The sequence below is a fragment of the Brassica napus genome, unplaced genomic scaffold (assembly GCF_020379485.1).
Source record: "Brassica napus cultivar Da-Ae unplaced genomic scaffold, Da-Ae ScsIHWf_960;HRSCAF=1356, whole genome shotgun sequence".
Classification (NCBI taxonomy): domain Eukaryota; kingdom Viridiplantae; phylum Streptophyta; class Magnoliopsida; order Brassicales; family Brassicaceae; genus Brassica; species Brassica napus.
Window position 1 is genome coordinate 1 of NW_026016994.1, and position 57665 is coordinate 57665.

At 31.2% G+C, this 57665-nt stretch overlaps 3 protein-coding genes, 1 long non-coding RNA gene and 2 pseudogenes across 4 annotated transcripts; 4 read left to right on the forward strand and 2 right to left on the reverse strand.

The window, feature by feature from the left end:
- The first annotated feature begins 16166 nt into the window (after positions 1-16166).
- Positions 16167-20459, forward strand: LOC125606749 (9-cis-epoxycarotenoid dioxygenase NCED9, chloroplastic-like). Its single transcript, XM_048775654.1, has 2 exons — positions 16167-17429; positions 18649-20459. The coding sequence occupies exons 1-2, from the start codon at positions 16327-16329 to the stop codon at positions 19307-19309; spliced, it is 1764 nt and encodes a 587-aa protein (XP_048631611.1). The 5' UTR covers positions 16167-16326; the 3' UTR covers positions 19310-20459.
- Positions 20460-26160: 5701 nt separating this feature from the next.
- LOC125606748 (glutathione S-transferase U19-like) lies at positions 26161-27363 on the forward strand. The gene is made up of 2 exons (XM_048775653.1): positions 26161-26580; positions 26815-27363. The coding sequence occupies exons 1-2, from the start codon at positions 26266-26268 to the stop codon at positions 27157-27159; spliced, it is 660 nt and encodes a 219-aa protein (XP_048631610.1). The 5' UTR covers positions 26161-26265; the 3' UTR covers positions 27160-27363.
- Positions 27364-33206: 5843 nt separating this feature from the next.
- On the forward strand, positions 33207-34405 carry LOC125606745 (annotated as a pseudogene).
- Positions 34406-34745: 340 nt separating this feature from the next.
- Positions 34746-36573, reverse strand: LOC125606746 (annotated as a pseudogene).
- A 2472-nt stretch (positions 36574-39045) lies between these two features.
- Positions 39046-40923, reverse strand: LOC125606744. Its single transcript, XR_007337996.1, has 2 exons — positions 39365-40923; positions 39046-39291 (listed from the first exon to the last, which is right to left on the reverse strand). It is a non-coding gene; the product is annotated as an uncharacterized LOC125606744 (long non-coding RNA).
- Positions 40924-41659: 736 nt separating this feature from the next.
- LOC125606747 (UDP-glycosyltransferase 85A4-like) lies at positions 41660-45421 on the forward strand. The gene is made up of 2 exons (XM_048775652.1): positions 41660-42281; positions 44378-45421. The coding sequence occupies exons 1-2, from the start codon at positions 41765-41767 to the stop codon at positions 45283-45285; spliced, it is 1425 nt and encodes a 474-aa protein (XP_048631609.1). The 5' UTR covers positions 41660-41764; the 3' UTR covers positions 45286-45421.
- Positions 45422-57665: the final 12244 nt, after the last annotated feature.

Genomic DNA, 57665 nt, shown 5'->3' on the forward strand with positions numbered 1-57665 from the left:
ATCACAAAATCTCAATTCTGGTGACAGTGAGCTATGTCGGAAGGCCACCCACAGTCTGCTATATCTATGAAGTTTTAATCATTACAACCAGATCCAAATCTATACATTTTACACCTAAAAGCCGCTACTGCCCAAAAATCAATCATCCAAGGCCAAACAACAACCAACCTCAAATATGATACAATGTTTATGTTGGGTTCAATCAATATTTAATACATGGGATATTTTCCACTATTTATATTATATGTTGAGAGCATTACATTATGGGTTACTTTTTTTGGATCTATAACATGTTGAGGTACTTCCAGCTGGAGGTGTATTTTGGAACTACCTTTTTGATTTTCTGTTCCCAAAGTACCCTTGATAGAAACGAGACTTTGGTCTTGAAAAGTAAATACTAGTTGGTCTCTTTTTGTTACAATTAATGGTAAATTATTGAATAGTGTGCTTTATGGGAACCGTTAGATTAAAGTGTGATAAACTCTCTAACGACAGGTGCAAAAGAAAGTACAAATCAGATAAATATGTATGGTCAGATATGATGTGGTCAATCTTTTCAAATTGAAATATATGACTACTTATTTGCTATTATGTGAAACCACCACATGGTGGTTGTTGTCTTTTGTGGTTGGAAGAAGTGTGGTTGAGTGAAGGATGGTTGGCTGATATGTTGTCTGGTGAAGCGGCTTGGTGAAACGTGGTTGTTGGTAGAGATGTGGTTAGGGTCAGAATCAGGGTTATTGTTTATGGTCAGAATCAGGGTCAGTGGTCGGATTAATGTTCATGTGGTCAAAATTCTGTGTTTATGTATTCAGGGTTTTCTCAGAAAGAATTGCAGAGCGGTGGTTTCTTCGAGTGCGGTGGTGGCCGTGAAAAGAGTTGTGGTGATGGCAACGAAAAACTATTGTGGTGATAGTAATCAGTAAAAAATCAAGATGGTAGTGTTGTTTTGAAAGATTTTCAGATCTGAAAAATGTAAAAGAAAGAGAGAACGAGAAGAAGGAAGAGGAGAGGCAAATAAGAAAGAAGGACAAGAAAAAAAATGATAGATTTTTCAAGAGATATGGCGTTTGACAAAGGAGATGTGTGGGAGAAAAGAATGAGAGAGAAAACGAATTAGAGAGTTAGGACATTAAAGTTCCATCGTAAATGTAAAGGGAGATTGATTGAGTAAAGCCCCCCACTTTTCTAGTTGGTTAGAGTTCAAGGGTTTTTTAGGTATTTTGTCCAAAAAAGTATGTGACCTGCTCAAAGTATGTCTAGATGTAAGTTGGCAATAAAAAAGTATGTCTAGATGTATTTTTTTCTTATATGTTTTGGGTTTTTTACAAAATTGACCTACAACTTAAAGTCAACACAAAACTAACCTTCCTTTTTTTGAAAATTGGTTTTGCCCTATTCACCCCACAAGTTCATATAATTTACGAAAATACCATCAATTTTTTTTTTTTTTCGAAAATGACATTTTTACTCTCTCACCCTCATCATCTTCAAGTAATTACAAGATTGCCATTGTCATCAATACCACAACCACCATGACAACCAATTTGAAACTCTTAATGCTCCAAAATCGATTTACCCTTCTTCTTTTTCCATTCTTGTGAACTAAACACAAGATATCTCTCACTTTCTCTCCACAATGAGCTAAAAAAATCCAAGATTTTGATTCTAAAATTTTTATGGTTCATAGAGTCATAGAAGCTAACGATTCTAGGTGGGTGACTTTCGTTTGTGATTATGTGTGCTTGGAGAAGCCTTATGTATGCTAAGGAACTTATATCACCAATTTAAGGTATGACATCGAGTTTTTTTCCAGATCTGTTCATCAGACGACTTACTTGGGAAGTCGTCTGGCTGTAGACGACTTACCTGGAAGTTGTCTGGCTGTAGACGACTTACCTGGAAGTCGTTTGGTCAACGCAGAGGTTATTTTTGCAATTGACTTTGAAATCTGTAACCTGAGACGACTGAAAGTTAAGTCGTCTACTATTGTTTAGTTTCAAAAAAATTTCCAAAGAACCTAGACGACTTACATTTCAGTCGTCATAGATTAGTTTTGCATTTGACTGGATAATTTCAGAAGTTTGACTTCCCAAGACGACTTACATTTCAGTCGTCTGGCGAAAATTAAAATAATAATATTTTTAAAGTAAACGACTTACAATTAAGTAGTCATAGGTTAGTTTTGCAATTGAAAAAAAAACTTCAAGATTTAATTATACAGAGACGACTTATAATTCAGTCGTCCACCAGACGACTTACAAGTAAGTCGTCTAGGATTTTTTTCCGAGATTCTGGTCAAACCTCGTAAATCCTGGACGACTTACATTTCAGTCGTCTCGTGGACGACTGAATTATAAATCGTCTGTATATAATTAAATCTTGAAGTTTTTTTTTCAATTGCAAAACTAACCTATGACGACTTAACTGTAAGTCGTCTACTTTAAAAAAATATTATAATTTTAATTTTCACTAGACGACTGAAATGTAAGTCGTCCAGAAAAGTCAAACTACTGAAATAATCCAGTCAAATGCAAAACTAACCTATGACGACTGAAATGTAAGTCGTCTAGATTTTTTGGAGTTTTTTTTTAACCAAACAATAGTAGACGGAGTTTGGCAAACGAGATTTCAGATCTGAAAAAAAGGAAGCGGACAGTCAGTTTAAACTACGAAAATACTCTACGGCATGAAGGAGAAACGAGATTCGTCGTAATCGGAGAGATTATCGGTGAAGGTAACGGCGGAACACGACCACGGTAGGGTTTTCGTCTTATCGCCTTCGAAATCGCCGTTGGAGAGAAACGGCGCTAGGGTTTCGTAAAGTTGTGAAATAGTGAAAAAATAGCTTTTATATGTCCAGTAAATAATCCGGTTAGGTTAAAACGTACATTGGTAAAATTAAAGGTTCGATACGATGTGGACGACTGAAATATACGTCGTCCGAGTAAATTATTCAACAGACGACTGAAATATAAGTCGTCCACACCCTAAACATAACCCCTAAACTTAATTATCTAATTAAGCACTTCATAAAATCAAATCAAATTTGAAAAGTGTTTACTATACACAGAAATAAACACATATAGGTGAAAACTAATTTTTGAAAGAAACATTTTAGTTTTCCAAGATCTAACCCTAACAATACATACAATACTACAACATATGTTTGCCAAACTCCTAAACCAAAGAATATCATGATTCACTACTTCCACTCATCTATCTTCAAAACAAATCATTTTTATCATATCTTAATTTATATCACTTAAAACTGTTTATAATCACTGATTTTTATTTTTCACGCATCAAAATATTTTTTTACAAGATTTATAAATTATTTTTAAAATAAACTGGTACCAGGCGACTTAAACTTCAGTCGTCCAGACGACTTCCAACATCTCAGACGACTCAGACGATTTACTGGGGCAATATTCGTAAAAATAGCTTCTGTTTTTTTGTTTGGTCACAAGGGGCTGAGCTGTAGTTTTACTAGGCTTTTAAGTTAGTTTTACATTTGATTCAAGTTTGGATATAAGTTTGGGGTTAAAATCAAGTTGTAGGTTAGTTTTGGCAAAAACTCCTATATGTTTTTGGTAAGTGATCCCAACTTTGGTATCTTAGAACACCATCTAAATATTTACTCCACAACTTAAAATTAACCCTGATTTTTTCTAAAATATTTATAGCCTAACACCAGTAGTCTAAACCGATGCTAACACTAAAACCAAACCTCCTAAATTCAATTGTTTTATTTTTCGATATAGACTCGTGTTAATATTACTTCTCCTTCGCAATAAACAAAGAACAAAGTTTTTATCTGAATCCATCGCATGCTATACTAACAGCCATTCTCTTTGATTCGAATGAAAGTTTTGGCTTCTTCAATCATTTGGTGAAAGAAATCTTCGGATGTCAGCTGCAGTTGATCAAGGCCATATGTAAGTGTATCAGATATGTCTGAATCCATCTCATGCTATACCTTTCGATCCTTCAATCTTCTTTCTAGGGTTTCACTGCTTAGGTATTGAATCATGGGAAATAAAAATCTCAGCAATTTCAGATAATATGTTGGTTGCGCAGTGACGAGAAAAAAGAAACTCAAATTTTGAGAATTCATGAGATGAGAAAACGAATTGGTTCTTTGAAGAAGAAAACCATCAATGCTTCTACCAAATTCAAGCACTCTCTCAAGAAGAAAAAGTGAATTAGAAAACAAAGGCTGAGTCGGTTCTGTCTCCATTGAAGATGTTCGTGATGTCTGAGGAGTTTCAAGTAGTTGATGAGTTTAGACACTCTTTGGTCATGGACGAGATGCTATCCTCTAAACACACATGATGATGAGGTTCTCGAAGGCTAGGAAATTTGATATTGAGAAAGCAAAGCAAATGTGGGCTGATATGATCCAGGACTTTAAGGGATTACTGATGTCTCTTATACACGTCCTTTGCTGTTGCTACTGTTGTTAATGCATGGGTTCATTAGTTATTAAGTACAGATATCCCTGGTGGAAAGAGAAGGAGATAGTCTCAGAGGAGAGGAGGGAGAAATGGTTGTGTCCTCTGACGCTAAAAGAGACGGCGTCTGTTCTAAAAGCACAAGGATTCAATAAAAGTTGATATACATTGCAGTTGGTGAGATTTATGGGTGCGAGCATACACTGTCTGTCCTAAAAGAAGCATTCCCGAATTGTCAGTCTACCAGTACCAGTCCTGGTTTCCCTACCGAGTGGTCGATCGCGTCTCTCATTATATGTGCAATTGGTTCTTCTCTTTTTACTCTCACATGTGACTATAGCTAATGAAATGCTATTGGAGTAGGCAGAGTTGCAACAGTTTCAGAACCATTCGTCTCAAATGACTGGTCTAAATTTTATTGTGTTTGTGGCTAGCAACACTTTTATTCCCATTTATGATGGAAACATGGCAAAAATAGTGGAAGGCCATCAGATGTGTAATATTAAAACTGAATCCATTTAATTTTTATGAAAACCGACAAAGTAGTGCTAGGAAAAACATATATGTGATTGTTGAGTTACTAGATTGAGTTCGAAGGTATCTTGGGTTTAGGAAAACAGTCCTGCTTGACCGCAAGAGACTCTTGCTGCTACTGGACTTACATCACAACAAGCACGAGGGATCAGTTTGCAATAGCTGTCAAGGAAGCCCGTGAGAGAAGAACAGGAGCACCAACACGTCGAAGAGTAATCTCACATCAAACTATGGAGGAAGAATACTTTTATGCAAACCCTCGGGAATGTCTTTGTGAAGGTACAAATTGCCACAGCAAATTTGGTCATAGAAATTCCAGTTTAACATGTTGTAAGTCATGTTTTTAGATTTTTTTTTTGTCAAGTCATGTTTTTAGCACGTTATCTCATTGCCCATGAAAGAGGACGAGATGCAAAACACTTGGAACATGAACTGCTAAGTAGTTCATTCGTTGAGTATATTTTTCTGCAGAGTTGCTGATCATTTATTTGTTTTTATGTAAGTTAAGATGTAACTAAAACATCATTGTGTATCTCCTTATAGAAATTTCACAAAATTAATTAGTATATATTTAAATACATAATGTATTCCAATTATATATCTTATATATTAAAACAGAAGTCACAACCTTGATTAATGTATGATTTATTTTTTAAAATGGACCTAATGGACATATTCCTAGAAAGTCATATTACATTTAATCTATAATTTTATCATTCAAATTTTGGACCTACCAGAAAATTTTATTGGGCTATCAATAATTGGATTTAAATAATAGATAATCCATTGGATTTATAGATAATATAAATTAAATAGATATAATTTAATGTTGTAATATTATACCTCCATATGTTAAATATTTAAATATTTGTCTATGATAACTTTTAAAATTGTAAAGATTTTTTTTAAATAACAAAAATTATATCATCTAACAATGATTAATCTTTACTACCTTAAACCAATGAAAAAAATTTTAAACTATATTTTTTATTTTAAAAAGTAAACAAAAACTAAATATTTAATTATTTACTTGATAATATAAATCTATGAAGCGAAAAGTTAATTTTTTAAACACTTTCTAAATTGTGAAATGTTACAATATATTTGAATATGAAAATAAAACAATATTTTACTAATCTTTAAATATATAATTATGATTTTAATAACAAAATAGTAATCCAAAATATATATATAGAGAAGATACAAATACATGTGAAAGTTTGAAACAATCTATTAAATGAAAAAAATATACCGTAAACTTATTATGTTTTAAAAATTGATAGACATATATATATATTATAATATATACTAATTTAGAATTAAAAACAAAATATTTATATAAAAATAAATGAAAACAAAAATCTGCGCAGTTGCGCGAGTCGATATCTAGTACTAATTAATTTTAGACCAGGGATTTGAAGTAAACCCGGCGAGTTGTTAGAAATTTTATACCTAGATTCTACACATATTATCTAGACCAGAGATTTGAAGCAAACCCGGTTTTAAAAATAAAAATTAGAATACAATACAGAGAAATTTAAAATTGAATTGACTCAATCTTAAATTAAGATGTTAGTATTTAAAATTTAAATTAAGGATTTCCATTGCATAGTTACTTGATATGAAAATTTCTTAGATAAATCATTTTTGGTGAAGAAAGAATGAAATAATGAGTTTACCTACTTTATTTTCATATATATATTTTTTATTTTAAACTAATATAAAATTTTGGTATAAAATGTTACATAAATAAAATAGTACAATATATAATATATATATAATCAATAATCATATTATATAAACATACAATTAATAAACACTGATTTAAAGTATATAATGTTATTGTCTACCCCTAAAAAAGGGTCTATCAATTCATCTCAAATTTTGATTTCGACAAATATATTTCAATACAAAGTAGAAAAAAATTAAAAAAAATTAAAGTATCATGTGTTTATAACATGTCAAAATTGAGTAAACTATATAACACATTATACCAAAATATAAAACTGATAACACATCTCAAACTTTCATATCTATAAATAAATCACTTAAAATAGAACCAAACTTAATACAAAAATAAATTTGTTAAAACTATGCAAAGTATTAGTAAAATACTACATGAGCTCAATAAAACTTTTGTCAAAGAAAGTATATCACTTAATTGGTTTAACGTCCAAACACAATATGAATAACAAACACAACATGAATAATGAACACACGTCAAACATTAAAAATGTTCGATCATTTATAAATGTTATACATTAAAAATGAAAAACAATCAGCTCAGCGCGGACGCGCATATCAAAGTATAGTTAATAACAAGAGATTCGCTTAAAACAAGATGATTAACTACGAAAATTGTTGTGTCGTGTGCATTGATAATAAATTTAAAATAATTTATTATTTTCCAAAGTAAAAATTCGAATTTTAATATTATTATTTTCTTAGCTTTTTCAGTATTAATATAAATAATTTTTCATAAGTTATATTTCTTTGGTTTATCCATTTTATTTTTATTTTTATATTTGGTAAAAATTAAACTATAAAATATTTTTTGTTTATTTTATATTTTATTTATGATTTTATTTATCTTAATACGTATATAATGTATAAATTTTAGGTTTTTTTGTTAAAAATATTAAAATAATAAATTAATTTATTAATAAAATATGAATTATATTTACATTTAAGTTATATAAAATAATTTATTAATTAACTCAATAAGTCAACTAAAAGTCGTTCAATAGACACATTTTATGGTGATTACATACAAATTGTTTTACTAATTTGATTAGTTTTTTCATACCAATTAATGGATTAAAGCATCTCAAGTAAAAGAATATATTCATAATTAATTTTGAAAATTTTAGATGTTTACATATTTCATTTTTCAATGCTAAGTTAATGTAAAATAATTATATATTTATAATTATGTTATTAGTTTTAATGTTTTATTAATGGTTACATATAAGTACGTTATTTTTATAATTAAAGTATCTTACCAAAAATGTAAAACTTCATAAATACAATTAGAAGTGTCATAATAAGAATTAAGACGTGTCATCATTTTCACTAAACCATGACTTTTTTTCCAAGAAAATGAATGTGGTAATAATACATAAGCCAAATTCTGAAAAAACAACATTTGTCAAATAATGTTTGGAGATTTTGTTTTTTCAACGGAGGCTATGCTAAACTTCAATAATCCCAAATCCTAGAGCCAATTTGGTGGAAGCGAAGTTTTGAGGATTTAATATTTTGATAAATTTAGTTTTATTTTTGTAAAATTATATTTTAACCTAAAAGAAAGTCAGTCAATGATCTTCTATAAAAATCTGAAAGTATCTCTAACAAGAATCGTTTTATGTCTCTCTCATGATTTCTGTTTGTCAATATTATAGACTTATAGTCATCATGAGAAACCAGCGTTAGTGATGCTCTTAAGTTTTGAAACATGAATTTTTGCAAAACAAGATTTTATTTGTTGGGACTGAATTTACTGATAATTTTCATCAACAATTGATTGAGCAAGATTGGAACAATTGAAGAAAAAAAGTTTGGGAGTTCCTCCATCAAGATTTTTTTTCCTCCATGATTTCTGTAATAGAGTTTCTGCCTAACAATTACTTATTCTATAAAGGCATAATAGGAACGTAAAGGCCCATAAAGGAGTTACTATGGGAGTTACTTAGACTATGGGAGTTCCTCCATCAAGGCATAATAGGAACGTAAAGGCCCATAAAGGCTCCTTCCATGCTAAATTTCTGCCTAACAATTACTTATTCTATAAATTCTGATGCATTAGCTATATCACAAAAGTCATAGGAAAACGGATTATTCATGCCCGAACTAGGAATCGTTGAAAAATATATACCCCAACTTTTATTGCATGTCAAAACATACCTTCATTAATCAAAAAATTTGAAATTTATGCTTAAACTAGGGGTTGATAAAAAAAAATACATACCCCAACTTTTATTCCATGCCAAAACATACCTTAAATCAGTGCCGGTCCGGATTATTACGGCGCCTAAAGCATACCAAAAAATAATGCCCTTAATTATAACTAAGAATTTTATATAGTTAAAAATATTAAAATAATACTATTAAACATTATATTATTTTCAAAGAAATAAAATACAAAACGTCAAAATATTATTTTGAAAAAAAAATATAATATTTTCTTGAAAATAATTTTCTAATTTCAAATAATCAAGTATTTTAGTTAAGTTGTATATCATTTATCGTAGATAATTCTTTATAAAATTCTATAAAAATTGATTTTTTACATAAGCAACTAAAATCAGAATTGACTATAAGAAATTTCTTTTGTGTTTAGACAACAATCATTCATTTGTTTAGAAATTACAGGATGTTAGCCGTTTTTATAATTGCATTTGACAACAATTCTAATTATAATCAAAAATAGTAGTATTTTTTTACAAATCCAAAAGTTATTATATATATAGTAGAACAAAACATATGATACAATCATGTATATATCAATTTCAACTTGTTTTATTTTATTGAACTTCAAAAGTTTATAAAATACTACAAGAACTTTCCCAAAAAAAAAGAGAAAAGGACTTAAAAGATACAACTATTTTGACAAAGAAGATTAATCACACTAAAATGTGTAATATGAGAAACTAATAATTAGATTTTTTGTTTAAAAAAAAGATTGTTATGGTTGAAGGATTACCGATTAGAGCCAATTTTGATAACATTATCTTATGGATATAGAGAAATAGAAAAGAGAGTTATAAAGAAATACATAACAAAAGGGGCTAATAAATGGAAATTTCCTAATAAATGATGTTACCTAAATCTTCCGTAAAAGAGAATCAAATCTATAATTAGAAAAGGGACAAAATGTTATAAAAAAAAATAAGAATAAAAGACTTGAGATTCGAACCCGTTACCTTTATGACCAGATGCCAATAACAAAGACCACTAGACCAGAGCATATATTGTAAACTTTGGCGCCCCTATGTTCCTATATTTCTTGGCATCTAAAGCCCATGCTTTACGGGCTTTAGCCCATGGCCGGCCCTGCCTTAACTAATCAAAATTTTGAAATTTATGCCTAGTCTTTAGAAGTCAACGCTAATCTCAATCTATACTATTATTTACGAAGTAATTTTTCGCAACGGAACTCTCACGTTAAAAATTAGAGTGACTATAGTTTATGTTATTCTTAATGAATTTATATATATATATATATATTCTATTATATAATAAAACAAATTTTATATTAAAAATCTTATATTTTTAAAAAAGTAATTATGATGATTCTTATATATTATGTTGTTATCTTAAAATAATATTTTACTATTATAAAAGTAAAAAAATTAAGAGAATTGATTTTTTGCAATATTATATTCAAAAAAATATATAAGATAATTCTTATATATTGTGTTGTTATCTTAAAATAATATTTTACTATTATGAAAGTTAAAATTTAAGATAAAAATAATATCTAAGTAAATATTAATGAAGAAATATATTTGTATAAAGATATTTTCTAAGAAGTGATTTTAAGATATATTTGTATAAGTAAAATTATAAGTAAATATTGTAAGTAAAATAATATTTACATCAAGATAACAACACACTATATAAGAATTATCTTATTTTAAAAAAATATATAATATTGAATTCTTTTAAATTTTTTTTACTTTTATAATAGTAAAATCTATACTATTAAAGCAGGATCATATTGTCATTTTTACCTTAGCCTGTCATTTTCTTTACTAACATTGCATGATTCATTAAGGGCAATCAAATAATATTAATAACACATCTATATTGAGTCAATTTTTTTTGGATTCAGCCCACATCAGATCTCTCTTGGGCTATTTGGGACGATTAAGAAATCAGATCTAATTTTCACATTTTTTTTCCATTGGGCCATTGAGTCCAAGTGCAAATAATTTTTTTTCAACTATTCCTAATTATTATTTTTTTTCTTTTCTTAATATAATTTAAGCATTCATAAAAAGTTGAATTTTTTCATTGAAAAGTATAAATCTTTATTAAAAGTATATGATTTTTTATTAAAATATTAACCACATAATAAATTAATTTATCAGAGTTATACCAACTTAATTCATTGAAGAAATAAGTTTAATTTTTTTACATAAATAGTTATTTAAAATGAAATACGATAAATAAAGATAAAAAGATTAAGTCTTTTATAAAATAATAACACAAATATATGAAAATATGACATTTACTAAATATTTGTCAATTGAAGAAAAAAAACCGCGCTTTGAAAGCACGGATCAAAATGTGATATTAGTTTAAGATAACAACGTAATATATAAGAATCATCATAATTATTTTTTAAAAAAATATATAAGATTTTTAATATAAAATTCATTTTATTATATAATAGAATATATATAAAATTCATTAAGGGTAACACAGAGTTTAGCCATTCTAATATTATGAGAGCGAGTCGTTATACGTAAGCCTTCCTCGTAGCGATAGTCTCCCATAAGCCTTATTGAGCTCAGCCTATTACGGACTGTCTTCTCGATGGTTCTGATAAGTGTTTCCTGTGTGGAGTGTGGCTCTCGACGTCTTCTGCAATTTCATTCCCTCCATAAACTATGAGCAGTGATTTGAAATAAATACCTGTTGAGGAACAGTGTTGTCTTGTCAAATATGAGGCCACTATCAGCCCGATAAGTTTGTTCCAGTTGACAGTCAAAATCCTGGAGTTTAATATGATTTTTTTACACCATAAGTAATATGATGATTTCATAATCTGCAAACCTTTTGACACTTTCAAACTTAAAATTTTGAATGTATGTGATTTTTTTCCCCAGTTGTATGTGGAATGAATTATAATAGTTTGGGAATATAAATATAATGTCATCTCTATAATATTATTTGAAATCAGTTCCTATGGTGTCACGTTCATGTTAATTTTTATAGTGGTTAATTATAGAGTTAACCCTCATGAATTAAAAATATTAAATCTAATTATCATTATTAAATGTATTTTTCTTTTTATTTAGTAGTCTTTGTTAATTAGATTTTATTTATTTTCCTTTTTATTTTTTGTAAAATAACATATATAATAAAAAGAAAACATTACTAACTTTTATAGATTTTGTATTATAAAACGAATTTTATTTTTCTTACATTATATCTTCCTTAAATAACATAAAAAAAGAAAACATTACTAACTTTTATAGATTTTGTATTATAAAACGAATTTTATTTTTCTTACATTATATTTTCCTTAAATAACATAAATAAACAAAGGAAATATCAAGAAAGTTTATATATATATATATATGAATATATTTTTGATCTAATGATTAAAAATAAAATAATTTTAAACAACAAAACTGAAAATCGAACACCATATTTCTCAAATCACATGCCAAGTTAAGAAAAAAGACAAAATTATAAATAATATTTTACTTGATTTTAATAGATATAAATTATACAATGTCTTCACAATTCTAAAAAAATGATTAACCAATTAATAGGATTTAGTTATTTTATAAATATTCATATGTGTACATGAATTTTTTAAAAAATAAATAATTATGTTTATTAATGCAACTCGAACATTATATTTTTTGTTTCCAGTTTTCTCAAAATAACATATATTAACATTTATAAAATAACATATAACTAACATTATTAACATATATTATATTTAAACAATACAGTTTGGTGCTTGAGGTGGTAAACTAATCTCTTAAGTTTACGACGCACAATCTTTTAATTCAAGATTACTTTTCAATTGAAAACCTCATTTCCACTTTAGATTTTTTTGTTAAAGATCCTTTTCGATATTCTGTTATATATACGATACTATTTCTACAGAAAAATCATGAATCCATTACTTTATTCTCTCATATTACAATTGGGAGTTTAGAACATAAATCTGGTGCTACGAAACAATGGGCACAACTGATCTGTGTTTCCCGTTACTTAAGAACGAATTATTAAATGTAATTAATTATGGTGTATTTAGTGGAATATGATGTATCAACGAACGACTGTTTTTCAGTTTTCAAACGCAAAACATAATGATCAAACCAACCAACTTAACATAATCACTTATGTAGCTTGGTATAATTGAATCTCCTTGCTAATTGTATTTTATGTATCAATTTATCGATAATACTTTACCAACCACGACAATCAATGGATGAATAATAAAACCCGTTGTTTTCCCAAAAAAATAATAATAATAAAACCCGTTGACACAAAACTTTACTCCGGTTACATAAAGAATATCACTTAGGCATTTTTCACACATATTAAAAAAATAATAGATGTATTTATGTTTTCATTAATTACAACAGTTAACCTTATTATTTGAGAAAAACAAATTTATTTATAAGATCAAGCTAATTAATGCAAAACACTTTTCTTTTTTTTATTGCATTTTAATTAATATTTAGTTAAAATTAATTATAAATTACATTAGAATTACAGAATGATATTTTTTATGTAACAAAAAAAATGTTAAAGTGACACTTATTTAGAAACAGAAAGAGTATATAACAAGCAATCAAAGAATCTTTATGACCTCTTAGGTTCTCTTTTTTTTGCCAAAGGACCTCTTAAGACCATCATTAACTCAGTCTCTTAACTGAGATTCTTAATTTCGGCTAAGAGACGGTTCTTAACTTTTCTTAGATTTTAACTAAGAAAAATTAAGAACATTTTCTTAAATAGGAGATATAAAAGCCGTCGCTAAACCAAAAAGTGTAAAAAAAAAATAAAAAAAATATCAAATCATGAATTAAGAACTTCGGCTAAAAAACCAGGGTTAATCATACACTAAGGTTTTTCGGGCATAACAAAACCTTTTTTGCTCATGGTGTATAAATAATTCACGTAACTTCCGTTTGCACAACGCAAAGATTTATACAAAATATATATTTATTTCTAAAAAAATCGAAGTTTCAAGTCTAACAATGAGGATAAATTTTTTCTTCAAATATTCGAGTGAAATCTAAAACATAACTCTATATTCAGTGGCAGAAGTAAGAATTATTTTCATGGGGGTCAGTGCTAATATATACAGCTATATAGTAATATTAAAAGAGGTATAACAATATAGATATTAACTTTAAATAAAAAGTCAATATACATGAATTAACCAATTTTCATTTTACCCTAACAAGCTTTCACTATAAACAACAACAAATAAAAAATACGGGGTCAGCTGACCTCATCTCCTCCGCAAGTAGTTCTATCATTGTCTATATATATCTACATGACCACATATACTTAATGTTATTGGGTTACTTAAACCCTATAATTTGTTAATCTCTAAGAATAATGCAAACATATAAACATGCATCCCTTGTTTGTCATGTCTACTGTATTTTTCTCTTAAGTTATAAACAAATTTATTTCATATAATTGGATTTTCATTATGAATTTGTTGGGTATAAGTGGACCGAGGAACCATAGACGTTTATATTATGAGAAATTACATTTCATAACCTAAAAAATAATAATTCACTCCATACACATAACAAACCAAGTGCTATAATATGTTATATATTAATGCATTTTTTAGACGAAATTGCCCATGTAAATTTGGAAGCAAAAATTTGCATCTATCCTCTCTTTTATTTTGTTTGTTTTGTAATATGTTATTAAGATTGTTCACCCCATATCATATTAATTGATTTTAATGTCTTCACAACAACTTTTTGAAACAGCTAATCAATCTTACATGAAAAACATTATTTTTACACGTACATCATAACTTTTTTTTATAAAACGGATATATATTTCTTATAAGGATATAATATGTTTGAATGAAAATATTTTATTTTGTTCTATATCATTTATATAGAATATAATACCACTCTAAAATATAAGTAGTGTTTTAAAGCTATATTATATTAAATATTTATATAGTATAGTTTAATTTTAATTTTACATTGGAAATCATATTTAACCATATAGATTACAGAAAATTCGCATAATTATTCAAAAACTACGTTCGAGAACTTCGATATATTTGAATCCATAATGTTGTAACTCAACCTTTCAAAATGTACACACCACTTGTCGAAATATACAATCGAATCAAAATATATACTTTCACATGCTATAGTACTAAATAGTTACAAAATATATAATAGTATACTAAATGCTCTCTCTCTCTCTCTCTCTCTCTCTCTCTCTCTCTCTCTCTCTCTCTCTACCTCTCTCTCCATCTTCCATGTTTCTCCACCTTCTTTTCATTCCTTTTACCCTCCTCGGTCTTCTACTTGTCCTTCTTCTTTTTTTCATCTTCTCTTCATCATTCTCATCTTTTCTCGCCCTTCTTTCTTCCCCTCTCTTTATTTTGATTGAGTTGACTAGGGCAGTTGATAATAAGATATTGTAATATGTTTTAACCCGGAAAGTAGTCCGATCAACTCATTAGCTAATGGTCCATAGAAAGCTCAGTTCCTCCGAAATTGCTAGAAAAAATAAAGCATAATTGTCTCTGATGGGGTATGATAGATTCTGCGAGATTAATGGTAATACGCACCATTATATCGAGGGAGAGTGTTGGAAAGAAGATCTCACATTAGAAATATGGATGAGACTTGAATAATATATAAGAGACTTGGATAAATCCACTCAATTGGTTTTAAATTGAAAGCCAAAGAAACTTGTCAGTTTATATATGTGGTATGTCCACCACACTTAATTTTCTTTCTATATGTCACTTTGATTATACTATCTTATGCAACAATGTGTAGTATAGTATGCCACATTTTAGTATGTCCAATGTGTTTCTCCAAAAATGCATGCAACCGTCATTATCCTCCTTCCATGTATTATGGGTATAAACCAACTCCTTCCTCATGCTATGTATTATTGCTATAAATTGATTCAACCATCATTATCCTCCTACATGTATTATGAATATGAACCACCCCTTCCTCATGCTATATATTATTGCTATGAACTGATTGTTCTATCCTATGTATTTAATAAGTGTAGTATATAATAAAATGTAAGTTATGCAGAGAAATGAAGAATCTTGTCCAATTTTCTTAAAAATTGACCCCCCCCCCCCCCCCCCCCCCCCCCAAAAAAAAAAAAAATCTTTAGGTGGTTGTTTTCTTAGTTTTTCTTTTAAGACATGTAAAATTGAGTAGCAAAGATGCGATAACACCCATCTTTCTTCCTTATATATATACAGAGAACCTCCTGCCTTTGTTTCCGCAATATACATACATCTCTCATTCTCTCACGAAATAAAAATAAACACACAAACCTGGTAATGAAGAAACCAATACAAAACCTATAAACGCAGCGTTTTATCAAAACACGACAGGATCAATCGACCATGGCTTCTACTTCTTCTGCTTCGAGACCCCATCTTAAATCTCTATCATTCTCCTCTTCGTCAACACTCAGAAACAAGAAACCAACCCCTTGCTCTGTTTCTTACCCCGTCAACAAAACATTTCCCATCTCCTCGTCTCTCCAACCTCCGGCTACGTATAAACCAATTTCTTGGAAGAAACTATGTAAAGACGTCGCATCCTTGATCCCTAACACGACGAACCAAGCACAGAGAACCGCCGCTACGATTTTAAACGCGGTGGAGAACGCCATGGTCTCCTACGAGCGCCGCCATCATCCGCTCCCTAAAACGGCTGACCCCGCCGTACAAATAGCCGGAAACTTCTTCCCGGTCCCGGAGCAACCAGTCCAACATAACCTTCCGGTGACCGGAACGTTGCCAGAGTGTATTCAAGGAGTTTACGTCAGAAACGGAGCCAACCCGCTTCACAAACCAATCTCCGGCCACCATTTATTCGATGGAGACGGTATGGTACACGCTGTCCGGTTCAATAACGGTTCAGTTAGCTATTCTTGCCGGTTCACCGAAACAAACCGGTTGGTTCAAGAGCGAGAACTCGGTCGATCTATCTTCCCCAAAGCAATTGGAGAGCTTCACGGACACTTGGGTATCGCCAAGCTCATGCTCTTCAACGCCCGAGGGCTATCCGGGTTAATCGACACGACCCGCGGACTCGGTGTGGCTAATACCGGTTTAATCTATTTCAACGGTTATCTCTTAGCCATGTCAGAAGACGATTTACCATACCATGTAATAATCACCCAAACCGGAGATTTAAGAACTTCGGGTCGGTACGATTTCAACGGTCAGCTCAAAACCACAATGATCGCCCACCCGAAACTCGACCCGGAAACCGGAGAACTATTCGCTCTCAGCTACGACGTCGTATCAAAGCCTTACTTAAAATACTTCAGGTTCACGTCCAACGGTGAGAAATCTCCAGACGTCGAGATTCCACTTGATGAACCGACGATGATCCACGACTTCGCGATCACTGAGAACTTCGTGGTGATTCCAGACCAACAAGTGGTGTTCAGATTAGCCGAGATGGTCAGAGGTGTCTCTCCTGTGGTTTACGACAAGGAGAATATTAGAGATATGTTGGGCCGGAAGATATGTATCTTACGGACCAAGTCTGTGAAGCCTGTGAAACCCATGAAGACCCTCAAGACTAAAAGGAAAGACTTGAAGAACAAGTTACTCTCGAGATATTCTAGCATATTTACATTAAGTGTTTAGGAAAGTTAGCATTATCTAGTGTTAACATTATGTTAATGTTACCACTATATATATGCATATTGTATTTTCTTATCAAACACAATACAATAATATATCTATTCTATTATACTTTACATGGTATCAGAGCATTCGATTCTTAGGGATCAAAATTAAGCTTCCGCGTTATAAGTTTTAAACTTCGAAGATGCTTATCATCGGTGGTGTTGATGATGGCAAAGAAGGTGGTGACGACGATCCAGACGAAGACGTCAACGTCAAGTTCTCTCATTAGGGATACTTCTTAATAATAAGTATCAGGGTTTTGTTAAGTATGTTATTTAAGTCAAAAGATTTATTATTATTATTTTTTTTTTCTATTTTGGTGAATGCTTGAGAATTATTGAGGGTTAAGGTTTATAGTTTCACATGGGTTATTTTCTATCTGAGATTTTTCTATAGTTTAGAATTTCTCAAGAGTTGTTTTCTCATAGTTTGGGATTTATTGGTTATAGTTTAACCATTACGGGGGAGTTCTAGTTGAACGCTCAAATTCTTAGGTCAGTTTTTTTTTAGTCCGTGTTATGGACTGTCCAAGTCAAGGATAATTGTTTATGGAGTTGCAGTTGCGCCCACGAGATGTATTCTCATTGTCAAGACCGAAGAAGAGCTGAAGATTTCATCCCTCCTTGTCTAAGTTGAAGTTTATTCCCGAAGGAATCTACTGATTTGTTTTCCTCGACATAGTGTCTACGACATACGTGGTCTGCTTTGTGATTGCAGATTTGCGTGTTGCATCCCACGTTTGTCGTGCGGGGGAGTATTAGAGATATGTTGGGCCGGAAGATATGTATCTTACGGACCAAGTCTGTGAAGCCTGTGAAACCCATGAAGACCCTCAAGACTAAAAGGAAAGACTTGAAGAACAAGTTACTCTCGAGATATTCTAGCATATTTACATTAAGTGTTTAGGAAAGTTAGCATTATCTAGTGTTAACATTATGTTAATGTTACCACTATATATATGCATATTGTATTTTCTTATCAAACACAATACAATAATATATCTATTCTATTATACTTTACAGAGAAGAGATCAAGATTTGGTGTTTTGAACAAATACGATAAAGATGCCTCGTTAATTCTATGGATCGAAGTGCCTGATTGCTTCTGTTTCCATCTCTGGAACGCTTGGGAGGAGCCAGACACAGACGAGGTTGTCGTGGTAGGGTCATGCATGACGCCACCTGACTCAGTTTTCAAAGAACACGACGAAACACTTCAGAGTGTTTTGTCGGAGATAAGACTAAACCTGAAAACAGGGGAATCTACACGTCGACCGGTTATTATCTCCGAAGAATTAAATCTTGAAGCTGGTATGGTAAACCGGAATCTTTTAGGTAGAAAAACCCGGTTTGCTTACCTTGCTATAACCGAACCGTGGCCTAAAGTGTCCGGTTTTGCTAAAGTGGACTTATCGACCGGAGATGTTCAAAAATATGTTTACGGAGATGGAAAATACGGAGGAGAGCCTCTGTTTCTGCCAGAGGTTTCTGGTTATGGAGAAGACTGTGGTTACATTATGGTGTTTGTTCACGACGAGGAGAAAGTGAAATCGGAGCTACAGATCATTAACGCCGTGAGTATGAAGCTTGAAGCTACGGTTACGCTTCCTTCGAGAGTGCCTTACGGTTTCCATGGAACGTTCATGAGTAATGATGATTTAATGAAGCAAGCTTTGTGTTAATTCACATTTTGACAAAAAAAAAAGCTTTGTGTTAATCTCACATTTTTATTTATTTAGGGTTTTGCAAATGTTACAGTCTACATAACGAGAGAGGTGTTGCATGAGGGATTGTCATGCATTAGTCCCAGGCTCGTATCTCTTAATTACAAGCTGACAAAAATAGAAAGAGTTACGTACATTGTAAAAACGCCGTATTACTTCTGAAAAGTTTGATTATGTAAGTAATATAATGTTGAGTGATTATGGTATTAAAAATGATTAATAAGGGGGGAACAATATTTTTGTGCGGACTGAAGAAAATGCAATTAATACAATTTACTTCAACTATAAACTAAAATAATTATGTAACTTTTAGATTTTGAATGATTCATATTTTAGATTTTGCTTTTGTATTTGAAAATTTGATGTTTTAAATATAATTAATGCATTTGTTTTTAAAATTAAAACATAAATTAAAATATAAAAATATAAATAGTAAAACTTTATTGGTAAAACCAAATAAAAAGTACATAGTTAATTTTTTTTTAATATGTGTGAAAAATTTAAAATATCAATTTTTTATGTAGTGTTATTTGGAAAAATTGCAATCGTGTACTCTCCACCAAGAAGGTGTGTATTTATATAAACTATACCGAGGCTGTTTTCCTAATTGATAAGAAATGTAAGGTTATATAGTGTACAGCCCCGTTTAGAAAAAAATTAAGCATAACCAGTTTTATGAAGAAAAACCACTCATACAATTTGTTCAATTTTTTTTTTTCTGAAAAAGATCTTTCATATTAAAATTGCTGTAACAAAACAAGCTATGATATATCATTTTATACAGAAGAGACTAAGGCTACCCGCATCGGTCAGCTCTTGCCACCGTCCTAAGCAATCATCTAAAATATTTTAAGAGAAGGGCTGTTTTTTTTTTGGTAAAATGTTAAAGGATATGGTCTGTTCTCTTGAAACGACAATGGTATTTGCAACCTCTAACAGTGGTCCATTGCATATCTTGAACTTTCTAGCTAAAATATTACAGCAAACTCGACTGTCTAGCTAGAGACATTTATTTGAAATTTTTCTCTATACAATAGGAAAATGTATTTGATATTTCTATCAAAAATAAAAATAAAAAATATATAACTATATTTGAAGGGAGTTAAAATCGAAAGACTATATTACAAATACCTCTGCGAGCTATGTATGAGCTGCAAAGAGATCAAGAGAAGGTTCTTAGAAGAAATTTTGCCCTTGGAAAGTTGAAACCCAAAATATCTCTCATGTCATGTGATATCTGTTATGGGAATGGGTCCTACTCTTATTTTCCTGCTTCTTTTTGTTGTCTTCTTCCGATTATCAACTAGTTTTTTTGTTGTTGAAGCAATTATCATCCGGTGACAAACTCAGAATTTAAATGATATTTTCCTTCTAATTAGTGGACCACTAAAGAATGCAACTGCTAATTGATTTCATGAAAAATACTGAAGCATTTTAGACCCCGCAATTACATCTTGATGTTGGTTTTCAGAAGCAGACGATGTTCCTGAATCGGCTAAAAACATTTTTTATTTATTCTTAATACAAAAACAAAAACTTCAAACCCCTTTTAACTTGGATTTTTCTACATGAAAATGTATCATTTATGGATATACGTCCACGTTGTTGCGGTTTCAAATGTAGCATACTGATTACTGGACACATCTCAGAGTTTTGGCTTGTATTGGAGGAATACTTTATCATATCTTCTTATTGGTTCTGAAGCAATCAGTTTTGATTACGATCTTTTATCCTACTCTTATTGGTTCTGAAGTACGTATACGTAAGCTTATACATAAGCACTCGCATTTCACATTACTACATTAGCGATTGATTCTCCTCTTTGAACATGTAGTTTTTTTTAAAGATTTGAACATGTATTTTATAGCCACTCTTACATATGACATACATATTCATTTATTTATATACAACATATAGATATGTTTGATTTCAGATTCTGTAGAATTTATTGAAATTGATGACAAGAAAAGTTATTCATACTCAAACTAATTAGTCGAACAAAATTCACAACAATATATCATATTTTACCTATTTTTATATTAGATATATAGTTGTTTAATTTCCTTCTTTATAAAATGTATATACATATAATATAGTTACTCCCTTGAATATATAATTACCGAAAATATGCTGAAGTTGTCTCGGAATTTGACGCCTCAAATCATTTTTGAACAAATATTATAGAAAATCATGTAACGAGTTAGTAGATAGAAGTAAATGCCACGATGTACAGTATGTGAGTTCACTCGATGTTTCAATAAATCGTATTGTAATTTGGTAGGTCTATATAGAGACTTCTAGATACAATTTTAAATGAAAAAATAATCTCTTGTTTCTATACTGCTGATCTCTATGTGTGTGTGTCAAGACTCAAGACTGCGTGTTTTTTTGTCAACTGTGTATGTATCACGTTACGATCATAGTCTGTCCCTACGTGTCGTGACATATGTGTGATCGCAGGAAAATCCAGGTTGGTTCTTAGCTCTTACCCTAATTTATTATTGATGAAACAATCTATATGTATCCACATGAACTGATCACATTATCAACATGATATGTGTTCAGTCTCCTCTATAACAGACCTTCCTCCATCAGTAAAAGAACATGATTTGTGTGAAAATCCTAAATATATTTTCCGCCAAGAAAAAAACACACACACACACACACTCAGTTTAGCTGATTTAGAATTGAGAGATTGCATGTGTTGTATATTAAAATTGAAAGATTGCATGTATTGTCTTCCTGGTCCTCTACTTTTTTGATTAGGTGTCGTTCTGTAAATTTAAATGGCTATAGTTGAGGAATTTAATTCCTCCACCTAACTTTTATTAATGGAAGTTGTGTTAAAAAAAATGGAATGTCTTTTTGTTTTCTCTCTAATTATCTTTTTTTTTGTGTGTTTATGTTAAATCTCACACCATGTGTAGTTGTAACCCTTATTTTAATGTTTTTTAGCTTTGTATTGAAAAAAGAATACAAATCTTATTACAACTAGATTTTTTAACCGCGCTACGCGCGGATAAGATATTATATGTATTTCTCAATTTTGAAAAAAAATAATGTATAATATTGTATTACATTATTTAAAGAATATAAAATAAGACTACATAACATAAATATATTTTTTAAATTTTTTTTGTGGAAATCATTATGTTGTTTGATTGTTCTACTTGATTCACATATTTGCATAGTTATTTGTGATAAATGAATAACTATATTTTTATTATCAGTAAATAATATATATTTATTATATAATATAAGAAAAATAAAATTATTTACTTTTAAAACAAACTTGTCTCATGTTGGGGACACGGTTATAGACATATCATATTCGAATGAGGCATTTTTTAGTTATCAATCTTCTTAACAGTCAAGAAACAAATCTGAATATCAAAACAATATCTCATACGATCTCTTTGTGGAATAACTGCTCTGAAGAAATTGAATTTAGGCATCAAAAAGGACTGAAAATGATGTGCATATGTGTTATCTAAGTCAGTTTTACAAAGTATTACTATTCATAGTTCATATATCATTTAAATCCATCATTTCTTAAACATCTTGAAATAAATGATCCTAATTAATAATAAACTTTTGGGTGGAAAAAAAATCAAATTTGTCTAATTATCGCTTAAATATTTTATTAATATTATCATAGAAACTTTCAATTGATATCATAGTTTAATTTTTATTAGTTTTTTTGTTAATTTTAGAGTTTTTTATATTTAAGATTTTTTCCATATTAAGCTTATATTTCTTTCACATAATATATATGTCATAAAAATTATCATCAAATCAGTTTTACTTATTTATTATTATTTTTTTAATGAAAATGCACTTTTTAAATAATTTAATTTAAAATAAAATTATATATTAATTTGTTGTATTCTAACAATTTGATTGATTTAATTAATGTGCTTTGGTGGATAACTTTAAAAGTTTTCATATGAATCGGGGAAAGCAAGTTTATGTTGTTATATTATATTTATTTGTGTATATGGAATCTATATATAATGCTAGTGTAATAAAGAAAGAACATTATTTTTTTGTAACTTCAAAAAGATACATTATTACAATTTAAAATTAATCAAAATTGAATAAAATGGTAATTAAATAAATCTAATTGTTTTTTATCTTGTTTAGTTGGATTCTCATGAAAAAAAATCGATAGGTTAAACAAATGTTTCAAAATTTGTTGTGTTATTGTTTTGTTTATAAATTACAAAATTTATTGAATTGATATATTTAATTATTGCACCCTTAAATAATATTTTATTAAGACATTAGAGAACTATGTTTTAAGTTGTTTTGTCAAAATTGTACAAAAATCTATGCTTTTTCATATTTGTCACGAAAATTTATATGTTAAACTTACTTTTATAAAATTGTTAACTTTGTCACGAAAATAAAAATCTTTACTTTTTCATATTTGTCAATGTTCTCACACTTTCAAAGAATATATTAGCTTAGTCACTTACTTATTTTTTTTACAAAACAAAGTATCGGAGTCTTGAAAGTTGAATCCATATTATTGTAAATGTACATAAGAGTGTGATTACATATTTAGTGATTCTTGTATATGTGTCCAAAAAAGTTTCAATGGCTTAGTGGTATACGCCCTATATTTATGTCATACTTACCCGGGTTCGATCCTTACCTTTGCATTGTTTTTTCATTTTTTACAAAAAAATAAATGAGATGACGTGGCAACTTCGGACTCTCCGATTGGACGATTTGTTGTGCCTAAGTGGACACTCTAAGGGGAGCTTATATCCCCCTTTTAGTTTTTTTTCCATATTAAGCTTATATTTCTTTCACATAATATATATATGTCATAAAAATTATCATCAAATCAGTTTTACTTATTTATTATTTTGTTTTTAATGAAAATACACTTTTTAAATAATTTAATTTAAAATAAAATTATATATTAATTTGTTGTATTCTAACAATTTGATTGATTTAATTAATGTGCTTTGGTGGATAACTTTAAAAGTTTTCATATGAATCGGGGAAAGCAAGCTTATGTTGTTATATTATATTTATTTGTGTATATGGAATCTATATATAATGCTAGTGTAATAAAGAAAGAACATTATTTTTTTGTAACTTCAAAAAGATACATTATTACAATTTGAAATTAATCAAAATTGAATAAAATGGTAATTAAATAAATCTAATTATTTTTTATCTTGTTTAGTTGGATTCTCATGAAAAAAAATCGATAGGTTAAACAAATGTTTGCAAATTTGTTGTGTTATTGTTTTGTCTATAAATTACAAAATTTATTGAATTGATATATTTAATTATTGCACCCTTAAATAATATTTTATTAAGATATTAGAGAACTATGTTTTAAGTTGTTTTGTCAAAATTGTACAAAAATCTATGCTTTTTCATATTTGTCACGAAAATTTATATGTTAAACTTACTTTTATAAAATTGTTAACTTTGTCACGAAAATAAAAATCTTTGCTTTTTCATATTTGTCAATGTTCTCACACTTTTCAAAGAATATATTAGCTTAGTCACTTACTTATTTTTTTTTACAAAACAAAGTATCGGAGTCTTGAAAGTTGAATCCATATTATTGTAAATGTACATAAGAGTGTGATTACATATTTAGTGATTCTTGTATATATGTCCAAGAAAGTTTCAATGACTTAGTGGTATATGTCATATATTTATGTCATACTAACCCGGGTTCGATCCTTACCTTTGCATTGATTTTTCATTTTTTACAAAAAAATAAATGAGATGACGTGGCAACTTTAGACTCTCTGATTGGACGATTTTTTGTGCCTACGTGGATACTCTAAGGGGAGCTTATATCTCTCTTTTAGTATAGTATAGATATAGGGCTTACACGGATAGTGTTAAATGCAAATCTATCATGAGAATCCAACTTAAAAATAAGTGGATTGATTCTAACTTTTTATATTAGTTAACATAAAAACACAAAATGATAATTAGTGAGAAAACAAAAAGGCATTCATTTTTTCTTAACACAACTTCCATTAATAAAAGTTAGGTGGACGAATTAAATTCATCAACTATAGCCATTTAAATTTAAGTGGACACCTAATCAAAAAAGTAGAGGGCGAAGAAGACAATACGTGCAATCTTTCAATTTTAATATACTGTAATACAGTATGTTTCTACAGCTTTGGATCTAAACGTGCCTGAGGAGCATCCCACTCAGTGACTATGTGGTTACGTGTGATATCCTTTAAAGAAGTGCATCCACTTCTGTGAGCTAGTTCCAATAACGGATTTCTTGTCTCTCAAGATAAGCAAATGTGGTTCTTGTCTTGCAAGAAAACTTTTGGGACTTACGAATATGTCTGAGGCTCCAACCGCAAGTGCTTTGAAGATATTGATTCCACCGTCCACCAGCGAAGTCCACCGTCTAGTCATATCAATCTTGCTGACATCGATCAGATTCCGAGGCCAAAATCTTAATTACAATATAGACAAAGAGAAAGGCAAGGTTTAATTGGTTTGATCAGGGGACCTTACACATTAACAATGACGTAAGTAGTGGCCTAAGCATATTAAATGATACAGATAATCTGCACCACTCACACCATAATATCTTGATCCAAATGACTTAGTCAACATATTTTACCCTCTTAGAGCATGATTAATGGGGGATCTTAAATATTTAAGAACCAGTTTTTAGTTTTTTTAGTTAAAATTTAAGAGACGGTTTCTTATATTTTGTAATTCCGCTAAGAATCATATCCTAAAAACCCCCATTAATCATGCTATTATACCTTCTACAGTTCTACTAACTAGTTTCTTATCTTTAGTTTTGGCCTTATAAATAACCTAAGCCCTCACTCTCTCTTCCCACCACTAGATCCTTCAAGAAAGACAAAACAGTTATTTTGTGAGCTTCAGGGGTCGCAACAATGGCGAACGAAGTGATCCTTCTTGATTTTTGGCCTAGCATGTTCGGGATGAGGACGAGGATCGCGTTGAGGGAGAAGGGTATCGAGTTCGAGTACAGAGACGAGGACTTGTGGAACAAGAGCCCTTTGCTTCTCGAGACAAATCCGGTTCACAAGAAGATTCCGGTTCTCATCCACAACGGTAAACCGGTCTGCGAATCTACAATCCAGGTTCAGTACATAGACGAGGTCTGGTCTGACAAGAACCCTATCCTCCCTTCTGATCCTTACCAGAGAGCTCAGGCTAGATTCTGGGTTGATTTCATCGACAAAAAGGTACTAAAATCGTTTAGTCACTACTTGAGCTCCAGGTTATTATGAGGATCGGTTCTCAGCACAACCGAATAAAACATTTGCCCTATCTCCCAATTTTTAAAGAAATATTATATATAGTTCGCATGGTTCCTAAATTGCGAAAAGAAATTTATAAGTTTACCTAAAAATGTTTTATAACTCTCTAAATTAAAAATCAGTCCCTGTTTCTGACATAGTTGCATGTTGTGTTGTTAGATGTATGATGCCCAGAGGAAGGTGTGGTGGACCAAGGGTGAGGAACAAGAGACTGGCAAGAAAGAGTTTATTGAGTTGCTCAAGACACTTGAATCTGAGCTTAGAGACAAAACTTACTTTGGTGGTGATGACTTTGGCTACGTAGACATTGGATTGATTGGGTTCTACTCGTGGTTCCATGCATGCGAGAAGTATGGTAACTTGAACATCGAGTCAGAGTGTCCGAAACTGATCGCTTGGGCTAAAACGTGTATGCAGAGGGAGAGCGTGGCTAAGTCCTTGCCTGATTCTGAGAAGGTTATTAAGTTCGTCACTGAGATCAGGAAGAAGTTTATGATTGAGTAGATCGTGTTTTCTTTGTCCACTTGGTTCTTATCTACCCTCACTTGTCATGTGTTTGCCTTTGATGATGTCTTCTTTTATAATGCTAAAGAATATCTGTGGATGTAGAGAATGTATGTTCTTGTTTGGGTGTGTTTGTGGGTTTGGTGATTGTCCCTGGCTTGTACTTTGTATGCATCTTGGAGTTAATGATATGATTTAGTAACATAAGATCTCTAGTTACATCAAACACTCATAATGGTCTCGTAATCCCAATCTAACACTCATATAACTCGTGCATGGAAACCCATTTAGTCCATAGTTTTGAATGAGAGTTTATTAATGCTTCTAACACATGAAGTTTTGGAAAAACCAAATTATGCAGATTAATTAAGGAATACTTATGGAATTTTTTTTATCATAGTGCAAATAAAACCATAAGGCGACTCAGGTTGATAATCAACCAGCCATAAAAGAATAACTCACATAAAGCAGTTATGAATGGCAGTGTCTTTTCATTCTCTATTTCCTTTTGATTTGTTGTAAAAGCTTTTAGTTTACCATAAAGAAAACCATCTCATAGTTGGGTTTAGCATTGCAAGTTTAGGGTAACAGTTTTTTGGTTCTGGCCTTCTCGGCTTGTTAAGGGCTAGGACACACCTCCGTGACCCAAATTGGAAGCAAGACTTGAACTGTTAGTTTCGGCGCTATCAATAAGATGTTCAGAAGAAACCTTCTTTTTTTAATGCTTCAGAAGAAACCTTCCTTGCTCAAATGGCGAGTCTTGTTGACAATCAAACACAAAAGAGTTCAGACCACGCACCAAGAGAGTACGTTTACGTGGGAACTTGTACAAAATGCACTTTAATTACTCATGAGCCCCCCCATATTATGTTTTGCCTTTATCCAATTACTTTTTCTTGGTAGAAATAATGCTTTAAATAATGTTTTCAACATAGAAAACAAAAGAATGTTTTGTTTTCAAATTCTTCATAAATACTCCATCCGTTTCAAAATATTGCATTTTAGATTTTTCACACATTTGAATAAAACACATTAAATTTGCATAATTTTGTGATTATCCTAATTTTTGTATAATTTTTGCAATTAGTTAATACAACATTCATTGAAAATGTTAAAAAATTGATTTTTTTGAAACAAATATTTTCTCTAGAATATGTAACTTTATGAAACGGATGGAGTAGTAATACACACAAGAATGGTACCAAAAACAGTGCAAAAAATAAAATTATATGGATTGTCCAAAGAAAAATTGTATGAATGAATCAAAGGTTCCAAAATTTATATGTCGGTTGTATGAATTTTATTAATGGTTACCCGGAATTATACAAAAAGAAATCTTAACCGTTTTACTTTTCAGATAAATGTCATAAGCACCTAAAAGAATATTTAATATAAAACTCCATATTTTTCTTTTAAAAAAAAATAAAAAAAAAAATATGAAGTAAAAATGGTCAAATCTTACTGCATTTTCTACTCCATAATGGAGTAATGAGCAAATTAAAAATAGATTACTCCATTAATTGAATAAATTTTATTATGAGTTATAAATAGAATAGAATTGTAGTATTTTTTACTCTATATTTTTTTTTTACTTTATTTTATAAGAAAAAGTGACATTGGGTTGGAAATGCTCCAAAACTTTCTATAATATGTATATTTTTTTGCCGTCAAATGTTTGCGTAACACGAAACAAGTAGACTTTTTCTTTTGTTAAAAAACCATATATTCTACAGAACCCGACAAGTTGATTTTAAAGAAAGATGTAACCAAATATTATAAATGATAAACGGGATTGATCTGGTCAAACTCATACAATCTAAAGATATCCAAAACAAAGTATCATAATCCATGTATTATACTACCATACTAGGTTAAGACCCGCATCTTGCACGGGATGAACATTATATATATAAATTATTTTATATGTTATATGTTTATAACATATTATGAAATAATAAAATATATATTGAATAATTAAAAAGTCATTATCTACTACTTATATATTTAAATTGGTGCGAACATATAAATAAATTTTATAATCGAACAAATATTTTTTCTATTTGATATGAAATATAATTAAATTTAAATGATAGTAACATATATATGGTATATTTTAATATAACTATTTATTAGATGATGCTTTTTGCTCATATTTTTATCATTTGTATTTGTATCTGTTATAGCAAAAAGTCTAAATTAGTGATAACAAAATTTTCACTGTGGATTAATGGTTTAAGTAATTTATAATATTTTAAAAAATTAAGATGTCCATATTTTTTCAAATTTTTTATCAAAAAATGTTCAAAGTAAATTTCAAAATTAAGATATTTATGTATTTTTATATGGCATATAGTTTAATTTAAAATGATACATATATTTATATATCTTTTATTTTTGATACTTATTAAATGAAACTTTCAACTTATATAATTTTTTAATTATTTGTATCATGCATAACAAAAGTTTTAAATCACAGATCACAAAATTTGAATGTGAAACTTTTAACAATTTTAGTAATTTATACTCATTTTTAAAAATTCAAAATATAATATATAAATAATTTTTTTAATTTTTATTATATGGTTACTATGATTGTTTAATTTATTTTAATAGCTTAAAATTAAATAAATATAATTATAATACACACTTATTTTTATCAAATCTTTATTATTCAAAATAATTAATTGTCATATAAATATTTTAGCCACATTAGGCAATTTCGTAATTTTATTTAAGGAAATAATGAAGCACATTAATAATGTATTTATTGTGGTTTAATAAAAAGCTTATTATATATTTAGATGGACCAACCTATTTTTCTAAGGATTCTAAAAATCATTCTAGTGATGACATGTGGGTACAAAAAAATGTTGCAATACTTCTCAAATAATATATAGGAAATGTCATTTTAAAATTAAGAGATGGATATGGCTTACTAGTCACTACCAAACACCTCGGTAATGTAGAACTTAGCATAGTATTTACTGAAATTACGTAACTAGTCGCAAATGTTTTTCAGTTTCATACGCTTTATGTTTCATTGTCATTTTGACATTTTTCACGAAAAATATGAAAATTGTATATTTCCTACGGTTCGATTTTATTGTCATTTTAGGTTTGTACACATATATTAAAAAAACATTTAATTTTGTATATTTTTACTAGAAAAACATCATACCTATACACCTAATCATATTTTAACCAATAAGAAAATTAATAGGGGATTAATATTAATAAATTATATCTTGAAACTTTAAAACGACCACTTATTTTGTGACGAAATTTTTTCTCTAGAACAACAAATAATTTGAAACGGAGAGAGTAATAGACTAATATATCTCTATTTAGTGTACAATTAATTAAATGAAAATGCTTTAAATAAAAATTTATTGGTTATTCAGAAGGATAAAAAAATAAGTATAAATTTACATTGAAATTGTAAAATATACTTATTTTGAAACAAAATAAGTAAAGTGACACTTATTATGAAACTGAGAGAGTAATACACACACGAATTAAAAAACTGTTAATTATCTATTTTTTCTATTTAATATAACTTTTTATTTATATTAATTAATGAATTAAAAATGATAAACAATACTCTCTCCATATCACTTTAAGTGGTATTTAAAGGAAAAAAACTGTTTCAAAATAATTGATGTTGTCATTATTCTAGATTGAATTTATTACCGTTTGAACTTTGTGACTAATTGCAAATACTGAATTTTGTATTGGTTTAATTAATTTCATATAATGATTTTTTTATGTAACCAAGATAAATTGTATAAAAGTTTGTATTTTTTTAATCGATGTGCAAAAACCTTAAAAACCACTTAAAGTGATACGGAAAGAGTAAGAAAATTATGTAATATTTGCATTGGAAATGTAAAATGCAATGTTTTAAGAACCGGACCGGTCACGGACTCGGCATTGTTACTGGATGACTGGTCAAATTGCTCCAACCGGTTCAACCGGGTTCATTTAATATATATTTTAAATATATGTATATATGTAACAATGTGACAAAAGTGAAAATACCCTGAGAAATATTTAAAGTAATTGTGACCACTATTGTTTATATAACTAGTTAAAGTTAAAAAAATATAAACAATGCATACTAATACTAAATCAACGTGTACGAGTACTAAATATATAACACGGAATGTTTATATAATCTCTTTAAATTAATACTTTATAAATTAATATACACTAAAATCTCTATAAAATAATATAATTTTATAGTCTCAAATCGAGTTTTTGGTTCAATTAGTATATCGATAAATTGATATCTCTATGAATTAATAAAAAATTATAGTTTTGGTGTAATTTCAATATTATTAATTTATAGAGGTTTCACTATATGTATGTGTAATGAAAATGAAACACATGTGAAAAGAAAATTAAATAAAAGGAAAGAAACTATTTAGGTTTATAAAGGTAAAATTAAAAATCGGGAATCAAATAAAAAGTTACCATTTGTGCATCTAAATTGATTAATTTATGTTCAGTATTTGGTTGAACCAGGTTTTTCTATTGACCCGAAGTACCGATTTTGCCGTTTTTTTACTGCTTTTGACGGTTTAATTTAAGTCAAGTTTTTTTTATTAAACCCAGACTCGTTTTACTAACCAATTCACGGTTGGACCGGTCCGGCCGGCAGGTCCGATCCGATTCTAAAAACATTGGTAAAATGACACTTATAATAAAATAAAATTTTAAAAGTAAAATGATACTTAATACGAAACAGAAAAAATATAAAATTAATGTTTCGATATAACGTTTCCAATTAAAACTAATTAAATTTAAATTATTGAATGATACGTTTCAGGTGACAAATGCATACGAGTTAGCTATCAACCCCAGGCTTTATCTTTGCAAGAATAACTAAACTCATCATGCTTTATTTTAGGATTTTAACAAAACAAAACAAAACAAAACATTTCAAACATTCATGATCCCAAAAAGATATTTGCCGAACCAATCTCCAATAAAAGCTTTGAAATTTCAAGCTTGCAAGAGATTCATAAATTTAAGTATAAAAAAAAATGTGTATTCACACTTTTAAAGACTCAACTGAGAAATCTTAATAATTATGCCTTAATAAGATATTAACAGTGTAACTAATTTATAGGCAGACTGAAAAAAAACAAAAAATGGCTAAAAGTCACGTGATAGCTGTCTGTTTCGTGCTTACAGCCGTTGGATAAGTCGTATTGCCGACTTGGATGGGGGGATTGCTGTGGAGTGAGAAGTAGATAATAAACAGCTCATGATTAAAGGCCGTATGATTGTCGTTTTCGGTAATACTTTAGAGGCTTTTGACCAAAATGGGCCGTTGAATAACCCGAACCGTTAACCCAAGACATTTGTATTATTCTTTTATTTCACTTATTTGAATAGACTGATATTCTTTTGAAAATACGAATTTATTTGGGGTAAAATGACTCCAGAAGTTACAGATTCCTCTGACGTATAACTGGATTTATTTAGGTGAAATTAACTAACTAAAATCTAGTAACAATTATGCTGTATCACATTTGAAATCAATATTTCTCAATGAGTATTCGACACTATTTATTTTGTATCGGATAAGATTATTTGTTAATTCTACATATAATTTATTATTTGTTAACTATACAAAAAAATAAATAACATTTGATATATTCCATATTTTATTTAATATCACGAGTCAAAATGTTTAGTGACTTTTGTTTGAATTCACACTAGGTAGCTAGATGCTTGAGTTACACCGTTCTATTAGAAAAAAAAAAATATGAATGACATTTGCCAAATAATCAAGAATATCATAATCACAACATTTGTTTTTGCTTTTCCATAAACAGTTACAACTAACTTAAATGCAGACAAACTAAATACAATTACAATTGATCCAGAGTAGAATATATAAATTTTAAAACTTCAATTGAGAAAATCCATATACAAAAGACAAATAATTTCATTTCCATCTTATTCTAGAAAAATCCAATTAAAGCCTAATTATTACAATTTAAAACCATTTTGTTTTCTTCTTGTTATAAATATCTTTCAATCAGAAAAAAAAAAACAATTTCATTTCCTTTGTCTTCTCCATTATATCTCTCTACCAAATCTGGAAGAGAAAAAAAACAAAACCGAAGCTTATAATAGAGAGACGAACTCGATTTTGTTATAAGATGGATAAGAGCTGCAACTCCTCCCGCGACTCTTCCGCCGTATCAGCCACCGCAACGAGTAGTACTGGTAACAACAATACAGGAGGGAACAGAGATCATCATTACCTGAGACAACTCAATAAGCTTTCTCATAAGATATCAAAACCAACAGTAGCCTCCTCCTCCTCGTCCGTCTCCGCCGCCGTGAATCAAGAAACTAGTCACCAACCGCTTCCTCCTCCTCCGCAGCAACCGCCAATTAACCACGGGAACCTCCACCAGCACCAGCCTCCTGTTTACAACATCAGCAAGAGCGATTTCAGAGACGTTGTTCAGAAACTCACCGGCTCGCCTGCGCACGAACGGATCTCTGCTCCTCCGCCGATTCACCACCCTAGGCCTCAGCAGAGTTCGCGTCTACACAGGATCCGTCCTCCTCCTTTAGCTCACGTTATCAACCGCCCTCCTGGCTTGCTAAACGACGCTCATCGTAACTGGAGCGGGGGTTTGTCCCGAGACCGACAGCGCCGCTTTCTCCTCTCCCTCCGCTTCCTCCGGTTCACGCGGCGGCGGAATCTCCGGTCTCCTCCTACATGCGGTACCTTCAGAACTCGATGTTGTCTGGACCATCGCCGTTAGCTCCTTTGGTCTCGCCTCGATGGTATCAACAACAGCAACAGGAAAACGCTCCGCCGCCGGAAATCAACAGCCGCCCTCCCCATCCTCAGTCGGCTCCGGCGCAGCAGTCGTTTGGATGTTTAAGCTCGCCGAAATCACCTTACGGATTACTCTCGCCGAGCTTACTGTTATCGCCATCGTCAAGTCAGTTAAGGTTTCCTGGATCTCCGACGACGGTGCCGCTTCCTAGCCCTAAATTTAAAGGTCACTGATCTGATCAGAGATGCAAACTCCTTGTCGGTCCGAATTTTTAATACGTCGTCGTTTTGATCGTCAGGATGAAATTCCCTTTGTTCTTTTTGTACATCATTAGGGGTGGATGATGATTTGTTTTTTTTTTAAACCTCACAAATTACTTTGTTATGTTCATGTTAGAAAAACAGAAGGAAAAGAAAGGATTACACTTTTCTTGATCATCTCTTCTTCTTCTTTACTAGATCAAATTGCATAGGGAACAAAGACAGACTAATGCTTTGATTGATTCCTTCTTAGTAAAGTAAATGTATTGATTGGATATCTAGCTATACCAATCACTTCGCTGTTCCTTTGGTTGATTTTTTCTGCACTGGTGCTTTCATTTTCCGTTGAAACCTTAACCCTGACGAAATCGTGAGCGTTTCGCTTTATTTTTTCTTTCATGTAAAACCAATAACGAGTGTTTCTATACTTATTCTAAAGTTCTTTTCATTTAATCAAAATGGATAATTGATTTCAGACCCCTTTAATTGGTAAAGTAATTCGCTTGACACCGTCAAATAAACAAGTCCCATTTTTTAAATTTGAGAACAAGATAAGGACAGAGCCTTTCAAATTGAATAGAAACACACAAAGCAAGGTTCGATTGCAGACATTGAAATAGACATATCCCAGAAGACAAAAAAAAAAGATAGAACAACAACAAATAAAAAAGGAGAAAATCAGGCAAAGAGATAAAAGATGATGACTGATGGTCCAACTTGCTAGGGATTACGATGAATGAATAAAAGTTCCAAACCCCTAGAAAACAGCAGTTCAGTCAAAAAGATTTGATTACTGCTGTTCCTCAGCTGGCTTTGGAGCCGACTCTTCCTTGATCTCCTCATCCGCAGCATCATCCTGATAAATACAATCCACCAAAACATAAGACTTTAGCACAAGAAATTGCAATAATAGAAGAAAACTTTCAAAGGATTCTTACCTGCATGTCGGATGTCCAGAGAGTGAGGTTGTCACGGAGAAGCTGCATGATCAAGGTGCTGTCTTTGTACGACTCTTCACCTAGAGTGTCCAACTCCGCAATCGCGTCATCAAAGGCCTTGATGATAGCAATTCAACAACCACAACGAAGATTATGTCTTTAGCAAAGTGTTTATGATGATGAGTTGCTATGATATTGAGCGAAGGCAAGTACCTGTTTAGCGAGGCTGCAGGCACGATCAGGAGAGTTAAAGATCTCGTAGTAGAACACAGAGAAGTTCAATGCCAGACCTAGACGGATTGGGTGAGTTGGAGCGAGCTCTGCATTCGCAATATCCTGTCACGAGAGAGAGAGTCACATATAAACAAAGGCAAGCTCAGAGATCTTGTTTTGGCCTTGGTTCGGTTCAAGCGATTCGATTTTCAGTTAATTCAATTAGATATTTGGTTTAAATTTGACTAAAAGCTCCAATAATTTTGGTTATTTCAGTTAGTTTTAGTAGAAATTTTAATTAGTTTGGATCAAATTTTAATTATTTTTTTTCAAAATTTAATTAAAATCGATATAATTTGGTTTAGATTAACTTTTCAATAACTGAACTAACCGATAAAAAAAATTTGCCGAACTTAACCGGAACTCTAAACCAAAAAACCAAAAAAATTGGTTTGGCTTGGTTTGGTTCGGTTCAAATCCGCGCTAATCTTGTTCATAGCCAACTCAATCATTCTAGAAGATGCAAATTCCTAAAACAATCGAATCTAATCCACGAAGCAGATTAGATGAGAGAATACCTGAGCAGATTTGTAAGCGGAGAGAGTATTCTCAGCGGCGTCTTTCCTCTCTTGACCGGTCTTAAACTCAGCCAAGTACCTATGGTAATCCCCCTTCATCTTCAGATAAAACACCTTCGAGTCCCCCGACGCTGCGGCGGGGACCAGCCTCGAGTCCAGCAGCTTCAGTATCCCCTCGCAGATCCCCGTGAGCTCCGTCTCGATCTTCCCCTGTAATCGCGGATCGCCGCCACGTGGTCGTCGTTGCCGCGGCTCTCCTCCTTCTGCTCGATCGACGATATGATGCGCCACGAGGCGCGCCGCGCGCCGATCACGTTCTTGTAGGCGACGGAGAGGAGGTTACGCTCCTCGACGGTGAGCTCGTCGCCGTCGACGGAGGCGGACACTTTCTCCATGAACTCCACCATCTCCTCGTAGCGCTCGGCTTGCTCGGCGAGCTTGGCCATGTACACGAACTCCTCACGCGCGGAAACCATTTTCGATGATGATGATTTAGGTCAGGTCAGGTCAGAAGCGAGAGGATGAATGAAAATGAAATGTGTGTTTTTAATGAGGCGATGAATGAGTTTTAGAGGAGACGAGTGAATGTTGGAAGCAGTGTTGAATATGGGCCGTTGGGTTCTTTTGCTTTATAAAGGGCAAAGTATCTTCTGGCCTGTTTTTATCCTCTTTTTTTTTAATAAATTAAAAATAAACCTTGAAATGGTAAGATTTTTTTAATTCGTTTCTGTATTTGATAATTTTCTGAATTCTTCACACATAAATACATTGTTTTCTGTGAATATCAAACCTTTAATAAAATTAAACCAATGATAGCTCAATTTTTTATAATATAATTTAATAAAATCAATTATTTTTAAAAAAATTATAGATTTTCTATTATTAAATAAATAAAATTTATAAAAAATATTAATATTTTAATTTTGTGAAACATCTCTTTTAGGATTTTCATTTTTATAGAACGGATGGAGTAATGTAGCTGCTATTTCTTAAGCATTTAATATTTTTTTAGAGAAAAAATAAACAAATACTTTGAATATGATTTTAGTACCAAATTTCTCAAGGATTACTATTTTAAAAATTGGTCAGTTAACAAATAAATGGTAATGAAATTTTACTACTATTGGTACATGAAAAATTAAAATTTCCCCGACACTGAATTAAAATATGTTGGGTCTAAAGTCTAGTTTTCAAGAGTTGTAAATAGTATTAGGCTATTAGCAAATCTACCATTTTAAAGTTATTAGATTGATAGAAATAGTACAATAATGGAAGCAAGTTGGTTTAGAAAAAAACGAAGACAGCTCAGAGGGCACACATGTGTTGTGAGCATGTCAGGGGATCCAAAGGACTATTTCTTCTCCAACTTGTTACATATTATTATGTCTTTTAGAAAATTTAAAACTTCGGTTTTGTGAATATTATTGTCTATTCTCCAAATCATAGAAACGTTATTATAGGCGATGTCTACGAGATTTTGTTTGATATATTGTTACTAATTATATATGATGTTGTAATTGACCCGAAGTGTTTATTTGATAATCGAAATTTAAGTCAACCGTGTCTCTATTGATTAGTTTACACGAAAACTTTTTTGGGGTGGGATTACTAGAGAATAAGTTTTCTCTTTGCCCTTTACGGTTTTGTTTACTACATTCAACCACAATTATTCTGATCCATGATTATGTTTTTTCTTATCTTACTTCTTCGCTAGGTTTTTTATTTTTCTTAGTTTATTAGTGGAACATGATATTACTAGCTTTGGCCAACCCAATAATTTCTTTGATAGTATATGCGTGCTTCATGTCTCGGAAGAAGGCATGCTTTACAAGTTGACATGGTTAAGCGGTGAAGGCGTCTCTTGAAACCATGACATTTGATACTTGCTAGAGTTTAGCCGGTCTCTCGTATGGTTTGTATTGCACGTTGAAGATTATACTCCCAACACTTGAACATAATTGTGAAGCATGTTTTCTAAACATATAGTTTTGTTTGTGTCTAATGTCCAACGGCTCATCCCGTGGATTTACCAACGTCCACAAATTTAATGTTTTCCAACATGCACTATCGACTCTGAATAACCGTTTGGTAAACGTAAGAAACAAAATTTCAAACAACAAGAATACATGTATATTATACCATTTGCTTGCTCTTTTGTTATTAGTATTTTCTACCAAAGAATCCAAAATGTATAACAAAAAGTAATCAGAATTGACTATGAAGTATAAACATAGCTTTTAAAATAAAATTAATTTAAGAAAATGGGGGGGGGGGGGAGTTAGCAAATACTTCTGACCTTAGAGCATGTGCAACGCAGGCTTTTAGCTAATCCTTAGCTTTAGTCCTTAGCTTTTTAGGAATAAAAAAATATTAAAAAAGAGGGAAAAGCTAAGGATGAATCCTTAATTAAGAAGAAGAAGGATCAAGTCCTTAATATGCTGGCCCAACGGGATTGGTTCGAGCTTTCTATTTTTTTTTCCTTGATACAAAAATAAAAAAACACAGATCTTTATCCGATTACGGGAGAAAGCTAGAAACTTTGTTAAAAGCTATGGCGAAGAAGATGGGAGTGACGATGGAAGTAGGGAAGATGATGGGTGGGGTGGGGGGGGGGGGGGGGGGGGGGTTGGGGGGAGCAAATACTTCTGACCTTGCCCATAGTTTTATACAATCCAGTAGGACCACCACCGACCAATGTGAAAATGAGATCCAAATTAGAATAATATTTTTTGCAAGGGTCAAAGTATAAGCGATCATGAAAATTGTTACTTTCAGTGGCACAAAATAATAAATTTACACAATTTGTTTGTTAGCTTGAGAAACGCTTTCGGCTCCACAACCTCCACCACCAATAATTTTGTTTTTAATTGTTAATTCTTATCTAAAATTCTACTTGATTTTAGGTATTTTTGTTCGTTTGTTAATGATGTGATCCATGAGCTTATCTTGCAAGCTGTAATCATATGAATAACTTACAATATAAGTTACGAATTTACGATTACAACAAAATAAGTTTTGTATAATTAAACTTCATGAAATTTTCTTATATGCAAACCATTTCATAGAGCCCATAGCCAAACACTTGAAATTCTAAAAAAAATTAGTTGTCTCATAATTAATTAAATAATTAATCACATAAGTATGTAATAAACTGTGTTTTCTATCAATTATAAAACAGTAAAGTAAGAATTCTTCAATGTAAGAACATCAGTAGGAGTTAAGAAGACTCCAAACAGTGAGCTCAATCTGTTCCCATGATTCAGCTGTGCGAAGTTCAACCCAAATACTGAACATTGCACCCAACACATTCTCTTCATGTAATATACAATAACACCTGCAACCAATCACACAGTTAGACATAACAACTCAAGAAAAGCTTCAATGCTAATGTCATTTTTGATACTTACATTGTGCGGTAGGAAGGAGACAATACTTTCTTCCTCGTACTGTCTACTGTTCCATTCTTACTTCTGAGTAAAGGAAGGCCGTAACTTTCTAGAAGCTTCTTGAAAAGTTCAGTGTCTCCTCTAAACACGTCCAAGTATATCGGTTATCAAGTCGTAGATTGAATCTCCTACAAATTTCTTCATTCTCTCAGAAAACTTTTCAAATTTGCAGTTTGATCCCATTTGGATTATAAACTTAAGATAGCATACCTATGGATAGATCGCTGAAGTCAAGAATATGACTGGGACGCCACGAATTGTGTTGACCAGCACCATCTGCGTATGGTTCCATGTGAATGCTGTCGTCCATGACATCCAGGTGCAGGGCTTGATTATGTTACCAACATCTGTGTCCTATGGATCACAGAAGAACGCTGTCTTAGTTCTCAAAACTTAAGCCAATTTTTAAGGAGGTATAAAAATGAGAGAAGCAACCTTGAAAACATGGAGCAAATCTACAAAAAAAATCATCAGGAATATATTAGTCTATCTTGTACATCAGAGCCCGCGGAATCGGATTTCTCCTGAAAGGTTTGAGCCAAACAATAACCAACAGCGAGCTTTTTCATTTTTTAAACCAAGAGGTTTGGGCCGAAGCTCATAATCCCCCGAAATTACAATATGTAATATTAGTTTGGTCTAGCGGTCAGCCGGTCACTTGAACCAGGACTGACATAATGGTCAGGATCTTTTCCATTTGAGCTAAGGACCTCTGGTTGTGAGCTATATTTACGGCAAAAGCAAATGGAAACAGAGTCACGAGAATATCAGTTTTCCAGACGGCTAGTGACATCCTTCTTCTTTTGGCATAATGCATCAACAAAAACTTTCCATTCTGGTGGAATCTTCAACTCCTCCTGAACATCCAATAACTCAGGAGGTGTGACTGGTGGATATGTTATGTGTTACTACCTAGTGGACTTGTTATGTGTCAAGTTATTACCATGTTGGACCGTTGGCTTTGGGTTTAAATAGTATCAAAACCGGATGTTCAGGTTCAGATACCCATGTAAATTATTTTAATTTCTTATAAATCTATATATACATAAAAATTCTCAAAGTTCAAACACAAAAATAATATATAACATATGAATTTGAATAATATGTGTCTAAATACCTTGCTAACATAAAAATTGGTTTGATTTAATATTTAAATGGAGAAAATTAATAGGTACTTTGAGTAGTTATTGGTGTTTTGAATAATATTCAGCTATTTTATATATTCATTTTTGGATTCTTGTATAAATTTCATATATATATTGGATATTAGATTTAAAATAATCAATACAGTTAAGTATATATTTTGGCTCAGATATCCGAAGTATATGGATTCGGATAGGGTTCGTTTCGATTTTTTCAGATAACAAAATTTTAAACCAGTTTGAATATTTGACCAACTTCAGTTCGCATTCGGTACTATTTTTTAGATCGAATTCGGTTTGATTTTTGGATTCAGTTATTTTGTCCAGCCCTTCAAAACATACATGCATGTATTAATCTAACTTTAATGGATACTTATATGAACAGTATTCTGAAACACACAATGATACAGTCATGTGGTGTGTGTAGAACGTGTCCCAACCCACCCAACTTATCAGCAATGGAAGGTCAGTACAGGACCCACCAATACACGGTCTCAGTGTTGATGACTAATCATTACTCTCAAAATCTATTGCTTTACAATAATTGATTTGATTACTTTTGAATACTAATGTGCATTTATGTTTTATTTACTTGTCCAAACAAACTTTAAAGTTAAACATGATTGAAATAGAATATTAGATAAATAATCGATTTGTGAAGAAGTAATCCGTGACACCTTGCAAATAAAATCAAAACATAAAAATGTATTACATAATCAGTAAACAAATGGTCCTAACTTATAACACAATTAATGCAGCGATTTCCATACATGATAAAGCTCACGAACAGAATGAGCGACGTAGATGGTGGAACGTTACACCAAAAAAAAAGAAAAATGATGGTGGAACGCGGCAGAGAAGAGTAAACGGATTAAGAGAAATAGTTACGTGGATCCAGTGGTATGTAGACACTTACGTATATAGATACTCTGGGTAATTCAGTTAAAATAGTATCTTTTAAGATACCATCCTACTTAAGCAGGTTAAACTACGTCGAAAGTGCTAAATGAATCGATGAATGCATATCTTTTACAGAAGTTAAAAATAACCTCAAAGATGGAAATAAACGTTAACAGCTGTTTATAAACATTATGTACATAAAATTACAAGATTTTGTACTATATTATAAAAACGAGGACTACTCCACAGTCTAGTATCATCCATCACAAGTGTCTTTCTCTTCTTAACAAGTTATACAACAAGCTAAAAAACAATAAAAATGGAGCCACAAGCTGTTTCTCCCTTACCGAACCGACATGCAGTTTGCATACCTTATCCAGCACAAGGCCACATCAACCCCATGCTGAAAGTAGCCAAGCTTCTCCACGCCAGAGGCTTCCACGTCACCTTTGTCAACACCGACTACAACCACCGCCGCATCCTCCGATCACGTGGCCCTCACGCTCTCGACGGTCTCACATCCTTTCGCTTCGAGACTATCCCGGATGGTCTTCCTTGGACCGACGTCGACGCTAAGCAGGACATGCTTAAGCTTATAGACTCCACCATGAACAACTGTCTATCTCCATTCAAAGATCTCCTCACCCGTTTAAACTCCGGTTCTGATGTACCGCCGGTTAGCTGTATTGTCTCTGACGCTTCCATGAGTTTCACGATTGACGCGGCGGAGAAGCTTGAGATTCCGGTTGTTCTGCTTTGGACGAACAGTGCTACAGCACTTATGTTGTATCTCCACTATCAAAAACTCATGGAGAAAGGGATCATTCCTGTAAAAGGTACCTTGCATCTCGACTTGGTTTATATCATTTTGTTTTGAAAATTTTCTTAAGACATCTCTAGCTTTTTTTTGTCAACTGGACATCTCTAGCTCATACTTAGTTTTCCTCAAACCTCTATTTTACAATATAACATTTTCAAGTTTCAAAAAAATAAAAGAATAAAACATTATCTCATAAAAGCAATAAAAGCTTTTTTTATAAAGTTTTAATGAGTATTTTTATTAAGGACAGAACTTAGGTTTACCTCCTAGGGTGAACCTTTAAATTCACTCCACCCTTTAGAACCAATCAAATTTCTACATAGATTATTAATTAAAAAATATTAAATTAAATAAAAAGTAGCTACAAAAAATAAAAATATTAATTTTAACGACGCTAACGCTTCCAGCGAAACTTTAAACCCTAAAATTTAAATTCTAAACCCTATACCCTAAATTCTAAACCCAAATCCAAACCCCTAAACCCAAAGCCAAACCCCTAAACCCAAAACCTATACCCTAAACTCTAATCCTAGACCCTAAACTCAAACCCTATACCCTAAACCCTAATCTTAGACCCTAAACCCAAATTATATACCTTAAACCCAAAAAGATAGACTATAAACCTAAACCCTATACCCTAAACCCAAGTCTTAGACTCTAAACCTAAACCGTAAACTTAACCCAAACTGTATAGCATCTAAGTTTGGGGTTTGGGTTTAGGATTTACCGTTTGAGTTTTAGGTATAGGATTTGGGTTTAGGGTATAGGTTTTGGGTTTAGGATTTACGGTTTGGGTTTAGGATTTACCGTTTATACTTATGGTTAAAATTTTGGGTTTAGGGTATATAATTTGGGTTTAAGGTTTACGGTTTAGGGTCTAGGACTTGGGTTTAGGATATAGAGTTTATGTTTATAGTCTAGTTTTTGGGTTTAGGGTATATAATTTGGGTTTAGGATCTATGATTAGGGTTTAGGATCTATGATTAGGGTTTAGGGTACAGGGTTTGGGTTTAGGGGTTTGGATTTGGATTTGGGTTTAGAATTTAGGGTATAGGGTTTAGAATTTAAGAGTTAGAGTTTAGGGTTTAGGTGGAAGCGTTAGCGTCGTTAAAATTAGCGTTTTTATTTTTTGTAGCTATTTTTTATTTAATTTAATATCTTTTAATTAATAATCTATGTGGAAATTTGATTGGTTCTAAAGGGTGGGATGAATTTAAAAGTTCACCCTAGGAGGTGAAACTAAGTTATGTTCTTTTTTTAAATAAAGTTCACTTTTTAATTGTAAGATAGGTATTTATTAGAAAGGGTTGTAAATGTTGTGGACTTAATTTTTTAAAAAGTAATCATATTTTTTTGAAATAAATTAATAGCTAAAATTAGAAAATGAAATATATTAATTTTGAAAATGATTGTTTACAGTTTTTTTTAAATACTTTGAGTATTTTTTAAAATAAATCTACAGTAAAAGAATTAAAAACACAATTTAAATATCTACCGTTTAATTGTAAATCAAACAGCAGAGGCTATAACACCACCTAATCAGATCCATAATATTTTCATCAAAACAGTTTTTGTTAATAACTAAAATAAACAGGTTGATGTTTTAATATTTAATAATAAAAATGACTTATATATTAGAATTCATACTACTGTTTATTATGTATTTTATAAAAATGTGTAACAATCAAAATCTAGTCATTCATAAAAATGCGTCAATCAATATTGATAGTTAAGCTAAAATTTATAAGGTTTTATGTAATATAATATAATTTGTATATAGTAAATATTGAAGTTTAAAAATATCATATAAAATTAAAAGAAATGAAGTTTATTTGTAAATGTTATAAATACAGTGAAACCTCTAGAAATTAATAATGTTGGGACTACATCAAAACTATAATTTTTTTATTAATTTATAGAGATATTAATTTATCGATATATTAATTGAACCAAAAACTCAATTTGAAACTATAAAATTATATTATTTTATAGAAATTTTTAGTGTATATTAATTTAGAGATTATTAATTTAAAGAGGTTATACCGTAATAATAGCATTAGTAGAAAAAAAATCTTAAAATGATCAAAAACACATGCAAAATCCTCCTTCTAGATGAAAGTGACTTGAAGACGGAGATAGATTGGATACCATCGATAAACACCATACAGCTCAAAGACTTTCCAGACTTCACCATTAAAAGTGATCATCAACATCTCATGCTTAATTTCATCACGCATGTCACCGAAAGATCCAAACGCGCTTCCGCTATAATCATCAACACATTCGAAAACCTCGAGCACGACGTCGTCTCATCTCTTCGATCAATTCTCCACCCGCGGATCTACCCGGTCGGACCGTTACCGATCTTGGAAGACCGGGAAATTAACCGGGACAGCGAGATCGGACGGTTGAGATTGAATCTATGGGAAGAAGAGACGGAATCCTTAGATTGGCTCGACACCAAGGAGAAGAAGAGTGTTCTCTACGTTAACTTCGGGAGTATAACGGTTTTGACGAGCGAGCAGCTGTTAGAGTTCGCGTGGGGGTTAGCGATGAGCGGGAAGGAGTTTCTCTGGGTGGTGCGATCGACTCTCCCGGCGGAGTTTCTATCGGAGACGGCGGATCGAGGGATGGTGGTTACGGGATGGTGTCCTCAAGAGAAGGTACTCTCCCATCCGGCGATCGGAGGGTTTTTGACTCACTGCGGATGGAATTCGATGATGGAGAGTGTGTTCGCCGGTGCTCCGATGATATGTTGGCCGTTCTTCGCCGATCAGTTGACGAATCGGAAGTTCTGTTGCGAGGAGTGGGGGTTGGGGATGGAGATCGAGGGAGAAGTGAAGAGGGAGAGAGTGGAGGCGGTGGTTAGGGAGGTGATGGACGGAGCGGGAGGAGTTGAGATAAGAGAGAAGGTGATGGAGTGGAGACGCGTGGCGGGAGATGCTTCGGCGCCACCGTGTGGTTCGTCTTTTGTTAATTTTGAAACGGTGGTTAATGAAGTGCTTATGGGTGACGGTTAGAGCGGTATTATTGGGCTTTGCGTAACTAAGAGCCCATTTGTTTCTTTATATTATCTGCCGAATGCATGGAGAAATGTACATGCAGTGAAACTCAAATTTTATAAATTACAACTTAAAATATACATGCATTGATTTATGGGCAATTGTCAATAATAGCACCTTTGAAGTTTATGTCTCAAAAATAGCACTAGAAGGAGAAAGTCACAAAAATGACATTCATTAAAGGGTAAAATATTTCTAATACCCTTGGTTTAAAATTAAATAAACAAACAAAAATAAATAAAATAAAAATAAAAAATGAAAAAAAGAATTTTTTTTTATAGTTTCAGATTATATGTTTCAGATTTGAAATTTTTATAATTTTTTTTTTCGAATTTTTTTTTTCATTTTTTTTTTCAAATTTTCTTTTTATAATTTAAAAATACTTTTTGAAACTGTTTTTTAAATTTTTATTTTTTATTTTAGTATTTTGTTTTTATAAAATTTTAACCCCTAATTCCAAAACACCACCCCTTAACTCTAAACCCTAAGGTTTGGATTAATTAACCCAAGGGGTATAAGTATATATTTACCTCTTTAATGAAACATATTTTTGTGACTTTGAACCTTGAATGCTACTTTGGGAAGATAAACTTAGTTTGGTGCTATCCTAGTCTTTTTCTCTTTTTTTTTATCTCTAAATCAGTTCCAATACACTATTTATTATGATTTTTACACTGAAATTTTTCAATTCAATATTAAAAATTATACTATTTTGTAACGTGAAATACCATATTTTACATCAAATTTGGTGTGAAGTTATAGTATTGCATTATAATAATATAACTTTTAATGTTGTGTCAAAGATGTTTAGTGTGAAAATTATATCAAAATAATATTTTAGAGTTGGATTGAAAATGATCTAACCAAAATATTAATCAATTTTTTTCTATAGAATAAATATATATATATATATATATATATATATATATATATATATATATCCGCAGAAATGTCTGCAGGGTGGATCAACTTTCATGGCGACCAAATTGACAGATTGTGGAGAGACACACATACCAATGTAATGAAAAAATTGACTACTCATTTCACATGCATCCTCTATTCACTGTTCTCCAATCATTCACTCTCCTTTTCTTTTCTATTTCTTCACATATTTGGTTTAACTCGAAATCCCTATTTAATTATTTTTACTTATATAGAGTGCACACAGATTTGTTTGTTTGCGAAGTTTGAGACAACATTGAGGATCGGTTAGGTGCATGAACGATAAATACAATAGCATGATGATTGATGAAATTTCATTCATTTTTAACTCATGAAGAAATCTCGGCTTCCGAGAGCTACCCAAGAGTTTTGCTTTTGCTTTGTGTGTTTTGTTGTTTTGGTGAGAATAAAGATTACCTAAGAAAATTCAAGAAATAAAAGAACAAACACTACGAATAGTTACCGTCTGTATATATATGTTCATCACGGAGACTCCTAGAGACCGAGTATTCATCGTTGTTATGCATGTATTTTGTTATTAAGAAGACGAACACTTTTTATATAAAGGCAATCTTTTTAATTAGGTTTCTTTGGCTTCAGTTATATATATATATAAATTGACATGGCAAAGCAAAGATATAAAGAGTCAATTTGCATATCAGGAAAGAGGGTATATCTGTGGACTGTACCTCCCTTCAAAAATTAGTCTAGATTTTTTTATAGATCCGGGATATCCCCAAAATAAAAATAAAAAAACAAAGATATGGATAGATAGTTTGGAAAATGAACATGTACTAGTGGTTGGGTATGTTCGAATCCGACAACATTCAGATATCACTAATACATGACCACCGGTGATTTAACATTCCCTCGCCGGAGAGTGGTTTACCATCTTTTTTTAGTTTGGGAAATGAAAATAGGGCTTATTTGCCAAATAACCAAAAAAAAAAAAATAGATTTTGGGAGAGAGAGTAGAGAGAGATAAGAAGAGAAAGTAAGAGAGAGGGGAGAATTTTGGTTAGTTTAGTGTATTTATGTTTTTTCATGTATATAGGGTGCAATTTTCCATGAAAATAAGCATGAGAAACATGATCTATTAAATTAAAAATCTACAATTTACCACCGGGGGTTGTGGCGCAGTTGGCTAGCGCGTAGGTCTCATAGCTACTGAGTGATCCTGAGGTCGAGAGTTCGAGCCTCTCTCACCCCATTTTTCATTATGCCCATGAGATATCATCTATATCTATACAATCGGCGCAAGTCATTATAGTCTTCAAAAACCATATACAACATTTAAATTTGGGCCTATGGTAGCCTGCCAGATTCAAATATTTTGTTTTTCCTCTTCAAAAATGACGAAGTAGGTTATCAGTCATATCATGGTCATGAATGGCGTCACGAAGCAATTATTCGAGAGAGGATAAGTTATATGAAAAAGGTTAAAGCATGTGGATATTGGTATACATATCATCACTTGAAAACTACTCCACGATATGGTTTACATGGCTCATCAGTCATTTATTTGTCACTTCAATTCTCTCACATGTTCCCTAAGTTCCATTCCATTTGTATAAACCCGTCCCTACAAAATACACATTCAATTATAGGGATGCCATCACACCAATATCGTTTCAATATTCAATCGCCGATTTTTCTATACAGAACCTGTCTATTTTAAAAAATATTCGATTCAATCGTTTTAAGACGTTTCTATTTGAGTCACTCAAAACCTTATATTTTAGTGTTGAACGATAATTAATTAATGGCTTGTGTAGATAGAAAAAAGGGTTTTGATACATGGAGATCCACATGGAAATGTTTTATGTGCACATGAGTAACATAAGAGACTAGGGGTGGGCGTTCGGGTACCCGTTCGGGTTCGGATCGGGTATTTCGGATTTTCGGGTATTTCGGTATAGAGGTATAGAACCCGTTCGGGTATTTCTGTACTTCGGGTCGGGTTCGGGTATTTTAAGTTCGGTTTCGGTTATTTCGGATCGGGTTCGGATATTTAGATTTTGAAGAAAAAAAAATGAAAATTTTCATTTCTCAAATTTCTTGTATTTAAATATATAACTTTTCACTTAACTATTTTTTATTTATAATAGATTGCATGGTTAATATATTTGGACATAACATTTTCAAACTAAAAAGACATTAATTTGGTTATTGTTTTTAAATTTTGGATGTAACTTTTTGTTAATTGCTGAAATAAGAAGTTTGACATGCATTTTAAGCGAATAGCAAATCATCTTCTACGTAATTGTATGTATATCATATGAATTTAAAGTATGTGTAGTATCAATATAAATATTTTATATAAAATGAAAGATGTAAACTATAAATATAAGGTTAATTATCATATGTTCGGTTATTTTCGGATATCCATTCGGGTTCGGATATTACCCGTTCGGGTTCGGATATCCAATCTCTTCTAATTCAATACCCGTACGGATATTTTGCTACTTCGGTTCGGATTTCGGTTCGGGTTTTTCGGATCGGGTTCGGGTGCCACTTCGGATTTCGGGTAAAATGCCCACCCCTATAAGAGACTATGCAGTGCCTTCTATAATATTTTTTCGACGTGAAAGAGAGAATGAGACTGAAGAGATATATTAACCTCCACCAATGCTAAAGGAAGTCACATGGAATTTTTTGTTTCTTTTTTTTTTGGTCTAAATGTTAAGACACATGGAATTTCTTGTTAATTATTTAATAACTAATTCATTTCATATATTCATTGAGGATTTTTTTTTGACGAAAGAGGATTTTAGCAAAAGCAACTTTTTCTTTGATATATCTATCATGTTTGGTCCATTTCTCCCCCATTTATCATTTACCATTTATCATTTGATGCCTTCCATCTTTTTCCTACGACATTATAAATTTATCATATTTTTTAGACTTATGACAGATCAATACTGCTTTGTGTCGTAAGCGATGATACTTCTTTCATTTCATAATTATTGGTTTATTTCTTAAAATCTCATTTTTCTGTGACATATGATCCATCTCTCGTTTATCTTATATATATATATATATATATATGTGATATACTTATTTTTATTTCTTACTCCATCGACGTAAGATATAAACATCTTCGAAATGGATTTTATATAAGAATCCGATTGAAAAGTAATTTGGCTCGGTATAATATTAGAGGATGTCCAAAAAGGAAAATGCTAAATAATTTAAACATGTAGGAGGGGACAAAGTTGGATAAGCATCAACTTCTGAAAACGAGAGATGTCACATTTGAGTTACAAAACTTGGATTCGAGTGGACAATAATGAAAGCCTGTGTTCTGACGGCTTTAGATTCTAGTATTATGTTTAGATCGAACAGTTCTTACTACTATATTTATTGATAACTCTTATCTTGTCGCCATTAAAAAGAAACAATCTTGTCTGTTCCACAAATAATTTATTCCTACCGAAACTGTTGTATCATGCGACGGTGAATGTGTTTACGACTTCCTATATATTTTCAACAAATTTGATTATTTTTTCTTATGAATTAAACAATATATCGATATCATAGTGAGTGATTCCACTGATATAAGATATTGTATTAGCCCCTATCGTAAAATATAAAGGAGTGGTGGATTTGGAGGCACGTACGGCCTAGCTTTTCTTTCTTTTTTTTCTTGTAATGTTATGTTAGTTTTATGTCATTTTTTTTTTGGACTGAACTTACGTGGTGGCACGTAATGCCAAATTAGTAGAGGAAATTAGATGTAAATTTTGGAAATATTTTTTTTGTAAATCATATATTAAAATAGCACGCCCATTAATTTTTAAAAATAAAATATTAATGGTCAAACTTTTTAATTGAATTGAAGGAGTTTAAAAAATCAAGATTTATTACAAACTTCTTATGCAAAACATGACCGTAAATTTATTGGCTAAAACTGCAAAAGCTTTTTATAAAAAGATATTTTCGTTGGTTATTTTATTTTTGTATAACTGTTTAGACTATTTCTAGTTTAAATCATGGAATAAATTTTATATAAAATAAATAATGTACCTTCATGCAATTGTGATCATTTGTTTGTCTAGTTAAATATATACTTAATCAAGAAAATAAATCTAACTACGGATTCTTTCTTTTTTGTTGAAAAAAGGCTTTCTAACTACGGATTCCTGAACATCGAATCTTAAAATCGTTTTTATTTATTTATAAAATTTCAATGTTATGTTGAAAGTAATATTTTCATCTTTTTTTCAACTTCACTTGTTATTTATGGGTATCTTGGTCTACGCGTCATGGACTCGTACAGTCGTACTCATGGAAGTAAGAAGTGAGTTGTCACTATGATTTCTATAAACAATGTTGGTTTGGTTGATTATAGAAACCGACCTAAGAAAGAAGAATATAAACCGACTTTCAGCTCTGAAAAGGAAAAGAAAATTAAAAAAAGGCGCTGTTAAGTGCAAGTAGATTTATACTGTTTCATGTACTATCTTTTACGAGGTATCGTCACATAATAATAAACCTGGGACGTGCATGAAATAATCATAACTGTGGACAATGTATCACAACTCTGAAAAGTGGTGCAAGCCAATACAAAATGACCCATACCGTCAGTCCGTCACTCACACACAAGATAACGAATGCCTAAGAGCAATTCTCAAGTTGAGTATTTAGATTAAAAAATTATTATTATTTTTTATATATTAAAATTTAAATGAAAATAAAAATAAAAATAAAAAATAGCACCAATGAAAATAGATACATAAGGAAATGGGAATTCTATAGAAATTTTTAAAAGTTCTATATTTAGATTTTTTTGATTTTTGATTTGTTTTTTTTAATATTAAAATTTTGAGAACTTTTATTTTCTAAAAGCATCGCGAGAATACCAAACAACATATTACAAAAATATAAATAAATTATGTAACTAAAAATTAAATAAAAATAATTTGAACCATTAACAAGGTAACACCTAGTTTGATACTCCAGCTGTTCCTGAAAATAGGACTTTATAGATTTATTTTTGTTCCAAAATGATAGATTTTTGAAAAATTTAAGGTACTTTTAGTAGTTAATGTTGAAAAATTGTATACTTTTAAAAAACATTAATTGAAAATATTTTAATTGACTGAATACTATTGGTTGATATTTATTGGAAAATGTATAGTAAAATAAATAAAAATTCAATTATAAAAAATTAATTATTTTCTTAATACATGAATACTCTAGAAAATCCTTCTTTCGGATCGTTCTTTTTCTTTTCCTGCAAATTCTGTTTTTTTTCCATACTTTTATGATTTTTTCAGTTTTTTTAATTGTAAGGTACTGGGTGAAGAATCTACCACTAATGGTGTTCTAATATCCTCGTTAGAGGTTCTCTTAAGTAGCACACTAAAGTATATAAGTTCGTTTTGTATTTGTATAGATATCCCGTAATTAATGAGTAGCTCTAGATAATAAACATACGTCTCTAGCGGTGCAGGGCTGGCTCAAGTAATTATGGGTACACGGGCAAAATAGTTTTTCAAAAGAAATTTTACATAAACTCTATGGATAACTTAAAAATTTTAAGTTCTTTTTAATTTTTTTTTTGAAAATCAAATCTTATTTTAACACTAATTATGTAAAAAAAATTGGGTTCTGGATCCACGTCCCCCTTGCTTCTATGTTTTAGCCGGCCCTGTAGCGGTGGACAATAGTCGAACGTTTCTTTAAACACCAACAAAAAAACATAATAAAAACCATTAATCTTTTCTTATAAACTAAACCATGCGAGTTTTTTTTTGGTAAAATATTAAGCTTACCATTTTTTGAAGAAGATACAATGTCGTTGTTGAACAACTTTAACAAACCATGCGAGTTTGTACTTAATTTTCATTGATATCTGGAGCCTACCGTTTGTAATCAACTGTTTATCATCTCTCTCATTTGAAATTCAACTAGTGATGTTGAATACTCAAGAACAATAACCACTGTATAAAATGTCTAGAGCATATTTTTGCCTTAGTTTACAATATAATTGCTAACATCTAATTCATAACATAAACAAAAACGCGTAGAAAGCACCATTGACGATTTGACGTCTGAAGAAATATTTCTTTGCCATTTTAGGTGAGTGAGTATCCCAAAGTCTTTAAGAGTTTCTTTTTTTTTTTCCAAACGAAAACTCCTACAAATCTCTTCTATTTCTCTTACTTTTCTATGTATTTTATTATTGAAATATACTTTAAACTTAGCATTTGAGATGCTTTTACAATATGCCAATCACAAAGCAATATAAAAACGCTGGAAAACTACGAAATAATGGGAATGAAACCAAAATAAACAGACTAATAATAGTACGACAAAAAAAAATCACGCTAAGAAAATTCAAAAAGTTACGTATAATTTATTCGGACAGCTTATATGAATTGGCCTAGCTATCCAAGTCGTACTCGTAAATACTTTCTTTTGTCCCCAGGTCCCCATCTACGGTTATACACTTGATTATTACAACTATCATAATATAAAAAGAACTATGATTAGAATTAACACTGACCCAGGCACACTTGTAACTTGTGCTATAAAAGTAAACTGACTTCGTGTTAAAATGTGGCTAGTACATTTACACTAATTTCGAGTTAAAAAAGCATAGTGAGGTTAGGAAAGTAAGGCACTGACATTAATGGAAGGACAACGACTCCACACTCACCTATAATCAAAATTTCTAGATCAATGTATATTTAACTAAGTTAAAGTTGCTTTCAAGTCAAACTTCGGATTAGATCCACGACACCCGGTTAAGTCATCCGGAACATTTGACTTATGGTTTGTGATTGGTCGTAAATCATATAATATGAGCTACATACCAAGTTGCTCTGTGTAAACATAAAGTATATATTTACACCCAAGGAAAAAACATAAAGTACATAAAACTATAAAAGTTTGGAGTTCATATATAGTTTTGACGCAATTTACACAACCTTACATGATTAGACCAAGGAGTCAATCACATTTTCTTTTCTCACCGGTTTATCGTTAATCTCCAATAACTGTTCAACTGACTGATTGTGTGGCCATACAACGTGAACATCTAACTTTTATTACGAGCAATCCGGTGAACAAGCCTCCGTAGATTACTCGGTTGAGTCTTGATCCGTCAGATATCCTCCAGACCATTAAAAAAACTGTACAGCTGACTTACCTAGAGATGGAGATCTGGCGCACAATTTACATTTTTTTTAATGCTGATACGATTAGGACATAATAATATACTCATAATTAAATAACGTTATCGCTACATGCTTAGATTCTTAATCTCTCATATTGTTCTCTCCCTTAACCTATGCGTAGAAGTACATTTGTGCATTCCAAATGAATTGTAGTTATAGCACGATTGTCACGTTGTTTTAGATCCATACCCAAAACCAAAATGTGTATATAATATATATGTACACAAACAAAATCTTGATAAATTACAAGTTGTTGAAGAAGACATACTGTTAGTGCAGATGAGGCGACGAAAAACAAGTGCAGAAAGTAAAACACACAAAATTTGTTAACGGGGTTCGTTTCCTACATTCCCGGGACCTCGTCCAGATTTCATTGACTTAGAACAAAGAGCAACCTACAATTGCTATATGATACAACACGCACACTAGTGTTTACCACTCTTTTCTAAGTAGCAATCTACAAAGATTAGGAATCAAGCACGCATGCATAGATCACCATCCGACGCATCGGAGCACACTGTCTTCTACAGCTGCAATCTTCACAGATCTCTTCAATGAAACCGCCTTTGCTAAACTCCCCCTGAATCTAGGCTTCAATCTTCCACCTCCACTGAAGTACTTCACCAAGTACGTCAGCACCCAATGCATACCAGTGACACCAAAACGCTTGATCACCCAGCACACACAAAGCTCACACGAGCTATACACGATGGCTAACTCCACCACACAAAGCGCCAACTCCAACGCCACCAAACTAAGTCCACATCAGACTCCATCAGACAATGCTTCATAATGTCCTTCGACACCAAGCAGTAAACACACAAGGAAACCTCTCTCTCTCTATTCTCTGAGGTCTAGCTTTCTCATAAGGCACGCCCCTCCTTATATAACAGACCAGAACTTGCTCTCCACGTCCTTAACTCGCTCTCCAAGTCTTCAACTTGCTCTTCAAGTCTTCCAAATACACTTAAGGTAACTTTCCATTTTCTTTATGGAAAACTTCATCTTCAAGCAAACTCCGTTTTGCTTTATGGAAAACGTCCATATGTCTTCAAGCACATATCCTCTTTCCTTTTCCAAGCTCAGCAAGCCCACGCACATCACAAAACCCAAACTTCCATTAAACTCCATCTTCATGACACACGCCTGTAGTACCTCTTGTAGTACTTCGCGAACTGATACAGATCATCTCAGGAAACTGCATCTTCACATACCAGATACATTGGGAATACGTTAGAAAATAATTTTCATAAATCTTAACGTCACATAAAAATCACATATTAATATCAGTAACTTCAAACTCGTCAGTAAACCACTTCAATTTTTATTCATTTTTGGGGTACTTTTCCTCTTTTGTTTTGGTTTTCGTGCCTAGATATTTGCAATAAATATATAGTAATGAATCGCATATTGAATCAAAATGTTTAGAAACAAGGATAACAAATTAAATATTTTTTTAATTTACATATTTAATCACTGTATTTTTTTCTCATTTACAGATTCTGTCGTTTGAAAACTTGGATATCAGATTAAATGATAATGTTTGGAAACACGGATAACATATTAAATATTTCTTTTTATTTACACATTTAACCATTGCATTCTTTCTTATTTACAAATCTGCCATTTCACTTAAAATCAAAATTTTAAATTAATTAATTACAATAAATTGTTATATCTTTTTGCTCAAAATAAAAACACAATCTGTAATATATAGGATATATTAATCTGCTATAATATAATTTTCAAAAAAACCAAATATCATAAAATTAATAATAATTCATAAAAACTACTGTAAAAAATTAAATCATTTTTAAATAAATAAACCAAAAAATCAATAGGTTAATATATATGAATATTACAATTACATTATAAAATTATAAATATAATATTACGTACAGATAAAAAATTATCATCAAACATCTATATTATAATATAATATATTCTACTCTAAATATATTTTACAAAAAATAAAAATATAAATGGATATTTTATAAAATCAATGGTTTATAAATTTACATTGAACACAAGTTAAATCCAACATCCGCGCGGAACACGGATCAAGATCTAGTTCTATTTAAACCAAGAAAAATGGGACATAGCTAAACATCACATGTGATCCAACAGATTATAACTGATCCGTGAAGTTTTCTTTGTCACGGTCCGTTACACACAAGAGCTCGAACACCGTGCACTAAACTTATCCACGTCTATACTTACGCTTGTACCCTAAAAAAATATGTGATCGCTGATCCTCTGTATACAGGCGTACAGTTACAAGTTACAGTCACCGTCAAATCAGCCACGTTAGAAATGTTGAGCCACCACATATAAACCGCGTTTCAAATTGGACTTAGGCTCCGAAATGGTGATTGCAGTTTGAGCGGTGCGAGACAAGCGGTTCAACTGCGGTGCGATTCTAACAATTATAAAAATGTATAGATATATAGTATATGTAAATATTTTTATTACTGTTAACAGCAGAGCGAGACGAGACAATAGTCACCATTCGAAGCCTTAGTTTTCCCTGATTTACCTACTAGTATTCTACGAAGGATCCAGTTATCTTCTTTTTATACATTTATTATATGGTGATTGCTGTTTTTTAATAAATCTTAAGTTTTTCTTTTATTTTTGTAGTAAATATATTACATTAATTCACCCATCCACTTATAAACCCTACACGCTAGTCTTATTAAATTCTAATTTCGCTCACTCACTAAGTTGTACTTATTAAATGGAAACTATACTTATAGATACAAAGTAGTGTTTATTAGGAAATTATTACTATTAAATTTGGCAAACTGTGTGTTTTTGTCAAAAGAATGGGCTATTATATTTTGAAAAGAAAAGAAAAGAAAAAAAGAATGGGCTATATTGTAAGAAAACTGTATGTTATTATCTTCTACATATCTCTTTGTTTGTTTGTTATTAGAAATTTAGAATCACTACGTCTCCCTAAAAACAGTTGAATACTTATGCATCTTCTGTCTCTTTGCATCTTGGAATTTTATTGGAGCAAACCTGATACCCTTTTCTTCATGGAGTATATCATTATTCCAATAAAATCCACAACTATGGCTCCGACTGGTGACATATAGTATTAGAGTTGAATTACAGTATGATTTATAGTTGATGTAACTTGCAGTAAAACGTATGTGGTAGAAACTGTAATTTATTGGTAAGTTTGCAGTAAAAATAAAGGTACCATTTCATTAAAAATTATGACGGGTAACATTTTTGATGTATAAATTGCAGTATAGATTTGAATTAAAAATGAATATATAAACCTTTCAAACCATTAAGATATTTATGTAAATAAATAAAAATAAACTTATTTTAGAAAGAATTAAAAGTTTGAAAGATATTTTCAGTATATATTATATTCTAAATACTATAATAAGTAATAATACTACTTATTCTAATATCATAATAATTTAAATTAAAGGAAATGTTAATAATAGCATGAAATTTTATAAGAAATTTAATAATTGGTTATATAGAATTTTGTGACTGATATTTTGTTTGAACTATCAAATAAAATTTACACTTAAGATTTTTGTAATATTGGTTAAAAGTTGAATAGATTAAAAAAATAGGAACAATAAAGATTAAAATATTTGAGAGAAAGAAATTTAAGGTTAAAGTAATAGTTTCAAATAAAAATAAACTTAGATTCTGTAATGCTATAATTGTGGAATTGAACATAAATAGTATTTAAATTTACAAAGCAACAAAAAAAGTAGACGGCACACACTGAAGTACTTGAAGTCACGATTTTTATTTTTTTTAAACAGAAAAAAAAAGCAATCAATTTGTAACTCAAGTTATAAAAACATGGGATTTTGGTTGATGTAAGTTTTGTTTTGAGTTAACATTTTATTAAAGGGCTTAAGTCAAAGTTGTAACTCAACTATAACACATCTTAAATCAAACCTAAAATCAAAAATTTAAATTTAATGCATGATTGGTAACATTTTTGAATTACAAGCTTAACTCAAACTTAATCAAACGTAATTCATGTCACCAATCAAACCCGATGTTCGTAATATGTATACGTTTTTTCTTTTACGGTTTGATAGTCCAAACCATCCGTATAGTACCTTTCCCCACGACGAGTACAATCAATACACAAAAAATGTAACCATTTTATTTCAAGAGTTACAAAAATGGAAACATATATCACCACCATCGTGGGCCTTATCACCCCAA

What these genes read in the sequence shown, in the direction of transcription:
- LOC125606747 (XM_048775652.1), top strand. Translation starts at nt 41,765, where the DNA reads ATGGAGCCACAAGCTGTTTCTCCCTTACCGAACCGACATGCAGTTTGC. An exon ending in AGGGATCATTCCTGTAAAAG is followed by an intron (nt 42,282 to 44,377) that starts GTACCTTGCATC and finishes TCCTCCTTCTAG; the next exon opens with ATGAAAGTGACTTGAAGACG.
- LOC125606749 (XM_048775654.1), top strand. Translation starts at nt 16,327, where the DNA reads ATGGCTTCTACTTCTTCTGCTTCGAGACCCCATCTTAAATCTCTATCA. An exon ending in TCTCCTGTGGTTTACGACAA is followed by an intron (nt 17,430 to 18,648) that starts GGAGAATATTAG and finishes ATTATACTTTAC; the next exon opens with AGAGAAGAGATCAAGATTTG.
- LOC125606748 (XM_048775653.1), top strand. Translation starts at nt 26,266, where the DNA reads ATGGCGAACGAAGTGATCCTTCTTGATTTTTGGCCTAGCATGTTCGGG. An exon ending in TTGATTTCATCGACAAAAAG is followed by an intron (nt 26,581 to 26,814) that starts GTACTAAAATCG and finishes TTGTGTTGTTAG; the next exon opens with ATGTATGATGCCCAGAGGAA.